Genomic DNA, 62,072 nt, shown 5'->3' with positions numbered 1-62,072 from the left:
GTATGACAAATTCATATTAACATTGTTTAATCCCTTTTGCAGAATATATTTTACAAAGGAGTATTAGGGCTACTCTGAAATACTATAGAAACATTAAAAGAAACAACTATAATGTTGTAAGAATAACGCTGCAGTTCGATCCAACAAAACAAGATACACAAAAGAAAACAGTCTCCAGTGTCATTAGCCAGGAGGATGTCATTAAAAACCCGGAAGAGGGCTGATTCTGTGCTATGCGTTATTTTACAACCTGACAGGAAAAGCTCCATGACGTTATGTTCTTACAAGATGACCAAATTTTGTCCTTTATTTACGATGGCAAATTGACTGGCTCGACAGTCGACGATAATACCTCAATAGTTGTTTAAAAGTTTTTGTATACTGCAAATCTTCTCAAGCCCATCTGATTTTGGAATGGAGGTGGAATAGTTGCTGGATTATATCTAGTAACCCCTAGTAATGACTAACGTAACCCCTAACCCTAACCCCAACCGTGTTGTCAAAAGACTCAACCCCCAAATTTCCTGTACAATAATATCTTCTATGCAGCCTCACTAGTCTAAAATTGAGATTCTGATTAATATTGTGTTTGTGGAATATTAATTAAGCAGCAACGTCCACCCATTTTTAACCCGCCCATCTTTAGAAAACTGGTGAGCCATGATTGGTTGTTACCTGAACCCTGAGCATCTGTGATGTCATTTTCAATCGACAGCAAGTGACAAAATGGCCGCCCCGTGAGACGGCTAAAAACGGGTGCTTCTTAAAGTGGAAGTCAACCCAAACATATTTTTTTTCAAAAATATGTTCCCAGCAGGCCCACTAGTTGAAACAAGGCATACTGATTAATATTGCGTTTGTGGAATATGAGTTAATCCACACGTTTTTAGCCATCTATGGGGAAGGCCATTTTGTCACTTCTGTCGACTGAAAATGACATCACAACTGCTCAAGGCTCAGGTAACGACCAATCACGGCTGACCTGTTTTCTGAAGCTGAGCCGTGATTGGTCGTTACTCATTTTAAGTCAAGAGAAGTGGCAAAATGGCCACCCCCTGAGATTGCTAAAAACGGGTGGATTTTTCTGCTTAACTCATATTCCACTAACGCAATATTAATCAGAATGCCGTGTTTCAACTAGTGGGCCTGCTGGGAACATATTTTTGAAAAAAATATCTGATTTGAAAAAAATATGTTTGGGTTGATTTGCCTCATATTCCACAAATGCAATTGTTATCAGGATGCCGTGTTTAGACAAGTGGGGTCGCATGCATACAACATATTGTAAAGAACATTTTTGGGTAGAATTCTCCTTTAATGCCATAGTTAGGCTTTCACTAACCTGCGTGTCCAAACTTTTGATCAGACACATTCTGTACTAAAGTCTCCTCACTTTTTTCAGACAAATTGACCTTCACATTCACTGCTTTTGAACTGCTTTCTTTCAATCGCGTTTCGTTAAGTCAATAAAAACGAAAACAACTTTCCCTCTTCACTCCATCAGTCATAATTGCGCCAAGGACTCAGTTGAATCACGTTGTCGTGACGTAACCCAGTTTGTCCTTTTGTTGCGCGGTAGGAGCAGACACCTTTCCATCTGTGCTTTTGTGTACAAATGTGTGAAGAGAAAGAAGAAACCCTGAGTTGGCTCTTGATTGCCGACGCGTTTGTAAAAAACTTTCCTCTTTTGCATCACTTTGAAAATTCACAGAAGTTTCTTTGAAATGATCACTGCAGTAGGCTATATAAACATTGCGATACATTATACATATTGGAATCACAATGCAGTATCAATACATCGATCAGCGATAAACACAATACCAAGTCCAGGTTTTATAATAAGAACGTATTTTGATGTGACACAAATTTCGCTACTCTTCTCCATGTACTGAATGATGTTTTATGACTATTTTTACTATATGATGACTATGTGTATTGAATGATGATGTTTTATTGTTTCTAACATTTGTTTAGCCTAATACCTGCCAGAGTTAGTGTATTTCAACTTATTGTAACCAAATGAAAAATAGCTGTGCTGCAACTACTGTGTGCTATTGAGCTAATCATTTGGCCTCTCCGCTACTGTTCGCTACATTTGTTTTGTGTTGATGATTCACAACATTGTCAAGACAAGAGCCGATTGTTTTAATACATTTATCTAATTTGATAGATGTACAGTACTTCATGTACCGTGAAGCCTGCATTTTGAAACAAATAATGACAACATGCACGAGGTATTATTACTTTGTGTTTTTAACATTTGGCTGGTCTGCTACTTGTGCCACCATTTTTGTTTAGATTGTTATGACTTTGTTGTACTAAACAAAATGTTGTCAACTTTGGATAAGGATCGTCCTCCTGTCTTTGGCCAATGATTGACTTTAAACTTACATTTTCAAGACTTAAATTTACGTACAAATTGGGTGGCTAAATTTGCATAAAGAGTTCTCATTATGCTAATTTCACAAAGAAACAAAATGGTATCATTTTCATGAATATCAACGTGCAGCTTTATTTTGCTGACCATTAAATTCACTACCAGACATGTTCAGACCCTCTTTTACCCTAACGTTTAAAAAAAAAAATTGAAAACAATTTAAATGAGTTCCTGGGATTGAATGGCTGGACTGTGAAAAGAAAAATAAATATGTCAATGGCAGTGAATGAGTTAAGACATGGGTACATGGGAATTTCAGTTGACTGCAAATGAATGATCATGAGCGTAAACTGTACTAAAATCATCCGTTTGTGGTTGTCACTTATTGTGTGGTTGTCACTTATCTTGTTCATGCTTTAATTACTCTTGGAAAAAATTGCTTCCAGTCGAGTTTATGCAGTGGATTGCAGCTTCTTGGTATTTCGCTGTGCAAGTTATGAGTCTTTTGTCACTTTTGATACCATCTCACTCCCCGTCCTCCACCCTATGACCCACACACACCTTCCCTATTTTCACACTTATCGCTCAGGTCTCTCTCACTTCATTCAGCTCTAATCTTTTCAATCTATTCCTTCCCCAGTTACAACGTGTGTTCCACGGGCAATATTTCCCATAAACGTGATCATGTTTTCCACTTCTTTGCAAATGACACTCAGCTTTACATTTCTGGAAACTCAAACTCATCACTTTCTCCATCCTCCTTCACCTCATGCCCATCTGAAATGAAATCCTGGTTGGCGTCAAATTTCTTGTGATCAAACTAAAATTCTCCTCATTCTCCACCCAAGTTGACACCCAAGTTGACAGCTATTCCGTCACAATTAACAGTTGCTCCGTTTCTTCTTCTTCCTAATCTGTATGCAGTGATACAGATACTCCCATTTCAAAAAATTAATAAATACATACAGTATATCGTGAACAACTGGCCAATAATGATCCGAAACTTTCTCTGTGTCATCCTCAGAAGTTTGCCACCCTCATTTTTCTGGTGTGAACTCCACAGGGAGCCTCCCTTTCCTGTGGGATATCGACTAGATTCTCTGTCAAGCAAGCCAGCTATTCACCGCTGGCCAATGCTAGCTACTCCTTTGCTAACGTGACACCTTAGAAGGAGCAGGCCAATAGACCACCAACTTACCCTGTTATAGAAAGGGCACAAAAATGTGTGGGAAGTTACAAACAGGTGTGTTTTTTAGTTAACAGTTTAGTTGTGTTCTACGGAAAATTTGTGAGGTTGAGACGGTTTACTGTGTAATATTAGCAACATATCACTATTGATTCGAATTGGTTTTGTCAGGTTGACTCCATTATGAGTTCACTGACATTCCAAACGCATTCCCATTGTGTTTCTGCACTTCCAAACACCCCCCGTGATTCCTTTTTCGCTCTGAGCCGAAAAAGCAGCAGCCGTCCTCGTCTTGTCAGTAAAAGTTTCGACAGCGGGGGCCAAAAAGTGGAACGAAAGGATTGCCGGCGGATCCATTTTGTGTGAATGATATTGATTTCCTGCTGTGTGTGCGTGCGTGTATGGGTGAGAAATCTGTCTTTGACAATCCTGAAATCAAACGTTGATGGAATGGCTTCAAGGTTTTTTTTTTTCTTTTCGTCGAATATTTGCTTTATCGAATTGCATTCACAAATGAGAGCACATGAATGACTTTGAAAAACATTTGTAGAGTCATGGAAATGACATTTACTTGCATACCCAAGGAACATGTGATGCATGAACATATATATATATTTTTTTTAGTGTCCATGAAAACAGTGCACCCGATCATAATTTTAATCCGAACTCTGCTCTGGTTAAAGAATTTTTGTCCATGTAAACATAGCCAATGGTTTTATCAAAACAATAACAATAGGACAATATAACACGGGACTTGATTATAGGGCTGCGGCAATCAAATATTTTTATTTGATATATTATTAGGTACTTGAATAAATCTACTTTAAATTCTATTGAATAATTGTGTATTTTTAGATTGGGAACATTCATACACAAATCTGAAGGTGTTATATCAAAGGCACTGAATACAGAAAGTAGTTGCGCAAATTCACCTGAGCAGCTAGCATTTTAGCATGTGACGTAATAATACAGCTAGGTTCATGGCTGTGTGTTTATGAGCGTGCACCAGCTGACTAGGAATAAGACAAAAAATTCTTTCTGCGACTAGAAGTTCTGGAATGTTTCAATTAAAAGACACCCCAAGACCCCAACAAATACTTCCTTTATTTGACTTCACCCAAACCATCTTCTGTTTGGAAACATTCATCACCGAAGTGTGAGTAAAAAAGCAGTTGCAATGGTGAGCTACATTAAATGTCATCAAATACAGTAAAACTGTTTAAATGCTTCACTATTTAGATAATAATCCTCAAGAAGAATTTTAAGGACTTTATCTATATCAGGAAATAAGAGAATTTTCTCAAATTAACAAATGATTAGCTTTATTCCTAAAGTGCATCTTTTTGCGTGTAGTGTGCCATGTCGATGTTATTGGAGAACACCACAGTAAAATCTAAATTGTTAAATGTCAATTTGTTTTGTTTTTTTATCTTCATGAATGGGGTCTACAACTGATAAACAATCACTTAAGATTTAACGGATCCTTATGTGTGTACCAGACCTTGGCTAAATGTTGCAGTATAAACCAGGAAATTCGTTTTCTTCCTGGCTCCGAACGTGTCAGGAACAATATTGCAGCGGCAGACCGACTCCTATCTATTTAGCTAACGGTTCCTTTGGATTCCTGCTCGCTCACGCGCCGCCTCCGCTTGTTGTTTTTGGCACGTTTTGTGCACACACACTGCGACCCTCGCTGCCGCCCGGCACCAAACATTGACTGATGGCTCGATTTGATTCCTGCCAGAGAGCTTTTGTTGCCTCCGTCTCCCTCCTCAGCGCAGTTGGAAGACAAAATAATTGACTGGCTGTTTAGCGGCCAGCTGGTGGATGCGGCTGAGAAAGAACCCTTTTTTTTTTTCCCTTCCGCGAAGGCGGTGACAGGGAAAGATGGATTCATTTACGTGTGATTAGAAATATTCAATGCATTATATTTCATTCACTTCTTCACCAAAACTGATTAATATCCTTCCATTCCTGCCTTACAAAAAAAGCCAAGGCATCAGTCATCGCATGGCCTCCCGACGTCATGCAGCATCATTTGCATGTCAATAAAGTCCCCCACACATTCATATTGGTACCCCCTTTCTATTTTCAGCGATGGCGTCTTGATGGCTCATCGTTACAGGTGCGGTCGACTGCGGGTCAAATGAAAATGTCATCGCCATAGGATGATCGTTCACGCAAATGTCTCCGGGAGAACGCTCAGACTCCTTCGTCATGACAATGAGGGCAAGTTAGCATTTGACAAGCAGCCCGTTTGGCGACCTTACACGCGTCCTCCATACTTATGTCATGATTTTTTTTTGCCAACAAGTATGATTTACTGGCTAAGTTGCTGAGAAAAGGTTTTACAGTTAAGCATTGCCTATCTGTCCAGGATACTTGCTTTTCATCAAGGCTCTTTTTGGCAAATTCACAATCTAGTGTCAAAGTACGAGAACTGGAATTTGCCCAAAGAGTATATTACTTTTTTTGGTTGATCTGGTTTTCAGTTTTCTGCCCGGAAGAAATGAAACACTCTGCAACAAATAAATAAATATCACCTCTAAAGTTGTGGAATTTGCCCCAAATGCCAAATTCCACCCCAAAATCACCAACCTCCTGTTCAATTTCATGCGTTCTTGAGACTACAGGCCTTTCACGATAATTATTTGATCAACTTATTGCTGGATTGAAAATTTACATGCGCGTTCGCAGAGCTGGGCATTCCGCCTATGTGACGGACCGGCCCACCTATCTGCCTATGATGGACGCCCATTTTGTAGGCGTCTATTTTCGCGTTGAGGTTTTTCTTTTGATAAAAACTGAACGCGGGTCCCACAGACCGCAACACCACACAAAGGTTAAAGAGAATAGCATCCAGCACCAAATACCAGAATTGACAGCATACCGAGTCTACATCTCTCCAATACAAGCTCTCTGGTGCATCGAGAGGGACGACAACTCGCTTGAAATCATTATATGTTCATATAAACACGTCAGTCTATGTGCAACATTTAAGACTTATTAAATAACTTGAGATTTTATCTAGGGGAGTGTTGACTAGATCAGTTGGAAAACAAACAACCTTTGTTGAGCCAAGGTAGCCATAGAGTGCTCTGACCTTTGCGCTAAAAATACTAATATATCCCACAATCCCATGCGGCGGACCATGCAGGTAGTCAGCTCGGCTTTTTCTTTGCGAACGTGGCACGCCTAATAAAATAGCTTTCCCAAACAAATCTTCCAGCCTTGTACAACCAACCAGGTGAAAGGGAGCATTGTGAAGGAAATAAGAGATATCTCATTTTACTCTGCCACAACAGAGAGTAAGTTGTTGTGTGTGTTGTGTTAATATTTCTGTTAGTATTTGTCGAAATGCATTTTTTAATAGAACCCGAGTCATATTTTTATTTCTTTGTAATCTAATATATTTTACTGTTTTACAGTTCAAAGCTTAATTAGGATGTACTTTGAATTATTTTTGCTCTAACATCATCACGATATCAGTGACATTAAAAAAATATTATCATTTTTTTTAAAATCACGTTTATCGTGTCAGTTTCTGGGAAAATATATCGTCCAGAAAATTTTTTTATTGGGACCGGCCTACTTGAGACTTTTTTGTTCATCCTGTTACAATAGAATGTCCACTGGCTTTTGTGTGAATTTGTGGAAATTCTTTGTAATACCTTGAAATGATCATCAAACTTTGTCACCTGGCTTTGCCATATTGTGCGATGTAGACACAACATTTTTACAATTTAGTGTCACTCACGTGTCTAAGACATTTGTTTCCGATTGGGGCTCATTTGGGTGTTTGCTTGTCCTGGATTTGACAAAATGGCTGTTTCACATCAATATGGCTGACTTCCAGTTCAATCTCACGCATGGGTCCTTGAGTCTTTTTTCTTGATTTCACGATAGAAAGTTCCACAGAATTTGGTGTTGATCATGGAAAAGATGATGGTGGCTCAGTTATGATTATAAAAAGATTGCTTTGTGTAAAAGATTCAAATAAGATAAGACAATAACAATAAACAAGACAATAAACACATTCTGCAACTAGGTCTGGGGAAAAAAAAGATAATTTAATGTACAGTACCAAGTTGGCATCCATCTACCAACAACAGAAAACTTTTTTACGAAAGGATGGTTGGAAAGGAAAACGGGATTTTGAGGATAGCCTACTGCCCTTGGAATGTCAAAGCGCTACGGTTCAGCCTCAAAGCCTTGCAGTCTTTTTTTCCCAGTGTCTCCATGGTAACCCATCGCAACATGTATAAGCTATCGAGACGGCCAGATGAAGAAATCCCTTCACCCCGTAGGCTTATTTCTCAGCTCGATAATCCGAGCTCGCTTGGTTCAAGTCATCTTGAGCGGGCCGTGTCAAGATGAGAGTCGTTGGTCTTTTACTGCAAGTCATCAAGCTGTGACCCGTCAGACGAGTTACAGCAAATGTCGCATACTGGCTTGTGTGGATTCTTGAATCCAGTCATATTCATGCTAGTACATGCCAATGCAACAGCGTGCTGTAACTCTTACAGATAGCTAATATAAAGATATAAGACTATAAAGAAGAAAGTCATGTACGGAAAAGGCAAACTTGAGATACGAGCGCTGTATGGCGGTACGTGACTCATCTCACTTCACCACAAGCAGCAGTTTGTCAGATATGATTAGTCAATATTCTTCCACAAAAGAGTCTTTAAGATGTTTATCACTGCTCTCAGCAGGAGGCTTCGCTCAAACTAAAGTAAAAACTGAGATTTATAAAACAACCAGATAGCCTCCGCTAGCCTAATGCTAACCAATGGGATGGGAAGCTCCATTAGCATCTATGTGGTTGTGTTGTTACCATTTAAGCAATGGATATCTGAACACAACACAGATGTACATATACGTAATGGATTAACCTCTCACGGATGAAGCATGAGAGCAGAAATATGACTTTGCCACTGTTACTGACAACTATTGTTCAGCTTTTGCTGAAAACACTGATATCAGTGCATGTTTTACACTATGATCCCCGTATGGAGTAATGATAGCCTCTCAAAGAACCAACTTCACTGGCTACATTTATATGGACACATTTATTCAGATTAAATGCCTGATCGGAATAAAAATAGTTCATGTACAGATTTTATTTCGAACTGGAGAGATGGTTTATAGCGATTGTTAATCCGATTGGCGTGCACAAAAACAGTGGTTACGTTTACATGGACAAAATGTCTTTAATCAGATCAGATCAGAGATCGGATTAAAATTCTGATGCAGTGTTTTCATGGACACTAAAAATATTGGTTTGCATCAGATTTTGTATCGGAACAAATTCTTTTGACATGAGCAGTCTGACCAAATATACCGGAAATGGTAGTAGAAGAAGAAGAACCTGTAGCGACTTCCGTGTCAACAAAACATGGCTCTATTTCTACTTTAAATGTTAGCGTTAGTTCACATATTTTTCCCGTTTGAGCTGTTATGTCGAGTTAACACTTACTAATGGAGCTGCAAATGTACCAGTTCAGTCTTGCGCCTGCCATGTCATTCGCTCGCTCTGCTTGCTTCCAGGCACAACAAAAACGTGTATACTGACGTCACAGATATGCGCGGTAAAGACGGTTTGTTCGGAAATTTCCAAATAAGTGTTTTCGAGAGATGGCCATTCCGTCCCGGACAGACGCCTTTTTTGGGGACAAAGGATGACAAGTTTTTTTTTAAAAAGGATTGACTAAGCAAGGACGGAAGTGGGTTTTCATCTGTCCCTGTAATCGCTCTGAACCGGGTAAAGTACCGATTCCCGTGTTGTGTTGGTTTCTTTTAAAAAGAAAGACCACTGTGCTATACCACGGAGCCGACCTTATCAATGCAAAAATGTTTCAATGCAATGAAAATGTTGCATTATAACATTTAGTACATACCTTATCCCTTTGCATGCAAAGTATGTCCTGGGCGTATAAAGATTTCTCCAAACCTGATGGTTCATGCTCATGCCAGCTCCGTTGTGCACTGAAAGCGACGACCCGGAAGTGTTAGTCTTTTGTTCTCCTCCTAAAATAACGGTGCGTATTTTGCACTAATTAATTGCGAAATAAGGCAATAAAAACTGAAAACGTCTAGCGTAATAAAGCAAAAGTTTTGCAATAAAGCGCAATATATTGCATTATAATGCACTCTTAAATATTCTTGAGATGTCCACTGGCTAAATGTTATCTTGGTTGAGACTTAAACAGTTGTAAACAATTCAATTCACTCACGATACTCCCAGCCACTAAGTGGATGTGAATTGGAAATAAGACAGCTAATAAGCTTTAAATAATGTCATGCAAGGACATTTTTTTAATTTCAGACGGCAGGGGGTGGGGATTGAGGGGGCGGGGTGGGTCTGTTCGGATTAAAGAAATTTTATCCATGTAAACATAGCCACTGTTTGCATCGACCATTCAGAGTATATTATCTCAGTGTGAAGAATTGTGATTTACAGAGGTTAGGTTTCCTTTTTGCAGCGGATTTTGTCCCGATGGGCTTTGCATTCATTTCATTGTTGATGTTTCTGACAACATGATACAGATGAATCTTTAATAATTGCATTCTTATCGATGAAGTGTGCATGTAGCGCTTCTCCCAGACTTATTACGACAACCATACGCCACACAATGTGGCACTTTTGCTGTAGAGACAGAAAATAATGTGAAAACCAGTGGCGGGCACGTCAGTCGTCAGTCATCTTTCCATCATTATTTCCGGCAAGACCAGCCGGTGCACGCGCGCACACAAAAAAACAACACACGCACACACACACACTCACTCACTGAGTGTGGTGATTAGTGAAATAAAAACAATATGCGACAATGTCTTTGCAGTCTGTGGGACTGAAAGGTATACATCACTGTTGTGTTTTTTTTTTTTTACATGTGTGCTTACGTGTGTTGTAAGTACGTTCTCAACGCTCTTGCCGACAACAGAATGATGGCGGCTGGTGAAAACGGCGTGGAGAACTCAATGTATTGAAGTTAGGCTCACTTAGCGAGTGGCAACGCAAGATAGCCACCGGTGGCTTCACTTCTTGCTATGGCGAATAATATTGTATTGTAGGTCCATTCATATACAGTATAAGTCCATAGAACATAAATAGTGCAGCAACACATGTATACAGACAATATAACAATGCCCACAAGCAGATATTCCTTATCCTCTGTGAATAACGGAAAATATTATTGCTGTACTGACAAGTACGGGAGAGGATCTGAGTCTCCGGTACAGTGTTATCCAGAGCTGGGCATTGTGTATCCTTCTATAACTTCTGGGTGGTATTTCCGGCCGACCCACAAGGTCCCAGTCCGTCCCACATCGGCGACAGCCAATCGGCGTCGAGAACATAATCTTCACATCACACGCAGGCATCGCACAAGCAGGCACACCGCCAAATACAGAAAAAATATTAGATAAAACAACAGACACAAACACACACACGCACACACAAATCTCTAGTGTAGTCATCGGTGAAATAAAAACAAAATGGGGCACGTGTCATTGCATCTGTGGGACTGAAAGGTATACAGCACTGTTTTATTTTGTATTTTTTCTTTGTTTGGCTGCTTGTCAGGATTTGGGCACCTGCGTGTGATGTGGCACCCCTTAAAGTCTGTTCTCAACGCCGTTTAGCTGACTCGGACCGACCGGGCGGGTCCGAAATATAACTCGTAGACAGACTAAAGCATAGACGAATGCTCAGCTCTGGCATAATCTACATGTCACTCCCAGATGGCCGACGCATGCACACCGGAATGAGAAGCACAATGTGCATTGAAGGAGGAAGTGTGACAAAAACGAATCAATTTAATTAATTAATTGTACATTTTTACAAAGCATATTACAGAGGGCTACTTTTAAGTTATGTATGTAATCATCAAGAATCTCCCTGTCACTATACATTGCTGTCCTTGATAGATGAACAAGATACTGTACATTAAGTTTACGGTACTGCATAAATAATTTCCTCCAGCACACCCGATGATCTCTCACAGCACACTAATGTGCTGCAGCACATTGGTTGGGAATCAGTAGTCTCAAATTAAAGGCAAAAAGCTTGAAAAGAAGAAAAACCCAAAAGTTAGTTTGGACGTGGCTCTGCACGGCAGAAGTGCCAGGAACATAGGCCCCAAGTGCCTCTTGTCTGAGCTTGTAAATTGTGTTGTTGTTTCCATCGGCAAAGTATGAAATGAGACCGAGCTGTAATAGCAGCAGAAAGTTGGCGGCGGCGCAGAGGCGAGTAGGGTGACATTGAAGAGGAAGTTGTTCCAATCACTGATTAATTAGATCACCATTCTCTCACATGTACGTCTGTTGTGCTTTCATTTTGTGCGTGTGTGTGTGGAGGAGTGTCGCTCATTAAGCAAGGCTGGAGCTGAGATCAGCCGACCGGCATGGCGCTACCGCCGGCTAATGGAGAGGACGTATTAACCCCGATCTCTGAGCATCCCGTTGTTCCCCCTGAGACTGGTGGCATGCGTCTGTCTTCCCGCCAATCTTATTTCCCAGATAGCACGCGCACTTATTTCATTTTGGCCAGTTTCTCAGCCGCCCCCACGCCACCCACCCGCCGCATTGATTTTTCACTTGGTACAAAGATGAAGGGCCCTCTCTTGTCCAATAAGCTTCCTCTAGTGTTTGAGCTGAAAGCCTTTTGTAACCATGCGGTGTATTCATCAAATAATAAGTGATACTTCCACTTTTGATCCCTGTGTGTTCTTTTTTTTCTTCCAAACTCTTTAATTTTATTTCTATTTACTTTTCTCTTTTATTTCCCCCGTCGAGACCAGGGGATATGAGACGGCAGGCCCGGGTTTTTTCTAGACGTCGCTCTTACGTCTGCCCATCGGTCCCTGCGGTACATTAGCTGTCCCACGTCATGTATTATTGATCGTCTCGCTCTAATCACAGTCTCCGGTGTTACTGATGAGCCACCGGCCAGTGGGCATCCCAGATTCCTGACTGAAACTTTGGTCATTGCATCTGGGGGTTGTTGCTTTGTGGTTTACCGTGAAAAGGGATATAGTGAAAAAAAGTACGCACCGATATTTTTATTTCAATTTTCGATTGCATTTAAATAACATTTTTAGTGGAATGGGAGAATTGGAATGTTTGGAACTTTTGTTTCCAAGCAAATTGAACAGATTAATGTTGATGGACAGACTTTTCATTGATACTTTTGTATACAACTATACATAATGTATGCTGTAGCGGTACATTTGCCTGACTTTATAGTATAAGCAGCGTGGGTTCAGTTCCCACTCAGCGACAGTGTGAATGTGCGTCTGGCTAGCAACCAGTCCAGGGTATAGTCTGCCTTTGGTGAAGTGGTAGAGAAAATTGATGAATCGGTGAACTAAACCCTAATTTTTAAAAGCAAGAATACTTAATAAACAAACAGTACTCTGATTAATATTGTGTTTGTGGAATAAGAATGAAATGGAATAATCGACGTAAGGGCGATGCCACGATGAGCGAAATCCTACTCAGCTGCAGACCGCGATTGCCATTGAAGCGCGAGTAGCGCCTTGCCTGCTAATACAGCGAGCTATTGAATTACAATGACAGAGAGATTATTGCGAACGATGGATTTATTCATTGGATCTTATGTACGCCACGGGATGAGATGGAAAACTTGTAGCAGCCATCAGAGGAAGTGTAGTGAAGAGTAAAAGCTTACATCAAATTCTTGATGTGAAAGACATCTGCAAAAAAGGGATCCAACTAAGCATTGCAGATCAGATGCCCCCAAACTACGGCCCGCAGACCGGATACGCATTATGATTCCCTAACCCTGGTGGTGGCGGGGGTGCTAGTGAAAGTGTAGTTGTACTCTCCGACGTTTGAAAATAGAGGCGGACCGGCTTATAGACGGATACTATTTTTTTTCCTCCCCGGAACAAAAGGCGAATGACGGATGACGGAAGGATACCCACGCTGCAGACGGATGATGAATAATGGATGCTCAATTTTTAGTAAAATGCCCAGCTCTGGTAAAGAAGAAAATGTAATCAAATCAAACAATGTGTTTAAATAAACCCCTTTTGTAGGCTTAAACTCACAGGCTAATATAAGTTAAAATGCAAGACTTAAATAACCGAATAGAGTTGATGGATCTAACAGAGTTGGGCTATTTTATTAACAATTGAGTTTCCGTTATTCGTCATCCGTCTGCAGCGTGGGTACGTGCAAACTCCACATAGGAAGGCACGATCCCGGATTTGAACCATGGACCTCTGTACTGTGATGATGAGGCCCTGGTGCATCACACTAATTGCACCGTGAACATTTACGGCAATGAATTCATACTCGTGTGAAAGTGAAAAGACATAAAAATGGTGCAAGTAGGTGTGACGTTTCAAATGAATTTACTGCCTAGATTACGTAAACAGCAGCTGATAAAGAAGATATGTACAATTTGCATTATAACCAAGTCTTGACATTTTGGGTTGAACTGCTCTAAACTTTTTTCTTGCAATATTTAACTTTATTCATGTAACACTACGAAAATTCCTGTGTCATTTCCACTTTGTAAAAATCAGAATACAATGTTCCCTCATTTTTCGCCGATGAAGAGTGAATCAGCAAAATGAATGAACCGTGAAGTAGCAAGGGAATTTTTGTTCACTCAAGACAAAAAACGGTATTGTGCGAGCAACAGATGGTATCTCCAGTGGTATCTCGAGGCTGGTCACTCATAAGTCCAGGTACCACTGCGTTACGTTAAAAAGTGGCAATGCTGGGAATGAAGTCGTAATCCAAGAGAAAAAGTATCACTTAACAGGGGATTTTGTTTTTGTGGTAAATTCGAGCTTCCCAACAGTTTAGGGGTTGGTCAAATTCGTTCGCGCATGCGAAGGAATCTAGGGCATCTCCTAGATTGCTTCAAGTTGAACTGCAAAGACATCGATCAGCCAACAGGCACCTCCTTTCTAAAAAGCAGATTGATTATTTTCAACCATTGCTTCTCTTGTTTTCTTGCCTTCGCTTTGAAAAAAAAAAAAAAAAAGACAGAAGTCAGCTGGGTAACACAATCTCCGGGCCTTTGCTCACAGGCGAACTGGGAAATTCAATAAAACATTTTGCCCCATCTGGATTCTTGCCAGACGTTTGTATTAAAAAGCAATTCCTCTGAGGATGAGGTATTACTGTCGCTCTGATAGGAGGCGCCTTTCCTGCCGCACCGCAGTTGAGGCGTCCAAGTTGCATCTGAAGCCACCCATCGAACATTCATTTCTTATTAACATTTACCTTATCGAATGCGTCTGAAGGCAAACACACAAATAATTGCTTAGCTTTAATAAACTTTCTAAAAGCACCGCTTGGATCTGATTCCGCGCTCGGGGGAAATAGGCTCTCATTACGCCGAGCAAACGCGTGGGTGGAGCCGAGCGGCAATCAGCCAGATTTCATCCGAGGCGCCGGAGAGAATGAAACCTTCCGATGACAGCCGAGCATGTAATGTTTTCATCTGCTTCCTCCCGAGGAGGAATATTAAACGTGGATTACTGTTGCCCCCAACATCTGTAAGGAATGGTTTTCTTCTCAACGGGTCCAATAAATGGATATACTCGATGACGTACCTGCTGCTCTAATTGACTCTTAATGCATCGTCGGCTTTGACCTTTTGAAAATGACGAACGCAGATGAAAATAATCAATATTACGAGATGTCAAAACAAGGGAAACAGGACAGCTTGTAGAAGGTTTGCGTTCTCCAGTCTTCTTCAACACGGCTCATCCTTGACAGGATCACGGGGAGGTGCTGGAGCCTATCCCAGCTGATATTGGGCCAAAGGCAGACTACACCCTGAACTGGTCGCCAGCCAATCGCAGGGCAGGGTTATCCCAGTCCAAGGGCTTAATAACAGCACCAGTTAACCGTTGACCCAACCTGTGATTGGTAGTTTACAGCACAGGACAAAACAGATGTCTGACATTGACATTGGCTTGTATGTTCTGGTCAATGAACCTTTGAATGAAGTTCAAAACCTCTTCCATCTTCACAATCGCCTGTTTTGATGAGCTGTGTTGTGTTCACGCCAAACATACCTTTAGGAAATAGGGCCAAAAAGTTATTGAGTGCCGGAACGCCCGAATCATGGATTCTGTGCAGAACAGCCACACCATCGATGAGATATGCTGATGGTTCTCGAGCGCTGCTGTGCAACTCTTTGGTCTATTCAATGACAAACTCCTGTTTCTCAGCGAGACCTTCTTGTGTCATGCTTCCATCATTGTAAACCCAAGAAGGGAGGACAGAAACGTGTTCTTGAGTAATAACAGTCTCCACGGACATCTGTCTGTGTTTGGGGGCAGCAAGTAACCTTCGAAAGAGCTGATCGGAATCCGTGCGAACCTGTCGAGATACACCAAATCCCGCCGATGTTTTCCATGTCCTTTGAAGGTTATACTTCTCGGGTGCCCAGAAGCTCTTTGTTCCTTTGTCAATAAAGACAGCATTCTGCTTTATACCATCTCGAAGGAAGTTTCACAAGTCGTATGCAGCTTTCTCAGATACAATCCGACCACTTGCAATGTGAATCTGCTCTTCAGAAATTGTATCAAGGTCAAAGGGATTCTGCTTCTGCACAGCTTCTATTATTCTTAGCGCGTCTGTCTCATCCCTGTGCATTCTGGATGCTCCAAAAATAAATTCAAGTTGATGTACAAAGCACAGTTTCAATAAAGTTGGCATGCTGTGTAAAACGTCGGCGAAAAGAGAATCTTTCTCGAACAGACCATAGTCAGCTTTGCTGCTGGAAAAAAAAATGGTTCAGATCATCTTTTATACTTTCAGCATCCACTTGTATAACAATTCCCCAATGGCTGTGACAAAGATTCTCCTGATAACTGGGCAGTAACATAATTTTTCAGATGTGCAATCAGTATCATTCAATATTGAGCATACATACAGTGATTATTAATTATCATTATTACTCACTGAGTTAAATACATACGTGGTGGATTTAACTTACATATTCATTTGTTCATATTGGATGTAGCGCAACTCACCCATACGGCACTTGGTGTAATGTGATCCTTTGAGTGAATCAACAGCACCTCTGCTGGTTGCAGCCAAGGAGTGTACTCCTTTTTAACTTAATTGCTTCACGATGCGATTAATCAACAATCAATTCCACATTAGAGTTATGCCCGTCCGTAGTTAATAGTGACCCACCTCTCATATGTCATCAGTGATGAATTTCTTTCTGCTCCGGAGGGCACACTGATGTTTTCACTCCAACGATGTGATAGAGGCATCAGCATTGTACATGTTTACATTTCACTGTGAATGTATGGAAGAAAATACAAATGAGTGAATATGAATGAATCAAAGCACACAAAAGTCCATCATGAATGCATTTTTAGGCACGGCATTTTCTCATTTGCGAGTGCTGCACCAACAAAACCCCAATTCGCACCTACTTCTCCGAGCTCCCCGTCGTCCAACCTGTTGTTACCAAGGTAACCACGGGAGGCAATCAGAGTTAAAGCACCCTCTCCTCCGACACGACCTCAGCCAGACGGGGCGCTGCGAGTCCTTGAGCACGATATGCAACAACATTCTTGGGCAAGAAGCTGCACATGTGAAAAGATGAGGAATATTGAATAGGCCTTTTCTCTCTCCCGTCTTTAAGTGAGGTTGGATATGGCTTTCAGGTGGCTGACGTGGTCACGGGAACATGAGCAATGTGTCCCCCCGTGGGAAATGAAGAGCTGGGTGGGGATAATTATTTTCTCCAATTTTGCGGACTGGTCCCGCTCTTCCCATCCGTGGCTGAACTTCCAACCCCCGCAACCCACTTGTATTTGTGTCTGTGCCTTTTTAAATATTCATGATAGGTAATGATAATTGCTAATAAAAAATAACAAATGCATAAGAAAAATAGTGCACATGAATGCAGTATGTTCAATATCTGACAAAAAGGAATTTATTTGCCCAATGAAATGAATACAGCATTTCTGCAAAGAGTGACCTTAACCGCAGATGGCGGGAAGCGTATTTGTTTGTACAAAAGGATTGATATTACCGTTCTACCATCCACGCATTTGTGCATGAAGCGGTTGTCCTCATAAGGGGCTGGAGCCTGTCCCTATGGACAAACAACCATTTACGCACTCACTGAACTTTTTCAGCAGTGTGGCCAGGGTGACTCAACTACTCACTAAGGCGTGGCCATACGATGAGACGTGCATGTGTGCGTCATCTTAAGTCAACGTTTTGTTGAGCTTCATTCTTGGTGTTTCTTTGCTTTTGTGTACCGTCTCATAGTCTGCTTATATCTTATGCACTCTGATTTGCTAGCTAACAGCCATTCATAATGATCATTTGTCACCGATGGCCAACACCATTTTGCATATAGCAGTCGACGGCTTATTCATTTAAATCAAACAAGCAAAATGAAATAGCAGTCTATTAATACTTCACAATTGCTTTTGCTTGGATTCATTCCTGCTTGTATCTTTGCGTGTGTTGTGCTGGGCCAGATTGGTTTATTTCAGGAAACCGTGACTGGGGATGGTATGATAAACAATGACTTCTCACCCATGTTGATTGTGTGCTAATGTTTAAAATAATTATTTTTTTATTGGTGCCTATTACCAGTCTGAAATATTTCACATTTATGAGAAAAAGAAATGTTCTGCATGCAACTCAATGTTATCAACACTTATTTAGATACATGGTCAATCTGAATTTATGGTGGCAGAACATCCAAGTGCCCATTGGCCACTATGTAGCGCCGCACCTGTGCTAACGCCTATGGACAATTTGGAGTCTTCGGTGAAGGAAAAATACATGATTTTGGAATGTATTATTTCCCAACATTAAAATGAACTATAATTGTTATTCACACAATTTTAAGATGTTACTTCAAGATGAAATGGCCAATTATTGCTGGTTGATTCATGCCAACATTTTTCGAGGTTACGTAATCAATTGCCCGCCAGTGCATCTGCATCTGCACTTTTTTAATCTAAACAAGTCTTAAGGATCTGAGAGGTGAGTGGCAGCGGAGTGAGAGAGGTGATGATAGGCTCCTCCTCACATGCTACATTCCCCCGCCGGCACCATTGGTTGAAGGTTCATCCATCTTTCACCAGAGACGAACGGACAAACAGGCTGTCACACGTCCATCGCATCATTATGGCGCTGCCAGCAGAGCGGCATCCCATCATCCACCCTGTGTCACTACGCTAGCTTTTTCGACTCAACGAGAAATAGACAGTGGCGAAAGATGAGAATCCAGTCAGAATGTGTTGAGAATTATAAACAGGTTGGTCATGCAGGTCTGGGCTAAAGTCAACTTGAGGAAAGTGTGAGTTAGAAAAAAAAAAAAAACATCTACTGTAGTAGGACCTATTGTAGTATCCAAAGCAAAAAAAAAGTAGTCAAGGGAAAAGTGCAGCCAGAAATGTTTTATAAAATTATTCCATCATTTATTAGGTAAAAAAAAAATCACAGGAGGGAGGAATGCTTTGCAATCATCTGTATTAACAGACAAGGAACAGCTCACACATCAAATTTAAGCAGAGCATACACGTTACACCACAAGAGTATTGACATGCTCTGGGTGAAGACTTGTGTCACGGGGTGGTATTTCTAGCCTGAGGAAAAATCTTGCTTGCTTGGTGTGCTCTTCTTCCACTTTAGTAGTGTGGGCTGTATTGTGTCGCAAGGGGTTCAAACAGGCTGCAAGCCGTATTCCGTGCTTTTATTCACAACTAAAGGCAAAAAACAAACACTCCGCAGCACTCGGGCATCATTGGTTGCCTTTGAAAAGTCGGGCATTTAAAATGAAAACTCATTCAGAAATAGAAAACAGTTGTAAATCAATCGAGTTGATAGACACATTTTTTTCAGCGTGATCATTTGTCGGCGTAAGCAGCTTGGACTAATTCTTCAGGGCTCTGTGCTCGAACCAGTATAATACATTGTTATATGCGGTGCATGATAAACTAAACGTCTTGGCTCCTTCCCCCTTAGTCATGATTATTTTGTCATCATCATCATCATCATCATCATCATCATCATCATATCTGCACAGCAATTCTCGCTTTAGCAATTTGCTCAGAGAAAAGAATCAACAATGTATTAATTAACAGAAAACCCTCATCACATGCAGCCTTGATGTTTGCCTCATTTATATTTGATGTTCTGAGAGCCATTTATGCCATCTTAAACGAATGCCTCTGAATAAATCCGGCCGTTTATTGAGGCTGAGAGGTACATTCTATCCCAAACTTTCAGACTGGAGGTTGCGGCAGGTAGCCAAGAATAGAACAGGGGGCTGGAGGGGTCGATACAAACGCCTAGGCCAATCAGTGGTCACATCCTGGTGCCCTGATCTGTTTCACTTCTGGTTGACTGCTCAGTGTAATCACCAGGTGAAAAGAAATCTCATTACACTGGGTCCGATTCACCCTCACTGCTCAGGAACTGTGGTGGGCTAGTGTATTAAGACTTGGGATCTGGCACGACCCGGCATGACTTGTTTGACACGTGGTCTGGGGACTAATTAATCTATGCTGATTCGGTAGATGGTGTGAAATGTCAGCACAAAAGGAGCCCCGCCTAGTCACGGTTCGCTATCATGGCCAATTGGCCAATACATTTCCAGCATATATACTTCTATGCATTTCTGTGACTCTTCCAGTTTCTCTGTGTGGCAACCTGCTGATGGCACTGTGCGAACATCCCCTTTAAAGCCTTGCAATGGATGTTGATCATTTGTCTTGGTTGAATGCCAAAATTAGAACAGCATGATGAAGAGGACTGTTTCAATACTGTTTCTACGTAAATAAGGAAATGTATTGGTCCATACACAGATCAAACACACAATGTGAAAATTGCCATTCAGCTTCTCCATTCACAGACCAGCAGGTTGTGAAAAGAGCACTGAAACAATTGAATATGTGCATCCAAAAGTTTAGAAAAGTCAAATTAAGTTCACCTGTAAAGGTTACTGTATAACACATTTTAGGTTCATCCCTGAAATTTCACATGAAATGTCAGTAACTTTTTGAGAGCAGTGTCCATACTGTATCTATCCTTGATTGATCCTTGAGGCTTGATAAGCTGTAGCTTCATTCTACACCTTTTCGATTGGCTTTTCCCCCTAAAGAGTCTGTATTGACTGTTGTGTTTTCTTTTATTGAAGTGATTGAAAAAAATTAACCAACCGACCAAAGTGTATGACAGCCCCTGCATATGAGGTTTCGAGGTTATGAATGGGATGCAAAAGGGAAAAACCTTTCAGGAGTAAATGCTTAGTAAATTGCATTGGCTCAAGTAAGGAGCCCTGTGGAACTTCATGGCAAACTTGTTCTTCACTTGTAGGCACTAATCTAGCTATGATAAATATGGCTACCGGATATCAATTAGACATAATGTACAAATAGACAGTAGACAAAAGAACTGTCATTGTTGATACTAATATGCTAATCATCTCATTTTGTTTTGCTCTAGGAAGCGACGACTCTCAGAATTCAAGTCAAACAACAAACATGCCACCACTGCAACCCCCGTCCCACGTCTCTCTCTGACCTCTCAAAAACAAGTGCTCGAAGGTAGCCCACCGGCCGACCATCATGCTTTCAATCAAGCCTCTCCCCACATTTTTTATTCATCGCCCCCCTCCCCAACCCCCGTTCTTTACTTGGCTCCGTTTTCTCACCTGTTGTCACTCCCATTTAAGCTCGCCACGCGGGGGGGTTGACCGAGCGGATTGATTTCCAGAAAGGCTTTCTGGACGTTCATCCTACTTTATTGCACTCTAATCTCAAGAAGAGGTGGCGAGGGGGGCGCGTCGGCTCTCGACATACACACACACAGACACACTAAAATGCATGAAAACACAAAAATGAACGGATAATTTGAGGATTTGGCCCTAATAGCTTAACTCATCGCCCTAACTCAACTCCTTTTATTGGTCTTTCAGGGTCAAGTCAGACTGATTGATGAATTCACTGACATTTCATTTATATCAAAAGGTAAAGTACTCTAAGCGTGCCTATGCGGCTACCTTACATGTGCGTAATTCAACTAAATTTCCCAGTGGCTTAAATTTAGTTTGGGCTAATGCGTGGTGTCATACAGGCTAGATATTCACTCCATAAACTGCATTTTTATTTAGAATCGGACATATTCAATCCAACAATATGGAATGCCATTATAGCATGTTAAAATTTAATCATTAATCATCAGAAATAATACCTGAATGCATGCCACATATAAAACCCTGATCAGCTGATGCTAGCAAGTTCTCTATTCAGGTTGCTATCTTGCCTTGTGTGGCATACAAATTGCAAGTGTAACCCAGCTGTAGTTTTATTCTACAGGTTGGGTCATTGTTATAAAAGTACACAAATATAAATGTGTAAATTTTGTTGTCATTCCATCTTGTGTTTTTGTTTCTGTTTGTGTGAAGCCCTCTTAATTGTTGCGATGCCGCATTTTGACAGTTTTACGACACTACCACGATTTATGTTAGTGCTATTGGGAGGGAGCTCAGGCCAGAGTGGAGAAGCTGCTGAGGAATACTGTGGCTCGGGTGCGTCTTCTCCGCCTTAGCCTCATATTGTCTTTGTTTTCCTGTTAGGTAAGCACTGATGTGGAATATCCCTATTGACATAAGTATTGTAATATACACGGCGCACTTGTTAAAATGTGTAAACTTATGTTGCTATGAAAATCGCTGCTAATGCTTAGCGCTGGTCAGCCGCTATGCTAAGCGGACTCTTTATTTTATATATTGTATGTACTTTATACATTGTTGGGCTTCAACAAAGGAGGATTTCATTGATTGTTTTTGTTCAGGACATGTTTATCCAATATATGATATACTGTGTTTCAAGACCACGATTTATGTTAGTGCTCTTGTGAGGGAGCTCAGGCCAGAGTGGAGAAGCTGTCGAGGAGTACTGTGGCTCGTGCTCGTCTTCTCCACCTTCGCCTCATATTGTCTTTGTTTTCCTGTTAGCGTGGTGGACTTATGCTGCTGCAGACTGAGGTCCTTGAGGGGGATAACCGCTGGATCTTCAGCTTTCTCTTCGCTCACTCCAGGCAACCACTCACATCCACACATACACAAATATCCTTTTGTACACATACATAAGAGCTCTGGACAGTATTTTTGTTTTGGCTGGCCAGCCTTCATTTTTCTTTGGACATTGAGGAATTATTCCTCCCTATTATTATTTTCTTTTGCGCACGAAGACCGTGTCAGCATTTAAAAAAAACTTTCATTGATTGTTGGTGTTGAAGGTTCAAATTATTTACAAATTGTTTGTTATTAAAGAGGTGAGGTAAAATTGCATTTCTGTCCATTTATTCTTTGAGAAAAATAAATTGGACCGATAGTAAACTGCTATCAGGACTCTGCTTTACTTCTACTTGTTGGTTACACTAGCATGTTACCGTTTTATCAGTTCTCATTACAAACTATTGTAAAACACTAGCATGTTGTAACATTTGATCCACTCTCATTAGAAATTGTATATGAATACAGGACATGATTTAAAACCCCTACCAATCGACCCTAGCAATTTCTCTTCTCAGGTTACTTATTTGCCATCTCGCAAGCTTGCATTTGATCAGTTCTCATTTGGAAGGACAAAACACAACGTTAAAATCCATATGGCTTAGCACTTGATCTTCTAACTTGTCATATTCTGTCCTATGCTATATTTGATTACCGGTAATTGTTATTAGCAGAGCTGGGCATTTTACAAAAATATCTCGGTCCGTTTAGCACCTTCCGCCTGCAGCCGGAGTACCCTTCCGCCGTCTGTTTAGCCGCCTTTTTGTCTGGCCGGAGCAAGTAGTAATCGCTTATACGCCGGTCCGCCTATCATTTTAAACGGGCTTCTGTTTGCGTTTCCGTCTACAAACATCGACCAACTTTCATTCGCCCCGAATGCGCATCCGTCATAGGCGGATAGACCGACTGGTCCGTCACATAGGTGGAATGTCCAGCTCTGGTTATTAGAAGTAGTATATGAATACAGGGTAGGCTACAATGTAAAACCCTTAATCAGCCTCATTGCTTTCTGTACTCATGTTGCTGTCTGTCATAAGAAACTGCATGCATGATAGCATTTTACCAGTTCTAATTAATTGTTAGGTCTTTCTGTGAAAGAGCGAACAAATGACCGTAGACTTTGATTTTTTAAAAATGTGTTTGTTTTATTTTTTTATGTCCATGCGCCAAAATAAAACACTTTTTCTTGTGTGTCGATTAAAAACATTGTTGCCAAAACAACCCTCAGGTGTCTGGAACCAACGAAAAACAAATTGTGCAAGAAAAATCTACAGTGTAGGCATTTGTGAGGTGTAGGCTGGCAAACTCCATCACTCTGAGTTAACTTGGCATCACGTGACAACAATGAGGGTTGTAGTTTGGCGTGAAATGTGTCACTGGTGTCAACTGTGCCTTATTTGCGACGTGATGCTTGGATTACTTGTCCACCAACGCATCAATCTACCGTGGAGGTGTCCTCGTTCATACACACAGACACCCGCATGCAGACACACACACGCGCATGCACACCCACGCACATGCACACACACGCGGTATTACCTCTGACTTTATTGATGCGTTTTAATCAGCCGAGTAGAGGAAACGATACAGCGCAGTTCGGTCGACATTAACATTAGCGTGCGTATTGATGACTGAAGACTTTCACTTCGCATACTAATGGGCCGCATGTTGACAACACTTGTGGCTGCGACTGATGATTCCTTTTTAGTACTCAGTAATTTTGCATTGTTTAAACGTTCTTAAATAACACTAGAGCAGGGCTGGTGCTGTTTTATCTCTCTCTCTTTTTTTTAATCAAACTTGAAACCCCCGGTCGTAAAATGGTGTCTTCACCAGTATTTCTTCTTGACCAGAAGAGGCCATTGAGCATCATTGTCAGGTTGTTGTTAAAACAACAAAAAAGTAGTTATCCAGAATTTTTTCCCCCCTGATTTTGGAGCAAATAGAATGTCAAACAAATACCATTGGTGTCGTGGCGTTACTGTATATCCCTTTTAGTCACGGGTATTTGAACAAAACAGCACAGCAACACATGTAGACAGACAATATCGCAATAATCAGGCACATGTTTATCCTCTGCGAAGAATGTCTAATTTAACTGCGGCTTAAAGAAGTAAATCGTGGCTCTGGTAAAGCTATGTTTGTTTTAAATGCACAATGTGTAATTCTCATTTACGTTGGCAGTAAATGAGAATTAGGAGTAGCAATAAACATCTTGAAGCCGCTTTTTGATCAATTGTTGGCTATTTGCCAAACTGCTGCTTATTGTGAAGTGAGCAGAATGCCCGTTTGTGTCTTGAAAAACTCGTGCCGGATCACTCATCTCAAGGCACCATTATATTTCAATTTTGCAATTACGTTGCATTTCCTCCTATGTGTTGATTATTGATGATTACGATCATAAAACCAATCAATATTTACACCTGCTTATTCCTGAATGTTAGGGGATAATATGAAATAAGTTTTGTGCTAAAACTTTGAATTCAGCAGTCAATAATGAGCATCTGCAGGTAGCACTGTTTGTATTCATGCTTTTATAATGCATCACACTCTCCAATCATGTTGACTGAAAAATACAGTGCTATCCAGTTAAATAAGCGATTGCTGCGTTGTTTTTTTCCCCCCATTTTTTTTTTAATTAATCAAACACCATGAGGTTGCTCCTCTGCAACCCTCCTTGGTCCCTAATGGATGGCGAAATACCAATCTTGGCATTTTGACAAATAGCAGCAATTCAATCAATGGCAGTGCGGGAATAAGTCCAACCATGGCAATGACAACCTCTCTTTTCAGGCTCTTCTCAGGTCTATTGCTGTTTGAAGGCCCTCTTGTGTATACATCTGCTCTATATTAAGAACATTTGCCAGTGGGAGGCTCAGACAGTGGTGTCTTGAAATATGAGTGCCCCGATTTACGCGTTTTCAGCCTTCAAGCTGTTTAATGCCAGTTGAAGTTTCCTGTCAAACTGAACGTAAAATGAAGAGAATTACATGTGTTTTTAAAACAACCATTTAGCTTTGCCTCAAAGTCAACCCAAACATATTTTTTTCAAGAATATGTTCTATGCAAGCCCACTAGTTGAAACAAGGCATTCTGATAAATATTGCATTTGTGGAATAAAAATTAATCCACCCGTTTTTAGCCATCTCAGGGGGCGGCCATTTTGTCACTTCTGTCGACTGAAAATGACATCACAACTCCTCAGGGCTCAGGCAACAACCAATCACAGCCCACCTGTTTTCTGAAGCTGAGCCGTGATTGGTCGTTACCTGAGTCTTGAGGAGTTGTGATGTCATTTTCAGTCGACAGAAGTGACAAAATGGCCGCCCCCTGAGATGGCTAAAAAGGGGTGAATTTTGCTGCTAAACTCATATTCCACAAAAGAAAAAGGCCTGCTGGGAATATATTCTTGAAAATAAAATTGTTTGGGGTGATTTCCCCTTTAAGAAAGTTGACTTAGCTTAATGCTAACAAACGATAAATAACGCCATTGACATGTTAAAAGTTAGCAGCTGTGGTTTTAGAAGCAACAGATGTTTGAGCACAAACAGTGGAGCAACACATGTAGACAGATGATGTAACAACACTCACAGGCGGATATACTTTATCCTCTACAAAAATACTAATAATACAGTACCTTACAGTGTCACTTACTGTAGTAGGAGAAGTACTATTCTTCTTTCTTTATGTCTTCATGACTGTATTATACTGCCCTCCAGTAGCAAAGGTGGGCAAAACAATTGAATTCTTTTCATTGCATAAAAATGTTATTACTCTTTGTTTTAAATTACAGTAATTTTTTTTTAAGTACAGTATTATAGAGTGCCCAGTTGAATGACAAGCACACTTGTTTTTGTTTTGGGGTGAGGCTGGAAAAGATTAATGCCATTTCCTTCATTTGAATGGAGAGAGATGATATGAAACAATCATGTTTTGAGATACGAGCATGGTTACGGAACAAAATAAACTCGTATCATAAGGCACCACTGCATTTGGAGTGGTAAGCATCTTCCTGTCACGACAGCACAAATGTTAAGTAAATAAGAATCAACTATATTTCTTTGATGGACAATGTAGAAATTAATGAATTGATTATTTTCATGAATTAATTATTTTCTCTATGTTCTGAACTTGCACTGCTTTTGTGCCAGGTTTCTTTTGAGCAGAGATGCCAACCTACCACAATTGGGAGAAAAATGTCTCCCATTTTCAAGAAAATAAAAAAAGTAGCATATTTTCCATATTCGCATATTATATTAAAAACAAAAATGCAGCCGAAAAGTTGCATATTTTTGCGTAAGCCCAAATGCTTCTTTGTACTAACATAAGAGTTTGTCAGATGAGAGGTGTGTGTGTTTGTGTGTGTGAGAGAAAGAAGTGATCGAAGTCCCTCTTACGCACCACACTGAGATTTTATTCATATTTGTCTGGGGCCATTTAGGGCTCCGGAGGAGAGAAACGATCCATGTTTCTGCCTGAATAGACGACCACACGTCATCAAGTCAATGTCCCTCTAATAAACGCTGGACAAAGACTTTGCAGTAAGGCAAGAAAGCTTGACCTTCAACACTCCACAGCCTATTCAGGGTTCTGTTAATAGACAAAAAAAAGCAGCTCGGTCCTTCCAATGTGTATGTGTGTCTGTCGGCTCTGACGTCTGCATGAAAACACAAAACAACCGAGCCAAGGTCTCAGCAACTAAATGAGATACTCCCCACCCCCGTTTTTTCACTCATAAATGTGTGCCTACCCCTGGTGTGCACATTTTTACCACTAAAATGCTTATTTTTTGGCACACTAGTGTTGATTGAAAATTACAGGGCAAAATTGAATTAGATTTACTGTAACATTTCTTACTGGCGTACATGTATCAAGAGAATGTAACTACAATTACATGGAAAGAAAAACTACTCACCTTGTTAACACATGTGACATGAAGAACAGGAAGGTGTTTGCGGAGCAATACTGTCACCGTGCGTCGTATTATAAGTACTGCTGGAATTAATAAGTCAAACACGACCACCCCCGACCACCAAGTACAGTGGTGCCTCGAGTTACTATAAAGGTGATCTGAGTTTCTCAAGATACGAACCGTTTTTCGGCTGATACTTTTCTTTGACCTGCAAGTGCAAACTTGAGATACCAGCACTGTATAGTGTCTTTAGAGGTGGACCGGCTTATAGACGGGTAGTATTTTTTCCCCCCGGAAAAAAGACGGATGACGGACGACGGAAGGGTGCCCACGCTGCTGACGGATGACGAATAACGGCCGCTCAATTTTTAGTAAAATTCCCAGCTCTGATTATTAGTACAATTGCATTAAAGGCTATGACTTTGTACTGACCTCATTAAAACAATGCATTGTATTGAGTAAATTAATATTAATGCTTCAAAGAATAAATAAATGAAAGAAATATTTAAATATTTACTTGACAGTGATATAGCGACAGTGCAGATTGCACACACATCGGACCGGCGCACATTTTTTTTGTAATGAAAGCATTTTCATGCGAAATCATACTTTCATCATAAAAAGAAATGATTAAAAATGTCATTCACCATTAACTGTGCTTCACCGACCCGTGGCTGTTTGGCGTATTCCAACAAGTATAATTATGACAGTGACAGTTTAATAACACAGTGCAGTGTGATGCGATTGTTATTCTACAATGGATAAACTTATCGTTAATTGTCTGCACATTAATGGACATAATAATCTATCAATGAAGCTTCACTTTGTGTGACTGCACTTGTTTCTCGCCTCTGATATGAATCTATGAAAACTAGCAGCGATCGGGGCCGAGCCAAGTCCTTAGCTCTCAGCTAACTTGCGTGCTAGCTTCCGAAGCAACGCATTACGTCACCGGAAGCAGTATATTGTCAAACATAGATCGCAATTATCTACAAGATATTTTCTTAACAAAATACGGGCAGTCCCTAACAGTTGGCAGCAATGTACGTGGGAATCCGCCCAATCAGAATCAGGTATCCTAGACAGGTGGATGACTCAAAATTGCCAAGGTTTTTGACCTCGCCATTTGATACGGGCGGAGCGAGAGTGATGATCGTTTCGAGGAATCGCCATGAAATGGTGGTCCACGAATATACTTACGCAATTTACTTTAGTGTAATTCTTTAGCCATAAATTGGCTATGGTTGTATTGATCTGTCAGTCCGCCGACCACATCCTTGCTTCCGCATGTACAGTCGCGGAGAAGACTGCGAGTCTGCTCGGACGTCTCCTGGCCTCAGCTCGAGTTTACGTAGGATCAGGTGATGAAATGAATGGCTCGAGGAGGAGCCCGAGGCAAAGTTCTGGCATCAAACGGCAAAGACAGTGCAACGGCGGGAGAAGTGCCAGTATCATCCATCATTGCTCCTCTGCTGGAATTCACTGCTGGAATTCTTGGGATCGTGTCACTGTTGCCTCAAGAATTCATGATAGCTGTCAGCTGATGAATGAGGTTGTACGGCGATAATTATGAGATTTGGACTTGAAAGAAAAATCTGAATATCCTAAAATAACCCCTGAAAGTAACCATGGCTCCATTTTTTTGACTGGTAAAGGAGGCATACTATGTAAAGTTGACTTATGTTTTATTATATTTTGTATAATATTTTTCCGACAAATACTTGGGTTTCTAAAGTGCCTGCTTACCCCTCAAGTGTAAATTAAATCAAATAAGTACTTTTGTTAGCCACCTATGTATATCTCTGTGTCAGTGGTTATAATCCCCCCCCCCCCCCCAACTGTGATTTAATGGTTCATATTTGTTTGGTGTCAATGTTTGGTGAGCAAGTGGCCAGCAACGGCACACACTTGCCGGCAAGATGATGAAAGCGCGTGGTGTGTGGAAGAGGATATGACCAAATGCTGGCTGGAATGCACACACTCTTCGGCGAAAGCTAGCCCGCTGCCACGCGTACACTTGCTGGTGAGATGACGAGACCTAGAAGAGGTGATAGCCACACATCAGCCGAAACCCAGCCCACTGTGAAATACGAACTTGCTGGCGAGATGACCCGGGCCAGAAGCCCAAGCAACGCAAAACAACCGCCTGCAAAAAACGCATCTTATCGGCATGTGACAGCAACAGTGTGCTATCACTTGCTCGCAAGCGTTTTTTTTTTTGTTTTTTTTTTCTGACCAATGCTGGGCTGTCTCATTTTCCACATCACTTGGTGGGCGGGCACTTGGCCAGCAAGTGTGGCCAGCTGCTTGCTTATTGAGGAACCAGAGCCCAGACTTTGGGCAAAAAGGCACTTTTACTTGTGAATGTGTGCACACTTGCTGGCGAGATTCAGCAAAAGTTACATGTACATTCATCAAGGAGATCCAGCCTGCTACTACGTACACACTTGTTGGTGAGATAATATGAGTCGTCATAGTAATGCCCAGCAGTATATCGGACGAAATGGCTGGTTAACTTTGTTCCTTTCGACAGCAAATTAGTTAAGGCTAAATGAACGGGTCTTCTGTTGAAAATATGCACTTGTTGTCTTAGTGGCTTCAAGTTGTGATTAACCAACAATCAATTCCACACAATGATTAGAATTCTGAATCAGTTATTACAAATGTCCATCACTATAGGGACCTAAACGTCATGAGAATGTCAGTATCGCTAATTGGACCAGAACATAAAGTGACAACATTTTGGTAAAAACCCAACCCGAGGTTCGATTTAATGGGGAAACAGCCACCAATCCCAATGCGAAACTGCAGCCTCCGCCTACGTTCAGACGGGGGTAGCCACAAACGAGCTAATTTGTGTATATTGGCGACAAGGCTAAAAGTCAGACTGCTAACGGTGGCAGGCGTCGGAGGGAGTGCAGAAGACATTTCTCAGTCACACTTCTGCACTGCACCTGGCTCGACTTAAAGTGCAGTGCGGCACCCTTTTAGCACCCTACTGGAATAACTCTCATTATGAATGTCACCATATGACTTGGCGCCATACCAACTGGAAGGACACAGTAAATTCAGGCTCGATTCGTTTTTTGCTAACGGGCTGCTGTTGAAATCAAAATTAAAAACACTTAACTCACATCATTTTGTTTGTTTTGCTGCCTAAATGTGTGGCTGTAATTTCAAGAAAGCATGTCAAGACCAAAGTGGTTCAGTGACTCTTTTATTAACCCCCCCAAAAAGACTTCATGTAGGTTAAACTAACAGATGTTACATATATTTCCTCTTTGTTGCACCAAGGCTGACCAATCACGGCTGACCTGTTTTCTGAATCTGAGCCGTGATTGGCCGTTGTGAGCAGTTGTGATGTCGTTTTCAGTCGACAGAAGACAAAATGGCCGCCCCCAGAAATGGCTAAAAATGAGTGGATTAACACTTATTCCAGAAACTTAATATTTATCAGAATGCCCTGTTTCAACTAGTGGTCTTCCGTAGAATATATTCTTGAAAAAAAAATGTTTGCGCTGACTTCCACTTTAAAGACTGCTAGTCCCGCCAGCAAGTTAATTTTGAAACCAGCAAGCAAAGTGCTTTCAATAGTCCTAGATGCGTTATTGTCTTCTCATTGCAACTACATTTCCACATTGTCTGTGTAAGGTAGATCATTATATTATATATATGTCAAGTAACAATAATACACAAGTAGAATCAACACTACTGTAACTATATTACACCCTGTTTCTACAAAAAAAAAAAAAACACATTTAACACAGTAACACGTTAAGCGCTGTTGACACAAAAACTACTAATCCTATAGAAAAAAACACACAGTCATTTGCTTTTTAAGAGAAATATCCATTCATTATCTGAACCGGTGTAGGCGGTTTTTGTAGGCGGTGTAGGCACTATATGAATAAAATTGCGGTACACCCTGAAGTGATTGCAAGCAAATCGCAGGGCACACAAAGATGAACACGCATTCACACTCACAATCACACCTTGGGACAATTTAGAGTGTTCAATTAACTTACCATGCATGTTTCACTTGTTGTAGTATGCCTACTTTGTTGTTGTATGTAAAGTGCTTTGTTACAGCTGTAGCGGTTGTGAAATGCACTATACAAATAAAATTGCATTGTATTTAAATATTTATGTTCTCATACTTGTTCAAATAAACTGATCGTGATCTTGAAAGCACATCCAGTTGTAATTTAGATTTTTGATCAAATACAACATGAATACATTATGAATATTTATGTCGGAGCGAATGGTAAGCTATTTTGAAACACTCGTAATTCATGAAAACATTGCAAACTTAAGTGGGCTTGTCTGAGCCATGAAACAACAACAACACATTTTCTGCTTAAATGAGCTTTTGTAGAAATTGAAAAAGAAACTCTTACTTCATTTATCTCCATATTTGGTGAGTCTGTGTAGTGGCTGTACCAGTTAGGCTTCAGGGGATGCAGCAACTTCAGGTCCAACTAGTTTTCTGACAACGGGAAGAACAATTGGAGCTACTTTTTGACTACTTTTTATTTAGTCAAATCATTTTACCAATCTTGAAAAGGTGCTGAATTACTTTTTCTTGAAATCCGTTTGTGTGGCGCTTTCTGAAAGTCAAAACACAGCTTCTTTTTCTTTCGCATCGTTTCCGTGCCTAGCAAGAACAAGAACGACAAGCCCAAACAATCGATTCATGGGTCTAATTAGAGCCACAAAATACGAGCAGTGGCTTTCCTGCAAGAGACATTGTGGCAGACGGTAAACTTTTATACTAATTTATTTATCTATTAAATTCTTGTAACTAACCACACACCAAACTTTCTGAGTACCAGTGCGAGCTAAAGGTGACGAGGTGTAACCAATTAAAAAGCTGGCAACATTAATGAGGGTGCGTAAACAAACGGAGTGAGATTGAGTTTGTCAGTTCAGGGGCACAAAAAACAAATGTGCGCATACCCTTGTTTATTACATTAATTTCTTTCTTCAAAGTCATAAATACCAGGTCTGAGAATGTGAGTGGGAAGAAGCAAGAATTTGTCGCTAATGCCGATGCTCACGTTAGCGCTGTGTTTGTGGTCCCCTGCTGACAGTGTGTGGGTGATGGATGGTGATATTGCCTGTTATGTCACACACACACACACACCCCGACACACGCGCGCACACACGCACACACACAGGACTAATAGTGCTAACACCATGTCAACACTATTCTCTGTAATCCAGCTAACCTGAACGTAGCAGCTCTGCCGCTAACAATCCTGTGTCACTTCAAAAATGATCAAAAACTTCCCCAGGCAGTGTTTTTTTTTTTTTGAATCAGCAGCCAAAATTATGCACTGGTCCAAACTGGCAGTTGACAGTCGGGCTGCAGATTATGAGCCTTTAACTCATAAAAGTTTGTTGCCCGTTCGACTCCCAAAACAGACTTTTTAGAAAAATGAGTTTATGTAAAATGAATGTTACAGCTTGGCTTGAACCAGTAAGAGAAGCAGTAAATTCAGCCTGTTTGCTACCTAAATGGCTTGCTGCCTGTATGAATTGAACATTACAGCAACATATCCATGCTTTGCATCGGTTATCTCCAAAAAAATGTTGTGTATGTGGTAACAGTTTGCACGAGTCCATTCTATCACAGTTAGGGACTTAAAAAAAACGTTAAAACACCAGTTGTTGCAGTTTATAAGAGAAAACAGTTCAATCCCACCGGGGTAGGAGGATGACATAAAAAGAGGCCAGCAACAAGGTACTGTCATGTTTAACTACTTTCCAAACCCTTGTCGCTTTAGACGGTGAGGTGATGAGCAATCTCAAAAGCTCTGAGGCGTATCAGTACCTACACCGGAAGAAAGTTGGTCGTGTTTTGTTTCAAGAGGTTGGACACAGTCTTATTTAGCTTCAAGAAGATGTAGGAGCCAGCCAAATCTACTGCTTCCCACTCTATGGTAACCACATGACTGGGACGCTTAATGTAAACAAGCTTTGCGTCGCTCGATGTCATAAAACTGCAATCTTCAAAATTTATGTGAACATCTCTACTTAGGTCAATGTTAGGACAATCAGCCCCAATAGTTTGAAGTTTTATGAGCATAACGCCATAAGCACTCATTACAGTTTACTGACAAAAATGCCTACTGTCCATAAAATCCCAAATATGGCAGCGATCCTTCTAATTATTTCAGCGGTTGCAAGGTTACAAGCAAAGGTTTTATTAAACAATAAAAAAAAAAATGACACGATGATGTAGTGTTTTTTTTTTTTTTACATGCGATATAAATAAGTGTAGTATTGTATTGTATCGTAATATTATATTAATGAAATGTCATAGCCAACATTAGGACTGTGATGTGTTATGTCTTAATACTAAGAGGAGGCGCCGCAGGAGCATTTTGACGTCAAAGACCAATTCTATTTCTGGCCGCCAGCTGCAGTGCTGAAAGCACTGATTGTTCAATTCTCATATGTGTAGTTTGAGTAATCATACAAAAATGTTACCTATGACCTCTGAATGACCCGGGACGGGTATAAATTCCTCTGTCACCAGAAGTTGGGTTCTTACATGTTGATTGCGACTGAACTCTGGCAGCCATTCAAGATTCATTGAACCATAGTTACATTCCTAACTTTCCGTTATGTTTTTAAAGATTATATTTTACATTTTCATTGTATAGAAATATTACAGTTGTCTCTCATTATATCATATAGCCAGACGACAGCCACCAGTCTACACGCGTGACTACGCCGTCCCTCAACAGGCCAGGCCTGTCACGCACATTCAGTTACAGATACTACAGTACAGTAGATCGTGAGGGCGGTTGCTACTTTGTGGATTTCAGAACCCATGTGGTAAACGAGGAATTACGGGATTACTTTTACTATAAGTTCGTTTTATCTACCGTATGTATGCACGGCACTTTGTTTCATCTGAAGTTGTCTTTTAAAGTGCTCTATAAATAAAGTTGAATTCATTTGAATGGGGGTATGTATAAGCATAAAATCAAAACCTCGGCAACAACAAGCATCGTTGCCAAACACGTCTTCTGTCAAAATTCAAAGGCGCAGCGTTTTGTTTTTTATTCTTTCTGAATTGAAAAGCATGCCACCTACTTTATTTGTAAATATTCACTTGAAATGTTTTCATGGCGGCGTTTCCACTTTATGAAAACATTATGATTCGCTTCTTGCGCTGAGATGCCGGGAGTAAGACACAAACGAGTGCAAAAAATGAGCCTGCGCGTCGGGACTATTCCTTGAATTTGCACTGCGTTGTACGTGTTACACGTGGTGCATTATGTATTAATCGTACGCGTGTGTGCGCGCGCATCTATAACTGCTCGTGGGCATCTTTTCTGATAGAGTGGCTGCAAATAGGAGGTGACCTTAAAGTGCTGATGGATGAGGGGCTCTAGCGTTGGAACGCCAAAGCCATCTGTGTCAGGCGGCCACCCCTGACGGCTCTGAGCTTAAGGTCACGTCGTAGTGACGGAAAAGGGAATGTCGACGGTGAAAAAAAGGGTGGGGTGGTGGTGGAAGATATTATCGTTCGCCCTTACTGTGCGCTCTGAACCTCCGATCCCTCCATCATAAAATACGGCCAGACATGTCACAGCGAATTAGGCGAACTCACTCATCTGTAATTGCTACCGGGGGAAGGTTGTTAGGTTGACATTAGGAAAAGGGTAGCTTCCCTCTCGTGTTAATTGAGTCTGTGGTCAGGAGTCAAAAAACATGGCAGATTTGTTCCTCCGCAGTGAAACAATGACAAGTTCCTGCTTTGTTTTTGTCAGGCCAGGTGAAAGCTCGTCCAAGCCACCACTCGATTCCTCCTGTACGGTTTTGTATCCTTCAGGAGACTCATTAGAGGATAATGGCCGCAACGAGAGTCATTGTACCCCCTGATGCAATTAGCTTCGGATAATGTCAAGCCGCCGTGTCGCGGTGGACGGGTCTTCAGGGTACGCGCAACAGCTTGCGGCTGTTTAAACTTTTATATTCCTAATGCATTTTTGATGGCGTGACGCACCCGTAGTCCACGCCCCCCCCCCCCCCGTCCCCCAACACCTCTTAAAAGAACCGAGCCAGTCGTCGGCAGGGGCAATGAAATATATTCTCGCGTGTGTGTTCATTATGAATTCTTTATGGCGAGCAAGTTCACAGATATTGGTTCACTAAATATAATTCTGACACTAGAATGAATGTTAAAAGGCCTCTGAGAGCGCGGCGCTCTCTTCCTGAGCAAATGTGGACGGATGGATAGCGTGTGGCTGTCTGAATTGCGCGGAGCCACCTGTTTGAAATAGAGCAAGCGAGCCTTAAGTGTCGTGAAGAGAGGTGAAGGACGCTGTGAACACAGGAGCAATTTTTTTTTCGCAGAAGGCATGGTGATGTCTAGAGGCAGCTGCTTTGTTGCCGACAGTAGAAGTGGAAACTACATTTTTAATCATAGAAGGAACCAGGTGCAGTCAAAGTGGCAGGCCAGTGAAGAAGCTGTGTTGTATTCACATAAAGCCACAAATCTACTTTGCTACCTAAATGGGCTGTTGCACACACACGTGACGCTTGCATTATGCATTCCGATATATTTTTGGTCACAGAAGACATGGGAGCCAGGCAGGGGCGGAGCCAGAACGTGGCTAATGGGTGGGCCTGGAAAAATCAGGTTGGGCCTGAATATTTCTCTCACTTCGCACAATCCTCCTGTCCCGACACATCGTATATTCAAATAAATCGACAACCTGAATAATATGAAATTCAAGATCTTCCTTAGACAACCGCAATTATGCCGTTTTTAATATTCAATAAAATAAAAAAAACACAACGAAAAACAAATTAAAAATATAATTATAATTTATTAAAACATTTTAAGTACTATATATATAGCCAGGTGAGATCTCAAAGACAGAACTATGCTCTTTTTTCCTTTACAGAAGTCGATGTCTAGAGGGTACTTAAACAGGCTGCTGGAGACACAGAGAGAAAAGTATTTTCAGTTAAAGAAGGAACCAGGTGAGCTCAGAGGTTTTTCAGTGAAGAAGAAGCACCAAACTCCCATAAAGTAATAATGCTACTGCTTGGACCTTTCTGCCCCTCTTACCTGCACACACCCACAAAAAGCTCTCAAAATCAAGAGTGTCTAAAGTCCATAAAAACATGGGGCCCTATTTCGCGTTCCGGGCGCAGGTCTAGTGAAAAGTGCAGTCTCAGTGTGTGCATGGGAGGAGTTTTCTTTCTTTTGCTATTTTGTTCGACTGCGGCAGTAGAATTGGGTGTAACGGGGCGTTTGCGCCTTTGTGCGCCATTGTGGGATGAAACTTCATCTTATCCCGGCCAATCCTCGCTGAATCCCTAACACCTGAGTACGCCGTGCTTGACATGCGGAACCAGAAATTAGATTCTCTGGAGTTCGTACAGGACATTGGCACGTAAACTGTAATCTCTCCCCATTTGGATGACGTAGTCGACTGTGTGTGGGGTACGCACACACACAATTGTGACAAGGGTGCTATTAAAATATTTTTAAGATGATAATGGTTATAAATCGTTCAGTGAATTGATTTTCTGCAATGAGTCAGAGGCATTGTCCCACATTAGTGTCATATTTATGAATGAGGTCTATGACGCACGTCCGCTTGCGCCTCGATTAACTACACCAAATTCACGTTAGCACACCAGTGCTGCAAAACAGACCACCTCTTAGGAAGTCTAAATTTGCTCACGTGCGCCGGCGTGAAATACTGACAAAAGCTCACTGATGGACTAACGATGCCCACTTCTGGTCCCCCTAACCCAGACCTGGGCAAAGTACGGCCAGAGGGCCACATCCGGCCCGTCCACAGTCTCTGACCTATCCTAGCAGTGAGGGTGAAGTCAAAGTAAAATGTAAAATATGCACTGCTTTTATTTTGAAATGCGTGCTGCTTATGTGCACGCGTGCGTTGCCTTGTCAACGAAAGCGTCAAAAGACGAGGAAATATCAGGCATGGGCGATTATTAACAGGAGAAGCAGCTACATCTTGACGGCAAACTGCGCATGTATGGCTGGGTAAGTAATGATTATAATAATAATTGAAACATATAGCTAACAATGAGTTAGCAAGCGATTAGCATTAGCGCATGTAGAATATAAAAAAAATCCCCACCCCCCCCAATAATGACTAACTTAAATTTCAGCCACAACCAAGTCTAGCCCATATCATTTTCCAGGCGAAAACTGATAGTACGTTTCATGCTAGTCACTTTCAAATCTTACCTGATATGAAGTGTGCGCTGCAAACGAGCATTGTTGATAATGTCCTCAGTCCAATCCTTTCGCCTAATCGCGTTCAACCACAGCTGTCTGCGATTTCTCTGGCAGACAGCTAAAATGTCAAGTTTTTGTTTTTGCTTTTACGGTTTTGGCAACCAAAAACACAACAAGAGGACATTTTTCCCACATTAAAGTGGCAGTGTTTACTCCTGGCTTCCGTTCCGTTGCCTGCAGTGTGACTTTCTTGCGCCTCCAGTGAACACCGTGACGTCATGGCGATGTAGGCCACGACAGGGTCTATAGATCATGGCCAAGGAACAAATGAAACTTATATCTCAAGGCACCACTGTGTTTGCAATTTTAGATTGGAATGCACTTGGGGAAACATTGCAGAAGACATCTACGAGGCTACATATGGTTGAACATTTCTTTTATGTTCCCTCTCCCTATCCAGACGCTTTGATATATCGTCCCTCTGCTGCGTCTCGATGCTGCTCGATGGTGTTGACAAAACAGTGCGCCACAAATGATGTGGCAGGATTTCTTCGACGTGTGTGTGTGTGTGTTTGTGTCAGAGTGTTTGGCGCGTGGGTGGCTGTGGTGGCAGCTCCGACAGCATGCCACGCACCACCAGGATTGCGGTTGTCATCGCTAACGAAGTGGGTCCGCGTTTTAGCGCGTTGACGGTTGGGCCGGCTTTCATCTAGCGGCTCTAACCTGCTGCCAGTCTATCCATGAAGCTGGTGGCAAACAGCAGACGTTGCGTGATCATAAATATGAATAGGGGAGGAGGTGGGGGAGGGTGTGTGTGTGTGTGCTGAATTGTATAAGACGAAGTAGGTGTGGGAGATGGTGGTGGTTTGGGGGGGTGTCCTCTGAAGGTGAACACTCGGTCAATTGATGGATCGCTTGGGCTTTTTTCATCAAGATGCTCACAGCGTCATATCGGCAGGAGCATTATTGGCAGGAGAGTTCCTTTCAATACGTCTGAAAGAGAGCCTCTTGATAGCCCAGGGAACTCCAAAGTTGGTGAACTGCATACGCTGATGAAATTTACTTGTTCGATCGCACAGTCAACTTCGTGAGTGCTGGATGAAGTCAAGTACAGCGAGCTGCCAGTCACAAATTTACTTACTTAGGAATTCTTCTGTACATGATACCTAACTAAGACTATTGACTATTGCTAAAAAGCACACCTCTCCGCACTTACTTACATACAGTGAAGCTTTAAGATGTGTTTAATTTGCTTCACTCTTGTAAGCCGAAATTCTCACGTCCCAAATCATCTTTTCTTATTGAAATCAATAGAAATGCCAATAATCCCGAAAAGTAGATAGAGTTGATAGAGTTGTGGCAAAAGTATTTTAAAAAAATGATGGATTGCCACGTGACTTGCATTTGTAGAGCATTTTGACAGATAATGTCAGATGAACTGGAAATGATATTCAAGTGTATGTAAATGGGAGTTGCGGGCTTGACAACACAGACATCCTAACCAACAGCCGCGGCCTTATCAACGTGATAAAGGTGATATAGGCAATTCAAAAATACTTTTCGGGCAGGGGTTCCATTATTTGCAAATTTTTCCTGTTCATCTCATGAATGAATAGCAAGGCTTACCTTTATGTTTGGTTACCCTTAAAGCAGAGGTCCCATACTTTTAACTACTTATAAAATGACTCAGTACAAATGATCTACCTCTTTTATCCATCCATCCATTATCCAAACTGCTTATCCTCACAAGGGTTGCGCTGTTTCTTGAGCCTATCCCAGCTATCTTCAGGCAATAGGCGGGCTACACCCTGAATTGGTTGCCAGCCAATCACAGGGCACACACAGACAAACAACCTGAATTTCAGAATTTTCCCTCTGTTGCGAATAAAGGCCAGACTATTGGACGTTTCTAAAAAAAAAAAATGAGTGAAAATGATTACCCTGTATTTGCTCAGAATGATTTTCCCTTCCCCCGTTGGGCCGACAATCGAAAATGATAAAAACCTGTTCATTATTTCCGATGGCAAACCCTTTGTTTGAGCTTGGTCGAGCCATTGGACTGTGACATGAAATGGAACGATAGCCAATGGAGGAGCAACTGGTTGTGTTTAAAGTTTCTATAATGTGCCTCACAAGTCATTCACCGCAATCAAAATGACAAGAAGAGTTTGCGACCCTTCTGCACTCAATTTGGTGTCATACCGTGACTGCTCAATAATCAGTTAATCCTTTATTTTGGTCCGCGTCATATTACTTGGTATTGTGGCACCAGTGTGGTATTTCGACAAGGCAGCATCAACACTCGCTGTAATACGCTCCTTCATCACCGCCGTCGCCGCTCATTAGCCAAGTCTCCAGACTGCCGCGCGCCTTATTATTGTTTTGCTGTGCGAGATAGCCGTCGTCTGAGGCACTTAAAGTTCCATTAAAGCCCCCATTTCCTTTTTGCACTCTTAATTCTCATATTCTGTCATTTGGAATGTCTTTCCCCCTACCACCCTCTCATCGTGAACATCTTTAATGGTGGTAATTGTGTTGAGAACCCAAAAAGGGAAGACGAAGACGAAAAAGTGTGGACTCCGTCATTGAAATGTTTATTGTTTCGTTTTGCAGCGGCGCACGGCCGCACTGCATCACACTCGCTTACTGCTTTGTGCTTCAATCTGTTGCCACTAGAGCTCACTCTTAAGCAGAAGAATGCATGTTGAGCTATTGTGTTGTGCCCTTCAATTACCTGCCCTTTCTACTTAGGTAAGCTTCCTTGCATCATATCGGCCTGCGTTTGCGTGCCTAGTCTAGCCGCCAGAGGCAGAAGTTTGTCATGTGCACAGTGAATTTGACTTTACCCCACAAAACATACCACAGGAAGAACTGAGAGTCTTTTCTTTATCTTTCCAGTGATCTTACTGGAATAAATAGAAATAACAACTGACTGGAAGAGGGACAGAAAGGGATAAAAGTGGATGTCCTTGGAAATTTGAATTAAAAAAAAAAAACTGTTGTGAAAGAAAGTATTGCAAAAATCACTACACCCTCCTTCAATGATGGAAATATTCATTCAAAGGTTTAGAGTCAAATAAACAAAATGAACAAAAAGGTAATCTAGAAAGGTTGTAGTGCATTTTAGGGTCATCCTGAAATTTTGCTTGACAACGAATATTTCTTTAACCTTTTGTGAGTGATGTAGACCCTTTTTTTTTCAGCTACTTAACAGGCAAACGAGCCTTGCTCACACTAGGCGGACTTGGCGAAAAAACAAAAACCTCCCACTCTGCACCAGGGGCGCAGCCATGGGTGAGCCTGTGTGTGCACAGGCCCACCCTAATTGACAGACTGCTCACCCAGTGAGATTCATGAAAAAATATATACTTTTGAAATTTTTGTAAATTATGAAATTATTTTTGAATTTGTGTTTCGTTGTGTTTTTTTTAATTTTTTTTAATTGAATATTAGGAATGGCATAATTGTGGTTGTCTAAGGAAGATCTGAATTTCATATTATTCAGTTTGTCATTTTATTTGAATATACGATGTGTCGGGACAGGAGCATCGTGCTCAGTGAGAGAAATATTTAGGCCCACCCTGATTTTTCCAGGCCCACCCATTAGCCACGTTCTGGCTCCGCCCCAGCTCTGTACTTACAGTAAATCGAAGTACAGATACATGTGTAAAAAAAAAAAAATTACGGTAAACATATGTAGTGATGATTCAACCCCTTTAGTTAAGTGGAAGTCAGAAGTACAGACTCTGTTATAAATACAAAGGATGTGATGTTAAGATCTATAGTACTGAGGCACACTTCTCCCTGAGCCAAGCTTGTGCCTGGCTGCATACTAGATTCAGGACTACATGTTACGTATACATCAAGACAGTGATAATCCGGGCTTGGGTGGTTGAAAGAGCAAACGAGTTCACAAGGGGCCCTGTCCTTTGGTGTTTTGTTGATGAGGCCCACAACACCATCAGAAGGCTCGACAGCATCAACTGGCACTTCAGGTGGGCCCCCTCCACTTGAGACCCTCGACCACCTGCTCCCACAATGACCCAACGCTGTTATTTCGAAGCCCGTGTGTTGTCTTGCCTCCTGACCGTGGGTCACTGAGTGGCCCTGTCAGCAGCTCCAAACAAGGATATAATGGTTTAAAATTGGGCCTGCCCTTGAATTCCCATACCCTTGTTGACTGGATGACAAAAACTCTGCAACCAACTTCAACGAGGAGAACTGTGGTTTTTTACTGTGGTTTTCTGTATCAGCTGCTAGCAATGTGTAACCAAGTTCCTGCATCCTCCCAGGGCACTGTGAGTCCAATGATTTACATTAGGATTTACACGATTAAGATTTATGGGGCCAAACGCCTATCAGCTAGTTTAGAAAAATGATAACCGATCACCGATCCAATCACAACATGGAGCAATATGTCTTTTTAAATAACTTGTTTATTTACTGTATGTTGCGGTGCTAGAGCCTTTCCAAATAAAAATACAAATACAACAAAAGGAGCACCGGGGTGTGCTGTGTGCAATAGTATTTTGCATTAGCCAAAGTATTTAGCACAACCATCGGCCACCTGATTGCCATGTTCAAACATTTTTCCTCTGAGTGAAGTTTTGCCACACAAAGTGGAAAGGCTTTTGAGGGACACGTACCTCAAAGAAAAAAGAAAGGTGGCGCAGGAGAAAAAGAGTGGCTCGACCGCAGTCCCAGGAAAGAAGTGGAAGTCTCTTTTCTCGACCTACTGAAACGCTGTACAATGGTTGTCTACCAAGCTATGCCCCTCCTCTTCTCCGGTGTATGCAAATGAGGCAGCCATGTCCCGTACAAACTCACAATAAAACCCGAGCGAGTAAAGCGAGGTGGAATTCCCACCTCCCGTTTCGTTTCAACGTAGCATTGGAAGTCGCTTTTTTTTTTTTTTTTTGTAATATGAATAAGTGCATAAAAAGATCTGATTTAGCACAAAAAAATCAATATATAAAGTACAGATGCCTGAAAATCTACTTAAATACATTATTTGTACTTTGTCACCTCCCACCACTCTGCACGTTACATCATTTGTACTGGTCCGTGTGAACGATTTGAACAAAGTAGTGTCCTAACATGACAAGTGTTTTTCGTAGAGAAAATGATCGCTTGTTACGGGGGCTGTGTGGTGCTGGCAGAGGGAGGGTAAAGTGACAGGACTGCGGCTCGAGGACATAGTGTGATAGCTTTGCCCAAGCGCAGTGCACCCATGGGAGAGTGTGGGAGTGTCAGAAAAGAAAAAGACAGTGTGGGATAGACTCTGAGAAAGACGAAGCATAATAATATAGACTTAGAGCTGGTGGGAGGGACATGTCAAAGTGGGGGAGAAAGCCATCACGTAGGTGTGCGTCTCTCGGGGAGTTGGGCTGGTGTAAAGGAAGAAAGGCGAGTTGGAGACTGTTTTTATTAACTTAACACAGGTCCACCGGAGACAAGACACCACCCGAATGCACGGAGACTAATGAAAACGTAGCCAACATCGCATTCAATAATGAAAGCAATGAAAAGAAGGCCGTGACAGACGTGCGACGTCAAGGAGCAGCTAAAGCCTACAGGCGGCAAGAGAGGCCAAAAAGAAATCGATAACCATGCAGGCCACTTTATTAGCTCTTATTAGTCCGAGTTAATGAATACCATCGCCGCGAGGATTTTTGTTAAAGTCCATTTCTTTCCATCGCTTGACTTTAGTGTTGTGACATTGTCTCATTCATTTGTGCAGGTTTGCGCCATTAAAATGTTGTGTTTGTGCTGCTATTTTCTTTGAGTTAGTGAAGATGATTTCATGGGTCAAGCTCGGTGCACCCAGCCCCCCATTTGCTCTGTGTGAAGTCAGGCGATGACATCATCCAGCTTCCACACTTCCTCCAAATTGTGCAAAAATTGTATAGTTTGTGAATGGTTGGTCTGTAGTGGATTGAACGAAAATGTTCAAATGCGCTTTCATAATTTCATAAAATCATAACATTTCTGAGATATTACAAATGGTGTTTTCACGCAATGATGTCATCCAGTCCCCCGTTTGCTCTAAATTAAGCCAAAATAGTCTTGTTCATTAAGTGCTGCGATTGATTGAAAATGTCCCTCATTTGCTCCAAATTGAGCAAAAATGGCGTTGTTTGTGCTGCTGTAAAGATGAACTACGATGAACTATACTATGCCAGGAAAGGTGGCATTTGTTTGCGCCTGCTTGTTCTTTTAGTGTCTCATGCTGGCCTTATTAAAAATAGCACATGCAAGGAATTTTGTGCACTGTCCTTTGTTGCCACCCAATTAGCTACACAAGCTTCCATTCGACCATCAATCACAACTTCCTAAAAATAACTTTCTGGGTGGCACGTAGTGTGCTGTTGTCACATTGCCGTTCTATTCCCCCGCGGTGTGCCTTTCGTGCAAATATGTCGCCTTATTGCCTCTCCAGCTCATTGAGATGCAGATCTGCACTTGGCTCGACTTGTAATTAAAAGTAGATCAAGATGAACAAGGCGGTTGAATGTGATTAAACAAGGATTGTGTGATTCAGACACATATGCCATTTATTCTTGGCACTCAAAATGGAGGAAGAAATGTAGCTGCCCACAAGAACTGGCTTGAAAAAGATCACTTAATAAACACATGACCAAGAAAAAAAGAGTGGCGCCTTGAGATACGAAATGAGTTTTTCAAGGTATGAGCCGTCGTTCGTATAATATTTTGCTTTGACTTGCAAACGGAAATTTGAGAAACAACAATCTGCCTGGTTTGTATGCTAGTCACAGGCAAAAGCAATACAACACGTTGCCTGTCCTTTGTTTTCACCAAGTAGAGGAATCATTTGCATTGAGTTGCGTTGTGGCAATATCAGATGTGTTTGGAACTGTCGATTGCCTGCGAAAAGTAGCCTTTTGCCTTCTTGTAATGACAACAGTCAGTTTTATTTATCCTCATACCCTGTTTAGAGAACTTTACAGATAAAAGTTAAATTGCATTCAGCATGTGAGTATAACATTTATTAATTTTTTAAAAAATTTACACTTCTATAAGGTGTTACATATGCGCAAAAGCACCCTTCTTTTTTCCTAGAGCACTTGCCCCCCCAAAATGTCTATGCACTGCTTACAGGCATACTGCATATACTTTAGACTCTACGTAAAACAACTCATATTTACAGCATCTCACTGAGTCGCTTACAGTAGTAGTAGTAGAAGAAATAGTGCTCCTCTTCCTTTTATGTTTGCATATCTGTCTTACACCGCCCACAGGTGGCCAAGGCAGGCACATCAGAAAGAGCACAATAACCATTCAACTGCTGCAGTCTGACAAAAGCTGTTTAATTCTTTTCAATTGTATTCATCGGAGGTGGGCATTTTACTAAAGTTTGCCGGTCCGTTACTCGTCATCTGTCAGCAGCCTGGGTACCCGTCCGTCACTGAAAACTCTAATCGTCTGTCGGTCAGTTCGTCATGTTATTTTAACCGTGTTTCCGACAATAAACATCAAAGTTACGCCAGTCCATCCATCCATCTTGCTTGCTGCTCAAAACAGCTCTATACTTACAAGTTTTACTTTAAAGTTTTACTTACCTTAATCAGAATCCTGTGTCACATTGTTGCCAAACGTACAATCCCGGTGGTCTTCAGTGGCTTATACTTCTTTTTCTTCTGTCTCTTAGAGTTTGGCGAATAACTTTTGGTGCATTGCTGCCACCTTGTGAAATGGAGTGTAGGCCCGAAAAATACATTATTTCACAACCTCCTAACCCCACTCTTTCCAAAAATCAAAATGTAAAACTTAACTCACAAGAACTTCTCTGTGAAACTCCCTCTCTATTTAAAGCTACTGGTAGTTAGTTAGTTCATAGATAAGCGGTTTCGATAATGGAGGGCATGCCTGAGAAACTAATGATTCTCTTTGGTGCATACCGCCACCTGCTGTACATATACTGTCAATGCAGTCGGGGTCACATTTCCGTCTCTCTTCAGCAAAACGGGCCTCCCGCAATAATGGACTATGAGGTCCATTCGGACTTGACCAGGTTAGTTATGATTACGCAGACAGACGAAAATCCATTTCCGTCTATGCTTAGTCCGTCTATTTTTTTAAAGTTTCCTGTCTATCGTCTAACGTCAGCAAAACGGGCGGCGGTCATAGACGGAAAGACGGACGAGTCCGTCGGTCAGACGGAATGCCCACCTCTGCTATTTATGTCCTTTCTGCAATAAAATTTTGTGCTATTTTCTGGTCATTAAAATACACATTACAAACAGACTGAACATACTAATGACATTTCCATTTTAAAAATATGATCCCACAGAATAATTTCTGCCAGTTATTTATACTCAATTTGGATATCATTCAAAATCAATGTTATTTTTTTCTTCTTTTTTAAAGAATGTAACGTAAAGCTTTAAGTTGAAGGTTTTTTGGGGAGTTTTTCCTTGCCCTCCAGGGGGTGAAGATCAGGGGATGTCGTTTATATGCTGTCAGCGATGGGCATGTGAAGCCCTTTGAGACTTTCCTGTGATAAAGGGCTATAGAAATAAATTTGAAATGATACTTGAACTCTATAAAAAAGAAAAAGCAGAGTCAATACATTTTCACTGCATGTTGCGTTACTCGTCGGTTCGATTCATCAAAAGACGACACAGAGTGAAAACTTTCTGCAAGGTTTGCAATCAACCTTGGTTCCCAGCTTTTCAATTAAATGTGAACAAAAAATGAATTCCCAGCGAAAGAGCGGCAGGACGGCGTCCTTGGTTGTTGCTTGACAACCTGGAGATGTTTTCTTTTTGTTCTAATTGTATGGCGTTCCCTATTCACTGTTGTGCTGCTTTCACGGCCATTGGCTCCGCTGAATTACATTTACGTCATCTTGACTGTATTTCACTTTTATGTACAGTAGATGTGCGGCATCATAAATGTTGAGCCTTGTACGTGCAGTGTTTTCTTAAAACCTCTGGCCACGTAGCTAATGTTTGCGGGAGTCTGCAAAATACTACTCAACTTAGTAGAGGGCTGGTGAACAGGCCAAGGGCACCTATTGAATTCTGGTGCTTTGAAAAGGTGATGACCCAGGATTTTATTGCTACATCCAGCCCTGTGAGAAAGTTCATTTTTTGACATTTGCTTTCATTTCTCGATGAATAATTCCTTAAAAAACGGAAGAAAAAAAAAGTTTGGGCTTTAGTTTGCTGTACACAAAAAGACTGACTGAAACAAAAAAGGGTTTGCAGATGAGAATTTATTTTTACTGCATTTTGGTCCACTTGAATTGGGGCTACTTGAGATGGTTGCTTGTTTGGTTATTGGCAGAATTACACAATGATGACACAGCAAATTTTCAGGAAACTTGCTTTGTGGTGGTACATGTGCAGCGGTGCCTTGAGATGTGAATTTAGTTTGTTCTGGGACCACGCTCATAATGCAAAATACATGTCAAATCAATGGCATCTTTCCCCATTGAAATGAATGGCATTGCCATTAATCCATTCTACGTCCCCACCACACCCCAAACCTTTTTAAATAAGGAAAACTAGCACTAGCAGCATAATATTATACTCAAACATATCGCAATGGCATGATTACATAAAATGTAAAGAATAAAACAATTCATACATCATTAGTTAATGCTGCGATCTAATTCATCGGTGTGCCCGCCTTGGCCACCTGTGGACAGTATAAGACAGTCATGTAGAAACAAAGGAAGAGAAACACTATTTCTTCTTCTACTACTGTGCTGTAAATACTTTGCATTAGTCATTTTTCATAGCGGATAAAGAATATATGCTTGTCAGCTTGTTACATTACTTGGCTCCAGGTGTTGCTCCACCACTTGTATTTGAATATGAATTGCTTCTGAAACTGACTACTGATTATCCTTTGGCATGTCAATGGCATTTTGCAATGTTTTTTTTACCATCAAGCTTTGTGGACTTTCCTTTCGGAAAAGCTATGTGCTTGTTTTAAATACAAAAACTTTAGTTCTCTTTGTTGTATGTTTAGTTTGACAGGAAACTTCAACTGGGAGTGGCATTAAACAGCTTGGAGCATCTTTTTCGACAAATTGTTCCCCATTTGCCAAACTTGCTTATTGTAAAGTGAGTTGAGTTGAGTTCACTGCCATCTTACAGCACGCATCTCAACTTGTGGTCATCTCCATGTATATCTGCTCTGTATGTTTGTATTATACTGCCCCCAGGTGGGCAAGGTGCACCAGAAGGAGCAGCACAATGTCCACTGAATTGAAGCAAAAAATGTGGTAACAATTTGACACCCTATTTAATTATGTCATTACTGTATGTTTTTACAAAGTACAATATCATAGAGTGCTATTTTTACAATTTTGATTTTGTTTTGTTGTTGTTTGTGTGGTTGGAATGGTTAATGGCCTTTCCGTTCATTTTAATTGGGAAAGATGGTTTGAGATGCAGTGTTTTCAGTTACAAGCGTAGTCGCGGAACAAATTAAACTCATATCTCAAGGCACCACCAGCTTTATATTTTTAAAGAATGAGTTCCATTATTTTCCAGCATTTTTGAAAAATTCAATATAGCTCTATAAGCGAGACAAATACAACATTTTGTGTCAAACTCCGGGTTGCCATTCATGTTGAACCTCTTGTAAGTGAATGCACGCCGAGGCAGAATGAAAGCCTATTGTACTCAGTCGCCTCGAGATTCCTCCTCCCTCCTTTGCTAGAAAAACGTCTTGGCGGCGGCGGGTGGGTTTGTTTCCATTGCCTCCGCTTGGCTCGCCCCTCGTGGTTTTGTTGCTGTGTTGTTTGAGCTTCTCTTTGTGTGTCATATCCCTTTTAACTCGTCTCTGCTGACTTCACAAGAGACGCACACATGCTCCCCTTCCGGCATGAAAAGCAGGAACAGATCATAAGTGACGGCAAATGGACCCACTTGCTTGTGGTATATCAAATTTGAGAAACGAGTCACTTTTAGCTCTTTTCCCTACTGCTGTAACATACCTCGATTGTTGATTTTTTTTTTTTTACCATCTTTCAGCCTGTCGTCCTGCCTCCAACAGGAGTAGGCTACATCATGGGATCGGTCATAAACATTATTCAGTGTGTGTCATTTTTGTTGTCTCTAAATAACTACAATGGTGAATTGTGAATTTAAAAACACCAAACAACAATGGCTTAAAAAAGATTGCTAGCTTAATGCTAACATGTATTGGAAAATGCCATTGACATGCTAACGGTTTGCATCTATAGTCGTGGCTTTCGAACACTTTCAGCAACAGATATTTGAATACAAACAGTGTAGCAACACATGAAGACAGATGGCCATCACAATCTATATGAGGTCATCAAGGATCTAAGTGCAACCATTTTGTTACCTCTTGGAATACAACGTAGACTGGAATCGAAATGGAAATGAAATCAAAGTTACTGTAGTTGCACATGTCACAAGTAGGGCGGGGGGAGACGTTACAGCTCAGACACATTGAGCGGGCACTCACGGCCTTGAATAGGCGCTTCTTCCTCAGCACACCCACACCGCAACGAAGGGGAGGAAGGGGTGGGGTTAACCAACAAAAAGCGTTGATGGAAGTTGTGTGTTTGTATGATGTGATCATATGAGCGTAAAATGTATATATATATATATATATATATATATATAAAACCCTAAAAAAATAAACTCAGTTAACTCAGTTTTATTTACTTCCTGTGAAAGCTGACCTCTGCTCACTTTGCAGCCAAACTTAGCAAATGACTTGTCTGCACCTGTGCACGTTTGCTGCCTGTGTTGACGCAATAGGCACAGACGTTTAAAAATCCTTAGCAGCATTATTCAAATTACATTGTAAAATGTCACAAAGTCATGTGTATTTATCAAAACCAATAAACAAAAAACCTTGAGGCTGATTTGTAATTCAACCAGAAAGCTTACGCATCATCCAGCGGAACCCCGCAGAGAGGCTTCGAAGCGAGTAGCCATTTTGAATTCCTGACATAAAGGAGTAGAAATTCTATTGCGTGCAATATGCACGCTGTGTATATAGATAGATATATTTTCTATTTTTACGTGTTGTTCTCATACAAGTCAAGATCACGCTAGCCTTATGGAGACGCATAGGAAATGTCTTTCCTGCTTTTTTGGTTCCCTCGCTCATTTCTCCGCTTATGTTTTATTAATGCGTTGCTGTTATTTGTTTTGGTCTCCCGCCTTGTTACCCCAGCGCACTACACCTCATACACAACAAGCCGTACATGCCAGGACACATGAGGGCACACAGCCCATGATGTTAACACGAAATAAACAAGCCCCATGAGCTGCATTTTAGCACTGCTGAGCAGCTTTTCAGAGATACACAGACAGATTTTTATTTCTGATGTATTTCTTATATTTTGATAAATATATTTTATCCCATGCGGAAAACTACATTAAATGTATTTATTACATTTGTAATTCTTTTACATTTTAATTGTTTTTAATATATTTAGTTGTTTTAATACATTCAGTTTATTTTAAGACGAGATATTCTTTTTTTAAACTTTAAGGACGAAATTAAGGATTAAGGATATTATAATAACTATTACTTTTATACTTGTTTTTACATGTCATTTGAATGCATTTTGTTTATTTTTGATTGATAGATAAATTAATTTGAATTTTTGAATTAATTATTTGATTTAGCATTTTAGAAGTTTTATTTGTCTTTTTTTTTTAGATTTTCTAAATGTATTATAAACGTAATTTTATGAGTGAGTGAGTTGGTCACGGTGAGAAACGCAGGTGTGGGTACACTTGTTAATGAATCCATTCAGCGTCCCCCCCACACCCCACCCCCAAAAAGATTTGTGTTTGTGTTTTTTAACAAGGAAAAATCACACTCTATAATATTATATTCAACATAGCAAACATGGAATCATTAAGTAGAATCTAATGAATAAAACCATTTATGCATTCATCAGTAAATGCTGCAATCTAATTCACTGGTGTGTCTACCTTGGCCCTGTGGACAGTATAAGGCAGTCATTTAGACACAAAGGAATAAAAACACAATTTCTATAAACTGCTATAAATACTTTCTAGACGTCATTTTTCAAAGAGGGTAAAGAATATCTGCCGGTTAGTATTGTTAAATTATCTGGCTTCATGTATATCTCCCCCGTTTGTGTTTGAATAGGAATTGCTTATGAAACTGTAATTATACTTGGCATGTCAATGGCGTTTTGCATCGGTTTTTAGCAACAAGCTATGTGGACTTTCCTTTCCACAAAGTTTGACACTAAACTTCAAATGGGAGTGGGATTAAACAACTTGGAGCATCTTTTTTGACAAATTGCTCGCCGTTTGCCAAACTGTTGCTTATTGTAAAGTGAGTTGAGCTGAGTTCACTGCCACCTTACAGCGCTTGTATCTCAAATCTGTGCTTGCCGGTGAAAGTTAAAAAAATCAGTCTCACGACAGCTGGGATCTATAAAAACTCAAGGCACCACAATGTATGCTGTAGTTATTGATTTGAATCAGAATAATTTACATTCAAAGCTTCAACTAGATGACTCTGGACCCTTGAAAACCCTCTTTTGGGGGTCAGTTTGATTAAAAATCATCAGGAACTAAGAAATCATTCCTGACCTAAACCCTATTAATAAACTCAGCAAAAAAACATACAGAAAACAATTCCAGTTTTGGGCTGTTATAACCCACTTGTAGTGGGGCCACCCAGCTTGGCACCTGTACATTGGGGTACACCCTGGTGGACGAGACGATAGCCTCCCTCTGCGTTTGGACGGTGGTGGGATGGGTCTTGACTGTTGTTTGTGCCTATGCACCAAACAGCAGCTCTGAGTACCCACACTTTTTGGGATCCTTGCAGGGGGTGTTGGACAGAGCTCCCAATGTCCATTCCATTGTACTGTTTGCGGACTTCAATGCTTACACGGTACTGTTTTACGGGTCGCAAAGACTTGGAATCCCAGATAACAAAAAGATTTGGGCTGTGTCTAAACACCTGAAAAACACAGGTACATGTGGAGAAGGAGTGAAGGCACGAACTGCTTTCTTTCCATCCCAAATTTCCTCTGTTTATTACAGCAAACGAATAAATCAATTCACAAGTGCATTATGCCATTTTATAATTGACAAAATTAGGTTTTCCTTATTCTACAACTTCTCATCTTCAGTAGTTATTCGTACATCAGTATTTATACTGGCTTCTGAAATACTCACACAGAGTCAAATTGTTCATACTGTGGTTTCACATCATCAAATAAGATTAAAAAAAAAAAAAACACTGTTAAGAAGACTTATTCCTATCTTGAGAAGTATTACACTGGGAAGGCTTTTTCCTATAACACTGGCTATCGAACGTTTATAACACTTCTACACAAAACATTCACAACTTTGTACTTTTGACACATTCTGTACATATTAACATCACAATCATGTTGGGAGCTTTAGCGCAGTTAGCAATGCTGCCAGAGTGTTCCATCAAGTTTCAGTTAACATCCAGCCGTTAATAAGCCTCGTGCACCGCGGGTGCGTAACGATGACCTCGTTGAGCTTGTTAACACAGGCGGCAAAAGATACTTACTCTACATCCATCATACTCATATAAAAAAAAGTGTTTAACTTGCCAAACATTCGATTAAAAGTATGTTCTAAACATTACTAACGTGAAAAACACAGGTAAATGTGGAGACGGAGTGAAGACAAGAACCGCTTTCTTTCCATCCCAAACTTCCTCTGAAGGGAGGGGGAGTGAGTTCCCTCACTTAACTAGGAACCTGGGCGCAACACTTGATAATGGTTACAATAATGGTTCCGTTCTTTGTTTCCTATCCACAGTTATCAAAATGAATTTGAAAAAATATGTTTTCATTTACATTTGCGTGTAAAATATATTCTGAGTACAAAATATGCACTTATAAACAAAACAATTGTGACCACATATTTTTGAGTGTCACATACGTATAAATAAACTTAAATAAACGTATTGTGAGAGTCTGCTGGGAATGTCTGGAATCACCTGTCAGAAGGAGTTTCAACCCCCACCTCCGGCAGTGCTTCACCCACGTCCCAGGGGAGACGGGGGACACCGGCAGTGAAGGATGCCGTCAAGCTGAAGAGGGAGTCCTATCTGGCTTTTTTGCCCTGTGGGACTCCTGAGGCAGCTGATGGGTACAGGCTGGCCAAATGGAATGCATCTTTGGTCGCTGAAGCAAAAACTCGAGCATGGGCGGCGTTTGGTGAGGCCATAGAAAACAACTTCTAGATGCCTTCGAGAAAATTCTGGTCCACCACCCAACGTCTCAGGAGGGGGAAGCAGTGAATCATCAACACTGTGTACAGTGGCGATGGGGCGCTGCATGCTGACCTCGGCTCGGAACATCGTGAGTCGGTGGGGAGAATACTTGGAAGACTTCCTCAATTCCACCGACACGCCTTCCCGAGAGGAAGGAGGGTCTGGGAGTCTCTGCAGTTGAGGTCACCAGGGTGGTTAAAAAGCTCCTCAGTGTCAAGGCCCCGGCGGTGGATGAGATCCACCCGGAATTCCTAAATGGTCTTGATGTAGTTGGGCTGTCCAGGTTGACACGCTTCTGCAGCATTGCGTGGACATTGACGACAGTGCCTCTGGATTGGCAGACTGGGGTGGTCCCTTAGGAAGGGGGACTGCAGATTGTGTTCCAACTACAGGGGGATCACACGTGATCACGAGCAGTAGTTTGTGGCTGAAAGAACATGATCCCAGATGCAAGTGGCCAAAATGCGTTTACATATAAATTTGAATTTATTTTGTTTATTTTTATTGATAGATAAGAAATTAAGATTTTTATTTATTATTAATTATATAATTTGACTTTTTCGAAGAGGTCTTTTTGTACATTTTTCAAATTTAAGAGAAATTCAATTTTACTTCATTATGTGACAGAAGTTAAGGATTTATTTAAAACATTTTTAATTCCTCAAAATTTTAATCACATTTTTATTTTATTCTAATTGATGAAATATAATTTATAAATCCTGTGAAGGAAATTGTTATTTTTATTAATGGTTGGTAGATTTGTAATAAAATAAAGCAAAACATTTTTTTAATGTCATTTTAATATAACTCTAATTTAAGTATTTTATTTTACTTAGGTTTAATGTATTCATTCATTCATATAGAATAATTCAGTTACTGGTTTGGTCCGTAACATGTCAAAAATTAGGCAAAAATGTTGAGCATTTTTATTCTCTTCTAAGAGCCCGGCCATCGTCTCATGTCGTAGGTTGCCACCACTCACCGAAGCATCTTGCTGTATGTGAGACATCATCGCATCCTCATCACATGCAGCTCCACGCACACATCATTTTAGATGGTGTGACAGAAGATCAGCAGGTAAATCCAATGGGACCGTGGAAGGATTACATCGTAGTTGTATTTATTGGATATGTGGGTGGATGGTTGGGGGTTCTGTGTTGGGATCCAACAGTTCAGCACTATTTAAGAATCACAGACCAGCCAGACATTTTCGCAATGTTTTGAACGGATCTTACTTGCATGTCACATATGGAAAAAAAAAAAGTGTGTGACAGTAAACACGAATGACTCACTGACCACACCCCTTTTTGTGTTGAAAGCTGCCTTACGCATCGCTGCCGCTTTGTGCAACACATTGGGATATACAGAATTTGTCTCAAGTGTGCGTTCACAAAGCCATTGCAGCTTGTCTTGTTAAGATATTTAGATGTATGGCGACAACATTGCGACAGCAAAAATTGCTTTCAACACAAAAGCGGCTTGAGCAATAACTCTCGGATGTAAAAGTTCTTAAATTAGCTCCTCTGATGGGTGGACGGGTGGACTACGCTTTCACATCATAGACAAAGGTTAGTGTGCCACCTCCATGAATGAAAATAAAATCCTTGATCTTATTGTATGGGCGCTTGCTTTTTTCTTCACACTGGGCTGGCAGTGGCCGCTGAGGTCATTGTACCACTGAGTGCCACAACTGGTGGTTACAGTCATACTTGCCATTGGCCCTGAAGTGTGCGGCACGGTGGTCGACTGGTTAGCACGTCCGCCTCACAGTTCAGAGGTTGTGGGTTGGATCCCGGCTCCGGCCTCCCTGTGTGGAGCTTGCATGTTCTCCCCGTGCCTGCGTGGGTTTTCTCCGGGTACTCCGGTTTCCTCCCACATTCCAAAAACATGCATGGTAAGTTGATTGGACTCTCTAAATTGCCCCTATGTGTGATTGTGAGTGCGGATGTTTGTCTCTGTGTGCCCTGCGACTGGCTGGCAACCAATTCAGGGTGTCCCCCGCCTACGGCCTGAAGAGAGCTGGGATAGGCTCCAGCACGCCCACGACCCTTGTGAGGATAAGCGGTATAGATAATGGATGGATGGATGGCCCTGAAGTAGAGGGGGCAGGGTGAGCAGTGTCTTATTTGCATGCCAAAGGTGTACGGTTGTCTGTAATTTTTACTTCTTAAAGAAAATGGATAGCTCCGCTGTCCAACACGACAGCGTGCCACCCGCAATGTTCAGTAATTCAACTTGGGTTTGAGTTTTAATACATTTACCTGTGTCCCCGAACTTCAAAGGAGATGGAAAGTTAATATTCCCCAAGGCAATTTCACCATCATCACTAATGCAAGTGTTGGCGGCAGTCGAAACTGTCTCCCAGACACTCCCATCACGGTGATCGAGGAACATTGATCCTGCATGATTTTATTATCATTCTGTTGGACGTGTTTTATATTTTCATAAGCCCAATTTTATATCTGAACAATATAATGAAAATAAAGGGTTGCTATTCTATCTGATTATGTTCAATCTTTATGTACCTGTACAGCATTTTGTTACAGTTGTGGTGATTGGAGATAGGTGTGTTTTGAGTTACAAAAGTGGTGAAGGAATGAATTAAACTAGTAACTCAGTGCACCACTGTACTTCGTATGTCTGCATGCATCAGGGACAAGTGGGAGAGGGACCACGCAAGGGCTCATGCTAGCCTTTCAGGAGTTTCAGCTCAGCTGTCTATTTATGCTAAGCGGTGGTGAAATTTGCATCAGGTTTGGATTCCCACCCATGCCTTGAGGCTTTTAAAATAGATGCCAAGCTGGCGGCGGTGAGAGAGCAGAGGTCAGGTGGGCTCAGATGGAGATAGATATTCATGGAAAGAACCAGGATGAGCCTCGAAGGGATGAGTCACACACGCTTGGAGCTCACTGTCCCCGAGGGGCCTCTGCCGGCCACTGCTTCATTACCCAAGCTCCTTACCTGCTTTTTTTCCTTTCTTTTTTTTTATATTGAGGTTTCACAGCACCAGCCGTCTTTGAACCCGCCGCCAGTTTGAGGCGTTTTAAATAAATATGTCCGGTGAGGGTGGAGGTGGCTGGCGGAGAACACAAAGATAATGCAGTGGGAAGGAGAACAGAAAGAGAAATCTATTTGTGTGCGGGGAAATGAAAGAAAGTGGGCGAGGCAGTCCAAGGCTGCAGAGACGCATTTGCATTTGAGTCTGTGCACGGCTATAAATATGTATTGTATTCAAAATTATTGTTTTATTCAAATAGTGGGGTTTACACACAACAAATCTGTCAACTGCATGTTTTCTGAGATGCTGCAAATGAATGAAAGTACTGGGAAACCAGCCATTTTAGAAAAAAAAAAGAACCTTGATTACATTTTTTTCCAATTACATTCATACTTGTTCTTATATTTACATTTGAATTTGTATGTATTCATTTTTACAAACGCTAATTCCATTGAAAATGGGGCGTTGTGTAGAACGTAAACACAAACAGAATACAATGATTTGCAAATACTTTTAACCTACATTGAAAAAACGGTGTGCTGAATTTATTCTTTATTTCATCAAGTGGTTGCACAAAATAAAATCATCTGGATCCAGATACATTTTTTAAGTAGACTATACATCTACAGCTACATTTTTTAAGTAGACTATGCATCTACAGCTACATTTTTTAAGTAGACTATACTATACATCTATAAATAAATGTATCTGGATCCAGATGATTATATTTCGAGCAACCACTTGAAGAAGTAAAATTGAGTAAATCCAACAGAAACTTTTACAGCGTAATCGTCTGTCGTCTATTTTCGCGGTGAAGCTTCAATGGCCGCGGCGAGGCTCCCGTTTCTCTTTTAAACAGGTTCTGGGTCCTAAAAGGAGACGGATTTAGTCCAGCCGCGGTGAGGCTTCCATGTCACGGTGCACTGAAAAAAATGACAGTGAATGAATGTCAATTTTATTTTGTCAAGTGATTGCACAAAATAAAATCATTTTTAAAGTAGATGTATAGTCTGCTTAAAAAAATCGATCTGGGTTCAGATCATTTGATTTCGTTCATCCACTGGACGAAATAAAATTGAGTAAATGATGCACAGCATTTTTTTCAGTGTAGGTGGAATTCTTTCCCATTCTTTCCCATGCACAACTTCAATTGCTCAACAGTTCGGGAGTCCCCGTTGTCGTATTTTGTGTTTTATAATGTGCCCCACATTTTCAATGGGAGACAGGACTGAACTGCTGGAAAGCTGATCTTGTACTCACAATATTTTGCTACAAAGCTGCACATGTAGAATGTGGCTTGACATTGTCTTTCTGAAATAAGCAAGGACTTTCCTGAAAAGACATTGCTTGTGTGGCACCTTATGTTGCTCCAGCCATTCTTTTGTTTTTATATATATTTTTGCTGTCACATTGTTGCACAGTGTGGAATTGATTGAAACATATATAAAAGCTTTGAAAACAAATACTCCACAATTCAATTTTGACCTTATTTGAAATATTGGGTAATCTTGAATTTTGGTCTCATATTTTTATATCCGACTCCAGAGGAATAGTGCCTCACCGCTAATGAACCTCACCGCGCATCGCTGCACTATGTGACAACAGTAGGCCTATGTGACAAAGCAAGCCAGAAAACAATATTACAATGCTTGCCTCCTTCCTTCAATGACATAGTCAGGCTGATGTTTGAAAAAAGCACTCCCCCCATAAATAATGGGCATCATTAAGATGTGCTGACTGTAGTCGTAAAATATGCATTAAATTACTACTGAGTTTTTGGGAGAGGAATGAGTGTGTGCGTGCGTGTGTAGGGGGGGGGGGGGGGGTCGGTGCTGACATCGTTTTTACATACAGACCTATTACATAAGTGCCAGTGTTCAGTACATCCAACGGTCCCTTTAATACTTTACAAAAGTAAACAACTGTATTACATAATGTTCCCAAACTCTTTTTCAAAAGCCTAAGGGCCGTGAGTGATGCGATAAATCCAAACGATACGCTGACTTAGCAGTTTAATAAGTCGAAATGAATATGCACACTCTTACTTTTGTGGCTGACCAGTTCCTTCTGCACCGAGGCATTACAGGGATCCATTTTTATCAAAATAAGCTTACTCAGATGTAACCATTTTCCCCTGTCATGTTAACAAAAAAAATCCAGAATTTCAACTTTGAGACGAGGCAACTTAATGTTGCACGCCCACCACATTGTGAGAAAGAGGCTGAGTTTTACTAGATTGGTTCAAGTGCATTAGTATATTTGTTCTCAAGTTGACTTTAACACTTTAAATTGGTTAATAATACACACAAATAACACACGTGAAAGATGTGAGGACAGACCAATAGTACTGATTTGTGAAAAATATTGAATTGACCATATTTGGACATACAAGGTTTCCGCCGGACAGCGCCGATATGATAATGAAGATTGTTACATAAAAACAGAATTTGTTTTGTGCTGTGAGGCCGCCATTTCCGAATGATGGGAAGGATTCCCACACCCTCTGACGACGCTGGCGTTCACGCTATTTATAGCCGGTGTGTGGGCAAATGTGTTCTTTTTCCTCGCGTGGGCACATTTGTGGACGCTTTGATGAAATATTAGCAGAGTCATATAGCTGGTACCAGCGGACCCCAGCCGGGAATGTTGAATTATTCCGTGTGTGAGGTCAATCAATTAAACAAAAACAACTTTCGGAGCAGGCTCACACTCACAGCCAACCGTCGTGTTTCCCTACATCCATTAATTCGCACTTGCACGCGACTGTCCCCTCCCCTGCTCGTTGAATGCATTGCGACGCTAGCTGGCAGGCTTGTTTGAAATTCGTCTACAGCACGGCACAACACAATGGAGCGAACTTATCGATGAAGGCACCCAAAAAGAAGGGGAAAACGAGAATGAAGAAAAGACAAAGGATGGTAAGTGCTGTATCAGTTACATAAGAAAAGTAGCGCTTCCAGTTTGACCCCTTTCCAACCAAGCATTACGAAGTTGACTAATGCACACCGGCTAACAAAAAACAGCAGAACTGCTAACAAGATGAGACAAAACAATATACAGTATACAGTACTTTTTAAAATTGTTTACACAAAAATCGTCTACCATAGCAATGTTGCAAGAAGTTAGTCCTGTTCTGACGATGATCATGTCTCTAATAGCAGAATGCATTGCTGTCAAACATTGAGCAACCTCAATTTTTCGTGTAACTGGTCTGTCCAAACTGTATTAATTTGTCTTTGGAATAGAAAGATATTTAGTATATCCTGGAATTTGCTGGTAGGCCTAGAGGGTAAATCTTGCATTCAAATGTTAACATGCAGCTTGGGATTGTTATTGACAATTACTGTTCATTAATTTTTCCACACAAAGCTCAATGTTATAACTGGCGTTCTTATTAACTGTGGTTTCAATATCAACCAAAATCATTATGATTTTATTTTTCCACACTTGCCCAAGCTGTATTTTTTTTTTATGTCTGTGTAGATTGTCTGTCATCCAGGTCATGGCAATTCGCAAAGGTTGAGTCAAGGCAATGCGACTGACCGTGATTGTTGAATTTTTTTTCTTCTTTTGTTTTCCAAAAATACTCAAAAACTATCGAGGCAATTATGCATTTAGGCTAATGATGTACTAACAGACTGTAGTGGAAGAAGAACCCACCGTAAAAGCATCATCAAACTGCCTTGCGCAGTTCCTGAAACGCAGAGATAATCCATCTCCCCCGCATAGAATGTTCCCACACCCCATAAGCATCCCAGCTCCTGAAGATTCATCTCGGCGTTGGCATCCGCTGCATATTAATAGAAAAGAACATAACTGCAAGGCCACCGTCTTTAACGGAGCTCATGACTTCTTTTTCCTTTTTTTTTGCCTTTTGCATTTGCACTTTAAGGAGAAAAGGTGCCCTTATTGAATGAAGAGGGAAAAAAAGTACAACGAAAAAAAAGGATTTCATCTTGTGAAATTTCACCACTAAGCGATGATTAAACAGGAGCAGGGTGTTCATCTTGGGGGTAAAGTTTAGTTCACGTAGCCTTCTAGACATTGTACTAAAAATAGAAGAAAACCCATCATTTATTGGTCTCATGGTGACGCTTCGGTTCACGCTGGGTACAGGTAACTGTGAGCAGTAGATTCTCCAAGATTCTCAAATAAACAAAAATGAAAAGTCTTACAATACTGTGGTATGAAATACAGCAAAATATGTGCTGATTCAGTGGTGTCCTAAGATACAAATGAACTGACTTACAAGTTTTTCTCGAGATGCAAACTGTCATTTGGCCAATTTTTTTCCTGCTCTGACTGAAGATACAAGCGCGAGATGGCATTGAACTCAACTCACTTGCCACTCCTAGTCGAAGTTGACTGGCAAATTAAACATAAAACAAAGAGAATTACACCTTGTGTAGTGACAACCACAGAACTTTCTTAAAGTCTGCTTGTCTTAATGTTTATAAGCAATGCAAAATGCCATTGACAGGCAAATGTTTAGCATCGATAGTCGCAGTTTTAGAAGCAACAGATATTTGAACACAAACGATGTAGATAGGTAATTTAAGAATACTCACAGGCATATATTCTTTATCCTCTGCGACATTGCTTGAGACCTTAACCTTCAACAGTCACCATGTCTCGCAATCTTGATCTGAAACCTTAACCTCGGCTTCATACCCCAATTTGAAACCCTAAACTTTGTTTCAACCCTTAAAACCCAAACAAACACCGTCTTGAAACACTATGTTGAAACCCTCCCCTTTGCTTCAAACTGTAATTTTCTAACTTCTTGAAAACCCAACCCAGTATTGCAGCCCAAATGTGAAACCCCATCACAATCCTATAACTCAAATTTGAAACACCAACCAAATCTTGAACCCCTAATCTGAAATTGCAACCCTGTCTTACCTTAACCTTAACTTGAAACACTAAACCTGTCTTGCAACCCTAATCCAAAAGCGGTGGAAACCTAACCAAAGTTTGAAGCCCCGATTTAAACCCTGACGGCATCCACTGTGTAGAAAGCTGCATAACAGCAGGCCAACAGGGATCCGATTGGAGCGTCAGTGCAAAGTTGAATGTTTAGCATTCAGCTTTCGTGACATGTGGCGAGCGTTCACCGCCGCCGGTGTGACCGGCGGTTGGATAAAGTTTGGAACAAGTTGAGTCTAAGGGAGGGTGAAGACTGCCACTCGGCTCTCTTACAGTGCTTCCTTTCACCTCAGGCCAGGAATAATCCAAACAATGTGAGTCAAGGAAAGTCGGCAGGGATGGAAGCGTAGTGAGAGGAGGGAACAACTTTTCCTTCCTCCAGCTGCCCTTGCGTGTTTTGATGTGATTGAGGGCCTGCATGGCCTGCGACTGTTCACGCCGCACTGGTTGAATTTTGGCAACTTGTTCGGACGTCAAAGCTCATTTCTCAGCTCAACTTCAATGTTTTACGTTTGAAACACCAAAACCTCAAACCATTACTTTGGTTGGAAGCCAATATTTCTATACTTTCCCTTTCTTGAAACTCCAACCCTATCCTGAAACCCTAATTTGAAACCCTAACCTTGGCTTAAAAACACCTAGCCCTGTCTTAAAATAATACTAATTTGAAACCGCTACCTTTTTAAACCCTGAATTGAAACCCTAACCCTGGCTTGAAACCCAAACTTGAAGCCCACATCTTTGCTTCACATTCTGATTTGAAACCTTAACTCTTTTTTCAAACCCTAATTAAAAAAAACACACAAATCTTGCTTGAAACCCTTATGTAAAAGCCTAACCCTGTCTTGAATCCATCTCAAAGCCAAATGTGAAACCCTAACCCTGGTGTACAAAACACGTACCCTATCTTGAAACTCAAATTGGAGACCCTAACTTTTGCCCCCCAAAATAATTTGAAACCCTAACCCTGACTTGCACGCATGATGTTAAACCGTTTTTGTGATGTTAATTCTTTCGGACGCACACTGTGCTGATGGCTTTTGCTGACGCTTTGAACTCCATCTTTTGTTTGAAAAGATGGCCTCCAGCTAAACAGGAAGTGAGGCACTCTTTGAAAATCT

The 62,072-nt window shown here is 41.1% G+C and overlaps 1 protein-coding gene and 1 long non-coding RNA gene across 2 annotated transcripts in view; both read left to right on the top strand.

Annotated features, from left to right (window-relative positions):
• Nucleotides 1–22,105: 22,105 nt before the first annotated feature.
• On the top strand, nt 22,106–22,947 carry LOC147140875 (uncharacterized). Its single transcript, XR_015088263.1, has 2 exons — nt 22,106–22,176; nt 22,558–22,947. It is a non-coding gene; the product is annotated as an uncharacterized LOC147140875 (long non-coding RNA).
• A 35,550-nt stretch (nt 22,948–58,497) lies between these two features.
• The window catches only part of yes1 (YES proto-oncogene 1, Src family tyrosine kinase), a 121,916-nt gene continuing 118,341 nt past the window's right edge, over nt 58,498–62,072 (top strand). The window contains exon 1 of the mRNA XM_086042643.1: nt 58,498–58,943. The gene's annotated coding sequence lies outside the window, so the exon portion shown is untranslated. The remainder of the gene's footprint in view (nt 58,944–62,072) is intronic.

Source organism: Filicampus tigris, chromosome 10 (assembly GCF_054856515.1).
Source record: "Filicampus tigris isolate MCC_2025a chromosome 10, RoL_Ftig_1.0, whole genome shotgun sequence".
In the NCBI taxonomy this organism is placed as follows: domain Eukaryota; kingdom Metazoa; phylum Chordata; class Actinopteri; order Syngnathiformes; family Syngnathidae; genus Filicampus; species Filicampus tigris.
The sequence above is the reverse complement of the archived record's forward strand: the minus strand, read 5'-3'. Positions and strand labels throughout refer to the sequence as shown.